This window comes from Triticum urartu, chromosome 4A (assembly GCF_056163025.1).
Source record: "Triticum urartu cultivar PI428250 chromosome 4A, HENAU_Tu73, whole genome shotgun sequence".
NCBI classification, from domain to species: domain Eukaryota; kingdom Viridiplantae; phylum Streptophyta; class Magnoliopsida; order Poales; family Poaceae; genus Triticum; species Triticum urartu.
This window is the reverse complement of record NC_141876.1, coordinates 531,298,117-531,370,205: the sequence shown is the minus strand read 5'-3', so window position 1 is coordinate 531,370,205 and position 72,089 is coordinate 531,298,117. Positions and strand designations below refer to the sequence as shown.

Genomic DNA, 72,089 nt, shown 5'->3' with positions numbered 1-72,089 from the left:
GTGAAGCCGCTTTTGCCGGTTCTCAGCGGTCCAACCATATCCAGTCCCCAAACAGCGAAGGGCCAGACGAGGGGGTGGTCTTCAGGGCTGACGCTGGCTTGTGAGACATATCGGAGTAAAATTGACAGCCTTCACATCTGTCGACTATATCTTTCGCCATCTCATTTGCTCGTGGCCAATAGAACCCAGCTCGGTATGCTTTAGCCATGATGGCCCGAGAGGACGCATGGTGACCACAGGTCCCCGAGTGGATGTCATTGAGGATCATTCGACCTTCTTCTGGTGTTATGCACTTCTGACCGACTCCAGTCACACTTTCTCTGAACAGCTGCCCTCTTATCACAGTAAAAGCTTTGGATCGACGGACGATCTGTCGAGCTTCTTCTTCATCCTCTGGGAGCTCTTTCCTGAGGATGTACGCAATGTAGGGCACCATCCAGTCGGGGGTAATGACCAGAACCTCCATGATCAGGTCGACCACAGCTGGGACCTCGACTTCAGTCGGATCCGTGACGCTCTTAGGTTGCGGAGGCTCTTCAGTGAAAGGGTCTTCCTGAACTGTCGGCGTGTGAATATGCTCCAAGAACACATTGCTGGGAATGGCTTCTCTCTTGGAACCTATCTTTGCCAATTCATCGACTGCTTGATTTTTCAATCAGGGGATGTGGTGGAGTTCTAACCCCTCGAACTTCTTCTCAAGCTTTCTCACCGCATTGCAGTAACCAGTCATGGCTGGACTTCTGACGTCCCACTCCTTCATCACTTGATTAACTACCAAATCTGAGTCGACATAGACCATGAGGAAATGGACGCCGAGTGAGATGGCCATGCGCAACCCATACAGGAGTGCTTCATATTCTGCTTCATTGTTGGAGGAATCAAAGTGAATCTGGAGGACATATCTGAGCTTGTCTCCTCGGGGGGATACCAAAACTACTCCAGCACCAGAACCGTTCAACATCTTGGATCCATCAAAGAACATGGTCCAGTGCTCAGAGTGAACTTGAGTCGGCAGTTGCTGTTCGATCCACTCGGCGAGGAAATCTGCTATTGCTTGGGACTTGATAGCTTTCTTTGCCTCAAACTTGATATCCAAGGGAAGGAGTTCAATCGCCCATTTTGCCACTCGACCAGTTGCATCCCTGTTGTGCAGAATCTCTGACAATGGAGCGTCGCTGACGACTGTAATACAGTGATCTGAAAAGTAGTGTGCAACCTTCTTCGTGGTCATGTAAATTCCATAGACAAGCTTCTGATAGTGAGGATATCTCTGCTTTGACGGGGTCAAGACTTCAGAGATATAATAAACTGGGCGTTGGACTTTGTATGCTTTTCCTTCTTCTTCCCGCTCGACCGTAAGTATTGTACTGACGACTTGTCCAGTGGCTGCTATATAAAGCAATAGAGGCTCTTTGCTGATTGGAGCAGCAAGCACCGGCTGGGTGGAAAGCCCAGTGGGTGCACTTGGCGTGCCCCCACCGGTTCTGATCCTACTCGACCGGCCTGCCCGAGTCGAGTGCAAGGAGTAAAAAAAGAGGAAAAGAGAGAACAATTGCACTGTCAAGAAAGAAGAACTCAGACCACAGTCGACTGCCAGCAGTCGACCGCGGTCTCGGGGACTACACCCAGTGAGTCCACTTAGCGTGCCCCCACCAGTTCTGGTCCCACTTGCCCAGACCGAGTGGAAGAACGAAGCTACCAAAAACGACAGCGACACCCAGTGGGTGCTCTAATTCTACGCAAACAACAGAAGATTGTGCAGAAGAAGATTTTTTGAGAACAAAAGCAGTCGGAAAGTATACTCACCTGGACATTGGCCCGAAGGGCGGCACTAGCGTCGTAAGCAGCCTGACTGCTCTCGTGCACTATCTTCACCCGCTCCATCATCATATCAGCCTGTCGGATGGCTTCCGCAGCCGCTTCCGACTGGTTGTCTGGGACGGGGTAGCTGGTGAAAAAGTGTGCAGACGACCCAGGTGCGGCTGCTTGAAGCTCCGTGGCATGGAGTTGGATAGTCGAAGGAACCACAGGTGCGGTCGACCGCGTGGGATGCCCACTCGACAAGGGTGCAGCGAACGTCACAGTGGCCCTGTCCGCGTCTTTAGCTTGACGGATGGGAAGCGTTGCAGTTGGTTCTTGCCGAGCCACCCTGCCAGCTGCTACCTTCTTGCTCTTCCTAGGCTTAGGAGCCACATCTTCATCGTCATCCGGAAGATCAGTGATGTTGGGTGGAGCTGCAAGACAGATCATTCGACCCCAAGTGAACCGCTCGACCCTAAAAGAATCAATAATCGAAATTGTAAGAGTTTATACCTGGGTTGGAGGTTACCGCATCCTCCATTTCCTCGTCCCGGTACTGGTATGAAGAGGTCGCTGACGTAGCAGCACTGCAAAAGCCCGCATTCAATCGGTTACACCCAGTTAATTGAATCCACATAAAGGACGAGTCAGATGGTTACCCGAAGATAGTAGGAACGGTCACTTTGATCCGGGGCAAAGCTTTGGGTGGTTTGGAAGAGATGGCTTTCGGCACTTTCGGCGCTGGGAGCGGCGCGACCTTGAGTTGCTTTGGAGCCTTCTCAGTCAGCGTCGGGGAAGACGTCCCGGGGCGCTTCGAGGACTGCCCGATCGGCGCAACCACCAAGTCCGGAGCGCTTGCCGGGTCATGAGTGTGCTTGGACCTCCTCTCCATGTGAGGAGGCGAGTCGACTTCTTCCTCATCAGTCGATTCATCGCTCTCCTCGGCTTCCGAATGCTCCTCGCCGCTCTCGCCCCCGCTCCTTTCTTCCTCGGCGCCTGGGTCCTGCACTCCATTGGGCATCGAGTACATTTCGATGAGGGCCTGAGAGGATAACAATCAAAGGAAATTCAATCGACCACAAACAAGACATCACATGGTGAATTGGAAAGATACTTGATAAAACAGAAACATGCCTGCTCCGGCTAGTGCGAGTTGTCGAATGGAATCACCCTCCTGGACCCCCGAGGGTTGTCTTTGTTGCCAGTGATTCCCCTCAACCAGTTCTTCAAGATATCCTCGTGGACCTCCTCCGGGTGGATCCGAGTGGTATCCTCGAGCCCAGAGTACATCCACATCGGATGATCGCGCGCCTGAAGAGGTTGGATGCGTCGACCGAGAAAGACCTCCAGCAGATCCATCCCGGTCACTCCGTCGCGGACAAGCTGGATGACCCGTTCAACTAGCACCTTGACCTGCACCTTCTCTTCTGGAACTACCTTCAGGGGAGCAGGCTTCTCCACTCGAGCCAAGGAAAAAGGAGGAAGTCCAGTCGACTGGCCAGGGGTCGGCTGATCCTTGCAGTAGAACCAAGTCGACTGCCAGCCCCGGACCGAGTCGGGAAGGATCATGGCTGGGAAGGTACTCTTGCTCCTCATCTGGATCCCCAGACCACCACACATCTGGATCACCCGCGTCCTCTCGTCACTCGACTTGGCCTTTTTGACCGACTGGGAGCGACAAGTGAAGATGTGTTCGAAAAGCCCCCAGTGCGGTCGACAGCCCAAGAAGTTTTCGCACATGGACACGAAAGCGGCCAGATAGACTATGGTGTTCGGAGTGAAATGGTGGAGCTGAGCCCCAAAGAAGTTCAAAAAACCCTGGAAGAAAGGGTGGGGAGGCAGTAGGAATCTGCGATCTATGTGGGTGGCGAGGAGGACACACTCACCCTCTCTAGGCTGCGGCTCGGTTTCGTCCCCCGGGAGCCGAGCCAACTTGTGAGGGATCAATCCCCCCTCCACCAGGTCGTCGAGGTCGTCCTACGAGATTGCCGAGCGGATCCAGTCGCCCTGGATCCAGCCCGCCGGCAGGCCGGACCTCGACGAGGATCCGCCCCGGCTGGTCCGCTTGCCCTTCGCCTTCGCGGTCGCCTTATTCGCGCGTTCCAGTGCCGCCGTCTTCTCCTTCCCCATGGTGGCGGATCGAGCTCGAGCAGAGGTCCGGCGACAAGGCGGAAGCGAGAGTGGCGGAGGGATCGGGAGAAAGAGAAGAGAGAATGGGAGCGTGCGGAGCAGAGGCCTGGCCTGAGACCTTTTATAAGGCCTTTCACCGAGTGGCTGACTGGTGGACCCAAGCGATCTAAACAAATCCCTCAACAGTCGCGCGCGTAGTACGTGGCGAAAAAGGTGGCACAGGGATCGAGGAGACTTTCCTAATCCGTCCCAATGACCTCGGTTCTGCCCGTCTGGCGCACTTCCCAAAATTCGAATCCCGCGAGATCCGCGGAGAGCAGAACAACCTGTCAGACTGAAGACAAACACCCTCTACGTCATCATTCGGAATTTTACCATGAAAGTTCACTCGACAACAACCAAGAATGGACCAAGGCGATTGAGAAAGGAGTCGACGTCGTCACCTCAACTCATTATTCCAGGACAAGGCATATTCATAGCACAAAGAGTGGGTCGGAAGTGTTCTCAACCCCTTCCTCACTCAAACCCTGATCCATTCGGGGGCTAATGATGAATCTATGTACCTAGGGTAGGGTCATGGACCAGTCCAACATACCCTCCCCAAAGACATCTCTACAAAGAATCAGAAGCAGTCGAAGAGAAACCATCATCCACTCGACCATGGAGACGCGCTCACTCGACCACCTTGAAGACACTCGACCACCAGAAGATGAGGAACCCTCCACTCTACAACGGTCAGGACTTAAACCATAGCATTATGAGCATTTATGACACTTTACTGTAGACGTTACCAGTAATGCCTTTCCTTTATGAGCATTGAACCCTGTGTAACGGAGGGGAGCTGGGGTCCTGGCGCACTCTATATAAGCCACCCCCCTCCTTTGGGACAAGGGTTCGCACTTTCTGAATCACACACATATATTCAGTCGACCGCCTCAGGGCTCCGAGACGTAGGGCTGTTACTTCCTCTGAGAAGGGCCTGAACTCGTAAACTCATGCGTACAACTCCTCCATAGCTAGGATCTTGCCTCCTCATACTTACCCCCCATTCTACTGTCAGTCTTAGATCCACGACAACTGGTACATACCCTCAACCCCAAGGGTGAACTACTCCCTCGTCGTCATGGAGAGCGCCGGGATGATGAAGATGGCCACCGGTGATGATTCCCCCTCCGGCAGGGTGCCAGAACAGGGTCCCGATTGGTTTTTGGTGGCTACAAAGGCTTGCGGTGGCGGAACTCCCCATCTAGGTTTCTTTTCGGGGGTTTCTGTATTTATAGGAATTTTTGGCGTCGGTCTCACGTCAGGGGGGTCTCCGAGTCATCCACGAGGCAGGGGCCGCGCTAAGGGGGGTAGGGCGCGCCCTCCACCCTTGTGGATGGCTCGGGACTCTTCTGGCCCAACTCTTTTACTTCGGGGGCTTCTTTTGGTCCATAAAAATCCACAAAAATTGGCATGCCAATTGGACTCCGTTTGGTATTCCTTTTCTGCATAACTCAAAAACAAGGAAAAAAACAGAAACTGGCATTGGGCTCTAGGTTAATAGGTTAGTCCCAAAAATCATATAAAATAGCATATAAATGCATATAAAACATCCAAGATGGATAATATAATAGCATGGAACAATAAAAAATTATAGATACATTGGAGACGTATCAAGCATCCCCAAGCTTAATTCCTTCTCGTCCTCGAGTAGGTAAATGATAAAAACAGAATTTTTGATGTGGAATGCTACCTAACATATTCATCAATGTAATCTTCTCTATTGTGGCAAGAATATTCAGATCCATAAGATTCAAAACAAAAGTTTAATATTGACATAAAAACAATAATACTTCAAGCATACTAACAAAGTAATCATGTCTTCTCAAAATAACTTGGCCAAAGAAAGATATCCCTACAAAATCATATAGTCTGGCTATGCTCTATCTTCATCACACAAAATATTTAAATCATGCACAACCCCGATGACAAGGCAAGAAATTGTTTGATACTTTTGATGTTCTCAAACTTTTTCAATCTTCACGCAATACATGAGCGTGAGCCATGGATATAGCACTAAAGGTGGAATAGAATGGTGGTTGTGGAGAAGACAAAAAGGAGAAGATAGTCTCACATCAACTAGGCGTATCAACGGGCTATGGAGATGCCCATCAATAGATATCAATGTGAGTGAGTAGGGATTGCCATGCAACGGATGCACTAGAGCTATAAGTTTATGAAAGCTCAAAAGGAAACTAAGTGGGTGCGCATCCAACTTGCTTGCTCACAAAGACCTAGGGCACTTTGAGGAAGCCTATCATTGGAATATACAAGCCAAGTTCTATAATAAAATTCCCACTAGTATATGAAAGTGACAACATAGGAGACTCTCTATCATGAAGATCATGGTGCTACTTTGAAGCACAAGTGTGGAAAAAGGATAGTAGCATTGCCCCTTCTCTCTTTTCCTCTCATTTTTTATTTTTTTATTTAGGTCTTTTCTCTTCTTTTATGGCCTCTTTTTTCCCTTTTTTTATTTTTCTCCGGAGTCTCATCCCGACTTGTGGGGGAATCATAGTCTCCATCATCCTTTCCTCACTTGGACAATGCTCTAATAATGAAGATCATCACACTTTTATTTACTTACAACTCGATACTTAGAACAAAATATGACTCTATATGAATGCCTCCGGCGGTGTACCGGGATGTGCAAAGACTCAAGAGTGACATGTATGAAAGAATTATGAAAGGTGGCTTTGCCACAAATACGATGTCAACTACATGATCAATGAAAGCAATATGGCAATGATGAAGCATGTCATAATAAACGGAACGGTGGAAAGTTGCATGGCAATATATCTCGGAGTGGCTATGGAAATGCCATAATAGGTAGGTATGGTGGTTGTTTTGAGGAAGGTAATGGTGGGTGTATGGTATCGGCAAAAGTTGCGCGGCACAAGAGAGGCTAGCAATGGTGGAAGGGTGAGAGTGCGTATAATCCATTGACTCAGCATTAGTCACAAAGAACTCACATACTTATTGAAAAAATCTATTAGTCATCAAAACGAAGTACTACACACATGCTCCTAGGGGGATAGATTGGTAGGAGAAGACCATCGCTCATCCCCGACCGCCACTCATAAGGAAGACAATCAATAAATAAAGCATGCTCCAACTTCATCACATAACGGTTCACCATACGTGCATGCTACGGGAATCACAAACTTTAACACAAGCATCTCTCAAATTCACAACTACTCTACTAGCATGACTCTAATATCACCATCCTCATATCTCAAAACAATCATAAGGAATCAAACTTCTCATAGTATTCAATGCACTTTATATGAAAGTTTTTATTATATCCCCCTCGATACCTATCATATTAGGACTAATTTTATAACCCAAGCAAATTACCATGTTGTTCTAAATACTCTCAAAATAATATAAGTGAAGCATGAGAGTTCATCTATTTCTTAAAAATAAAACCACCGTCGTGCTCTAAAAAGATATAAGTGAAGCACTCGAGCAAATGTCAAACTACTCTGAAAGATATAAGTGAAGATCAATGAGTAGTCGAATAATTATGCAACTATGTGAAGACTCTCTAACATTTAAGAATTTAGATCTTGGTATTTTATTGATTTATTCAAACAGCAAGAAAAACAAAATAAAATAAAATGACATTGCAAGGAAAGCACATATCATGTGAAGAAGCAAAAACTTAGGCTCAACTGAGGCTCACCGATAATTGTTGATGAAGAAAGGTGGGATGCCTACAGCGGCATCCCCAAGCTTAGATGCTTGAGACTTCTTGAAATATTAATTAGGGATGCCTTGGGCATCCCCAAGCTTGAGCTTTTGTGTCTCCTTGTCTCATATCATAGTTTCCTGGAATCTTAAAAACTTCATGCACACAAAACTCAACAAGAACTCGTGAGATAAGTTAGTATAAATCAATGCAAAACCTTATCATTCTCTACTGTAGAAAATCACTAAAATTATAATTTTACATTTCATACTAAATGCCTATGCATATTTAATAGTCCTATCCTCAAATAGAATCATTAAACAAGCAAACATATGCAAACAATGCAAACATAACAGCAATCTGTCTAAACAGGATAGTCTATAAAGAATGCAAGAGGAATCATACTTCTTTAACTCCAAAAATTCTAAAAAATTACCACACTATATATAATTTATTTTTACTCATTGTGTAAAAGTTTCAAGATCTTATCATGTTCTTACTATTCACAAATATTCAAAACATAACAGCAAACTTTCTGTTTTTAAAACAGCAACATATAGACTTGAAAAATAAGCATGGTAAAGGCTATACTTGACCTTTTTATTGAACTAAAAGATGCAAAACATTACTCTAAATAATAGCAAGAAAATCCTAATAAAACAAAATGACGCTCCAAGCAAAACTCATATCATGTGGTGAATAAAAATATAGCCTCAAGTAAAGTTACCGATAAACGAAGATGAAAGAGGGGATGCCATCTAGGGCATCCCCAAGCTTAGATGATTGGCTGTCCTTGAATATTACCTTGGGGTGCCTTGGGAATCCCCAATCTTACGCTCTTTCCACTCCTTATTCCGTAGTCCATCAAATCTTTACCCAAAACTTGAAAACTTCACAACACAAAACTTAACGGAAAACTCATAGGCTCCGTTAGTATAAGAAAATAATAACCACTTTTGGTACTGTTGTGAACTCATTCTAAATTCAAATTGGTGTAATATCTACCGTATTCCAACTTCTCTATGGTTCATACCCTCCGATACTACTCATTGGTTCATCAAAATAAGCAAACAACACATGGAAAACAGAATCTGTCAAAAATAGAACAGTCTGTAGTAATATGTAACTGTCGAATACTTATATAACTCCAAAAATTATGAAAAATTAGGACAACTGAGAAATTTGTTAATTAATCTTCTGCAAAAAGAATCAATATTTTATCACGCTTCTGTTAAAAATTAGAATTGTTTTCCTAAGTGCAAAAGTTTCTGTTATTCAGCAAGATCAAATCAACTATCACCATAGATCATCCCAAAGGTCTTACTTGGCACTTTATTGAAACAAAAGCTATAAAACATGATTACTACAGTAGCTTAATCATGTGGACACACAAAAACAGTAGGGGTAAATATTGGGTTGTCTCCCAGCAAGCACTTTTCTTTAATGCCTTTCTGGCTAGGCATGATGATTTCAATTATGCTCACATAAAAGATAAGATTTGAAATATAAAGAGAGCATCATGAAGAATATAACTAGCACATTTAATCCTAACCCACTTCCTATGCATAGGGATTTTGTGAGCAAACAATTTATGGGAACAAGAATCAACTAGCAGAGGAAAACAAAACAAGCATAACTTCAAGATTTTAAGCACATAGAGAGGAAACTTGATATTATTGCAATTCCTACAAGCATATATTCCTCCCTCATAATAATTTTCAGTAGCATCATGAATGAAGTCAAAAATATAACCATCACATAAAGCATTCTTTTCATGATCTACAAGCATAGAATTTTTATTACTCTCCACATAAGCAAATTTCGTCTTATGAAGAGTAGTGGGAGCAAACTCAACAAAATAACTATCATGTGAGGCATAATCCAATTGAAAATTAAAATCAAGATGACAAGTTTCATGGTTATCATTGTTCTTTATAGCATACATGCCATCACAATAATCATCATAGATTGCAACTTTGTTCTCAAAATCAATTGGAACCTCTTCCGAAATAGTGGATTCATCACTAAATAAAGTCATGACCTCTCTGAAACCACTTTCATCAACATAATCATCATAAAAAGGAGGCATGATATCATAATAATAAATTTGCTCATCAAAACTTGGGGGACTAAAAATATCATCTTCATCAAACATAGCATCCCCAAGCTTGTGGATTTGCATATCATTAGCATCATGGATATTCAAAGAATTCATACTAACAACATTGCAATCGTGCTCATCATTCAAATATTTAGTGCCAAACATTTTAATGCATTCTTATTCTAAAACTTGAGCACAGTTTTCCTTTCCCTCATTTTCACGAAAGATATTAAAAAGGTGAAGCATATGAGGCACCCTCAATTCCATATTTCTTTGTACTTTTCTTTTATAGACTAAACTAGTGATAAAACAAGAAACTAAAAGATACGATTGCAAGATCTAAAGATATACCTTCAAGCACTCACCTCCCCGGCAACGGTGCCAGAAAAGAGCTTGATGCCTACTACACAACCTTCTTCTTGTAGATGTTGTTGGGCCTCCAAGTGCAGAGGTTTGTAGGACAGTAGCAAATTTCCCTCAAGTGGATGACCTAAGGTTTATCAATCTGTGGGAGGCATAGGACGAAGATGGTCTCTCTCAAACAACCCTGCAACCAAATAACAAAGAGTCTCTTGTGTCCCCAACACACCCAATATAATGGTAAATTGTATAGGTGCACTAGTTCAGCAAAGAGATGGTGATACAGGTGCAATATGGATGGTAGATATAGGTTTTTGTAGTCTGAAAATATAAAAACAGCAAGGTAACTAATGATAAAAGTGAGCACAAACGGTATTGCAATGCTTCGAAACAAGACCTAGGGTTCATACTTTCACTAGTGCAAGTTCTCTCAACAAGGACAACATAATTAGATCATATAACTATCCCTAAACATGCAACAAAGAGTCACTCCAAAGTCACTAATAGCGGAGAACAAATGAAGAGATTATTGTAGGGTACGAAACCACCTCAAAGTTATTCTTTCCGATCAATCCATTGGGCTATTCCTATAAGTGTCACAAACAGCCCTAGAGTTCGTAGTAAAATAACACATTAAGACACAAATCAACCAAAACCCTAATGTCACCTAGATACTCCAATGTCACCTCAAGTATCCGCGGGTATCATTATATGATATGCATCACACAATCTCAGATTCATCTATTCAACCAACACAAAGAACTTCAAAGATTGCCCCAAAGTTTCTACCGGAGAGTCAAGACGAAAACGTGTGCCAACCCCTATGCATAGATTCCCAAGGTCATGGAACCCGCAAGTTGATCACCAAAACATACATCAAGTGAATCAATAGAATACCCCATTGTCACCACGGGTATCCTACGCAAGACATACATCAAGTGTTCTCAAATCCTTAAAGACTCAATCCGATAAGATAACTTCAAAGGGAAAACTCAATCCATTACAAGAAGATAGAGGGGGAGAAACATCATAAGATCCAACTATAATAGCAAAGCTCGGGGTACATCAAGATCGTGCCAAATCAAGAACACGAGAGGAGAGAGAGAGAGAGAGAGAGAGAGATCAAACACATAGCTATTGGTGCATACCCTCAGCCCCGAGGGTGAACTACTCCCTCCTCGTCATGGAGAGCGTCGGGATGATGAAGATGGCCACCGGTGATGATTCCCCCCTCTAGTAGGGTGCCGGAACAGGGTCCCGATTGGTTTTTGGTGGCTACAGAGGCTTGCGGCGGCGGAACTCCCCATCTAGGTTTCTTTTCGAGGGTTTCTATATTTATAGGAATTTTTGGCATCGGTCTCACATCAGGGGGGGTCTCCGAGTCATCCACGAGGCAGGGGGCGCGCCAAGGGGGTTAGGGTGCGCCCTCCACCCTTGTGGATGGCTCGGGACTCTTCTGGCCCAACTCTTTTACTTCGGGGGCTTCTTTTGGTCCATAAAAAATCCACAAAAATTGGCACTTCAATTGGACTCCGTTTGGTATTCCTTTTCTGTAAAACTCAAAAACAAGGGAAAACAAAAACTGTCACTAGGCTCTATGTTAATAGGTTAGTCCCAAAAATCATGTAAAATAGCATATAAATGCATATAAAACATCCAAGATGGATAATATAATAGCATGGAACAATCAAAAATTATAGATACGTTGGAGACGTATCAACCTCTTATCCCTAAAAACTTTTTCAAAAAGAGAAGTGATTGGAAGGTTATGCATTGGAGAAGTGAGGTTCGGTCTTGAACACTTGTGTTCATGCTTATGAAAACAATGTACAAGTTTTCATGGAAGTTTCTAAAAAATAATTATCCCCTTGTATATATACATTGTATTATAAAAATAATGTGCCAAGGTTTGGCTTTAGAATGTTTAAATTGCTTGTTTGGTGTGTGCAGCAGAAAAAAAAACAGAAACTTTTGATGTAGTATTTGAATTTTCATTTTTACTGGAGCATGATAAAATCTTGAAATTTTTACACAGTACTGATCTGCAATTTTCTAGATTATCCTAATTTATTAGAATTTTTGAAGTTACATAAGTATACGAAGGTTCCATATTGCTACAGACTGCCCTATTTTTTACAGATTCTATTTTCTATGTATTGTTCGCTTATTTTGATGAATCTATGGGTTGTATCGGGGGGTATGAACGATGGTGAAGTTGGAATACAATAGATATAATGCTAATATGAAATTGGAATGAGTTTACAACAGTACCTAAAACTAGTGATTTGCTTTATTATACTAACGGGTCTCACGAGGGTTTTGTCAAGTTTTGTGTGGATGAAGTGTTCGTAGATGAGGAGTTATAAATATAAGAAGAATAAGGAGAGGCGAGAGTTAAATCTTGGGGATGCCCAAGTCACCCCAAGTAAATATTTAAAATACTCAAGCATCTAAGCTTGCGGATGCCCGCGTTGGCATCCCATCTTTCTTCTTCAACAATTATCAGTATACCTCGGTTTTTGTTTTGTACACATGATATGCGTCTTTTGTGTTTATTTCTCTTTTCTTTTCCTATATGCTCCATGCTAGTATGAGATAGCCCTTCATTGATTTGTAGAATGCTCTTTGTGTTTCACTTAAATCTTTTGACTATGGCTTTATAGAATGCTCTTTGTGCTTCAATTAAATCTTTTGAGTATGGCTTTATAGAATGCTTCGTGTGCTTTACTTATATATTTTGAGCTTGGATATTGGTAAATCTAAATTATTTGTAGAATGCTCCATGAACTTGACTTATATCTTTTGGAGCATTGATAAGACTATCATTGAAATTTGGCTTGGAAGAGTATCATTAAAATATCATGCCTAGCTAGAGGCGTTAAACAATAGCGCTTGTTGGGAGGCAACCCAATTTTATTTTTATGTTTTTGGTTTTTGGTTCTGTTTTTCAATAAATACACATTATTACCTCAGTGGTAACTTTTGTTGGGGAACGTTGCAGAAAACAAAAAAAAATCCTACGTTTCACCAAGATCAATCTATGGAGTCAACTAGCAATGAGAGGAGAGTGCATCTACATACCCTTGTAGATCGCATGCGGAAGCGTTCAAGAGAACGGGGATGATGGAGTCGTACTCGCCGTGATCCAAATCACCAATGACCAAGTGCCGAACGGACGGCACCTCCACGTTCAACACATGTATGGAGCGGATGACGTCTCCTCCTTCTTGATCCAGCAAGGGGGAAGGAGAGGTTGATGAAGATCCAGCAGCACGACGGCGTGGTGGTGGATGCAGCAGTGATCGCAGCAGGGCTTCGCCGAGCTTCTGCGAGAGGGAGAGGTGTAGCAGGGGAGAGGGAGGCGCCAAGGCTTGAGGTTCGGCTGCCCTCCCTCCCCCCTTTATATAGGCCCCCTAGGGGGGTGCGCTGGCCCTAGGAGATGGGATCTCCTAGGGGGGCGGCGGCCAAGGGGGTGCAGTACCCCCCAAGGCAAGTGGAGGCGCCCCCTCCCCTAGGGTTCCCAACCCTAGGCGCACGGGGGGCCCAAGGGGGGGCGCACCAGCCCACTATGGGCTGGTTCCCCTCCCCACTTCAGCCCATGGGGCCCTCCAGCATGGGTGGCCCCACCCGGTGGACCCCCGGGACCCATCCGGTGGTCCCGGTACAATACCGGTGACCCCGAACTTTCCCGATGGCCGAAACTACACTTCCTATATATAATTCTTCACCTCCGGACAATTCCGGAACTCCTCATGACATCCAGGATCTCATCCGGTACTCCGAACAACTTTCGGATTACTGCATACTCATATTTATACAACCCTAGCGTCACCGAACCTTAAGTGTGTAGACCCTACGGGTTCGGGAGACAAGCAGACATGACCGAGACGATTCTCTAGTCAATAACCAACAGCGGGATCTGGATACCCATGTTGGCTCCCACATTCTCCTCGATGATCTCATCGGATGAACCACGATGTCGAGGACCTAATCAATCCCGTACTCAATTCCCTTTGTCAATCAGTACGTTACTTGCCCGAGACTCGATCGTCGGTATCCCAATACCTTGTTCAGTCTCGTTACCAGCAAGTCACTTTACTCGTACCGTAATGCATGATCCCGTGATCAACCACTTGATCACATTGAGCTCATTATGATGATGCATTACCGAGTGGGCCCAGAGATACCTCTCCGTCATACGGAGTGACAAATCCCAGTCTCTATTCGTGCCAACCCAACAGACACTTTCGGAGATACCTGTAATGTACCTTTATAGTCACCCAGTTATGTTGTGATGTTTGGCACACCCAAGGCACTCCTACAGTATCCGGGAGTTGCACAATCTCATGGTCTAAGGAAATGATACTTGACATCCAGAAAAGCTACAGCAAACGAACTACACGATCTTTGTGCTATGCTTAGGTTTGGGTCTTGTCATCACATCATTCTCCTAATGATGTGATCCCGTTATCAATGACATCCCCATGTCCATAGCCAGGAAACCATGACTATCTGTTGATCAACGAGCTACTCAACTAGAGGCTCACTAGGGACACATTGTGGTCTATGTATTCACACATGTATTACGATTTCCGGATAATACAATTATAGCATGAATAATAGACAATTATCATGAACAAGGAAATATAATAATCATTTTATTATTGCCTCTAGGGCATATTTCCAACAGTCTCCCACTTGCACTAGAGTCAATCATCTAGTTACATTGTGATGAATCGAACACCCATGGAATTCTGGTGTTGATCATGTTTTGCTCTAGGGAGAGGTTTAGTCAACGGATCTGCTACATTCAGGTCCGTATGTACTTTACAAATCTCTATGTATCCATTTTTGACCGCTGTCCAGTGTTCCATGCCGGGATTACTTTTGTACCTTCCTACCAAACTCACGGCAAGGTTTACATCAGATCTGGTACACAGCATAGCATACATGATAGACCCTATGGCCGAGGCATAGGGGACGACACTCATCTTTTCTCTATCTTCTGCCGTGGTCGGGCATTGAGCCAAGCTCAATCTCGTACCTCGCAATACAGGCAAGAACCCCTTCTTTGACTGATCCATTTTGAACTTCTTCAAAATCTTGTCAAGGTACGTACTCTGTGAAAGACCAATGAGGCGTCTCGATCTATCTCTATAGATCTTGATGCCTAATATATAAGCAGCTTCTCCAAGGTCCTTCATTGAAAAACACTTGTTCAAATAGGCCTTTATGCTTTCCAAGAATTCTATATCATTTCCCATCAACAGTATGTCATCCACATACAATATGAGAAATGCTACAGAGCTCCCACTCACTTTCTTGTAAATGCAGGCTTCTCCATAAGTCTGCATAAACCCAAACGCTTTGATCATCTCATCAAAGCGAATGTTCCAACTCCGTGATGCTTGCACCAGCCCATAAATCGAGCGTTGGAGCTTGCACACCTTGTCAGCATTCTTAGGATCGACAAAACCTTCCGGCTGCATCATATACAATTCTTCCTTAAGGAAACCATTAAGGAATGCCGTTTTGACGTCCATTTGCCATATCTCATAATCATAGAATGCGGCAATTGCTTACATGATTCGGACGGACTTCAGCTTCGCTACGGGTGAGAAAGTCTCATTGTAGTCAACCCCTTGAACTTGTCGATAACCCTTAGCGACAAGCCGAGCTTTATAGATGGTCACATTACCATCTTCGTCTGTCTTCTTCTTAAAGATCCATTTATTTTCTATGGCTCGCCGATCAACGGGCAAGTCAGTCAAAGTCCATACTTCGTTTTCATACATGGATCCTATCTCGGATTTCATGGCTTCCAGCCATTTGTCGGAATTCGGGCCCGCCATCGCTTCTTCATAGTTCGAAGGTTCACCGTTGTCTAACAACATGATTTCCAAGACAGGATTGCCGTACCACTCTGGTGCGGAACGTGTCCTTGTGGACCTACGAAGTTCATTAGCAACTTGATCTGAAGTTTCATGATCATCATCATCAACTTCCTCTCTAGTCGGTGCAGGCACCTCAGGAACATTTTCTTGAGCTACGCCACTTACTGGTTCAAGAGGTAATACTTCATCAAGTTCTACCTTCCGCCCACTTATTTCTTTCGAGAGAAACTCCTTCTCTAGAAAGGACCCATTCTTGGCAACAAAGATCTTGCCTTCGGATCTGAGGTAGAAGGTATACCCAACAGTTTCTTTAGGGTATCCTATGAAGACGCATTTTTCTGACTTGGGTTCGAGCTTTTCAAGTTGAAGTTTATTGACATAAGCATCGCATCCCCAAACTTTTAGAAACGACAGCTTAGGTTTCTTCCCAAACCATAATTCATACGGTGTCGTCTCAACGGATTTTGACGGAGCCCTATTTAAAGTGAATGCGGCAGTCTCTAAAGCATAGCCCCAAAATGATAGCGGTAAATCGGTAAGAGACATCATAGATCGCACCATATCTAATAGAGTGCGATTACGACGTTCGGACACACCATTACACTGAGGTGTTCCAGGCGGCGTGAGTTGTGAAACTATTCCACATTTTCTGAAGTGTGTGCCAAATTCATGACTCAAGTATTCTCCCCCACGATCTGATCGCAAGAACTTGATTTTCCTGTCACATTGATTCTCAACCTGACTCTGAAATTCCTTGAACTTTTCAAAGGTCTCAGACTTGTGTTTCATTAAGTAGACATACCCATATCTACTTAAGTCATCAGTGAGGGTGAGAACATAATGATAGCCACCGCGAGCCTCAACACTCATTGGACCGCACACATCAGTATGTATGATTTCCAATAAGTTGGTTGCTCGCTCCATTGTTCCTGAGAATGGAGTCTTGGTCATTTTACCCATGAGGCATGGTTCGCACGTGTCAAATGATTCGTAATCAAGAGACTCTAAAAGTCCATCTGCATGGAGCTTCTTCATGCGTTTGACACCTATGTGACCAAGGCGGCAGTGCCACAAGTATGTGGGACTATCATTATCAACCTTACATCTTTTGGTATTCACACTATGAATATGTGTAGCATTACGCTCGAGATTCATTAAGAATAAACCATTCACCATCGGAGCATGACCATAAAACATATCTCTCATATAAATAGAACAACCATTATTCTCGGATTTAAATGAGTAGCCATCTCGTATTAAACGAGATCCTGATACAATATTCATGCTCAAAGCTGGCACTAAATAACAATTATTGAGGTTTAAAACTAATCCCGTAGGTAAATGTAGAGGTAGCGTGCCGACGGCGATCACATCGACCTTGGAACCATTCCCGACGCGCATCGTCACCTCGTCCTTCGCCAGTCTCCGCTTATTCCGCAGCTCCTGCTTTGAGTTACAAATGTGAGAAACCGCACCGGTATCAAATACCCAGGAGCTACTACGAGTACTGGCAAGGTACACATCAATTACATGTATATCACATATACCTTTTGTGATGCCGGCCTTCTTGTCCGCTAAGTATTTGGGGCAGTTCCGCTTCCAGTGACCACTTCCCTTGCAATAAAAGCACTCAGTCTCGAGCTTGGGTCCATTATTTGGCTTCTTCCCGGCAGCTTGCTTACCGGGCGCAGCAACTCCCTTGCCGTCCTTCTTGAAGTTCTTCTTACCCTTGCCTTTCTTGAACTTAGTGGTTTTATTCACCATCAACACTTGATGTTCCTTTTTGACTTCTACCTCTGCTGATTTCAGCATTGCAAATACTTCAGGAATGGTCTTTTCCATCCCCTGCATATTGAAGTTCATCACAAAGCTCTTGTAGCTTGGTGGAAGCGACTGAAGGATTCTGTCAATGACCGCGTCATCCGGGAGATTAACTCCCAGCTGGTCAAGCGGTTATGCAACCCAGACATTTTGAGTATGTGCTCACTGACAGAACTATTTTCCTCCATCTTACAGCTAAGGAACTTGTCGGAGACTTCATATCTCTCAACCCGGGCATGATCTTGGAAAACCATTTTCAGCTCTTCGAACATCTCATATGCTCCGTGTCGCTCAAAACGCTTTTGGAGCCCCGGTTCTAAGCTGTAAAGCATGCCGCACTGAACGAGGGAGTAATCATCAGCACGTGTCTGCCAAGCGTTCATAACGTCTTGGTTCTGTGGGACGGGTGCATCACCTAGCAGTGCTTCTAGGACATAATCTTTCTTGGCAGCTATGAGGATGATCCTGAGGTTCCGGACCCAGTCCGTATAGTTGCTGCCATCGTCTTTCAGCTTGGTTTTCTCTAGGAACGTGTTGAAGTTGAGGACAACGTTGGCCATTTGATCTACAAGACATATTGTACAGATTTTAGACTAAGTTCATGATAATTAAGTTCATCTAATCAAATTATTCAATGAACTCCCACTTAGATAGACATCCCTCCAGTCATCTAAGTATAACATGAACCGAGTTGACTAGGCCATGTCCGATCATCACGTGAGACGGACTAGTCAACATCAGTGAACATCTTCATGTTGATCGTATCTTCTATACGACTCATGCTCGACCTTTCGGTCTTCTGTGTTCCGAGGCCATGTCTGTACATGCTAGGCTCGTCAAGTCAACCTAAGTGTATTGCGTGTGTAAATCTGTCTTACACCCGTTGTATGTGAACGTTGGAATCTATCACACCCGATCATCACGTGGTGCTTCAAAACAACGAACTGTCGCAACGGCGCACAGTTAGGGGGAACACTTTCTTGAAATTATTATGAGGGATCATCTTATTTACTACCGTCGTTCTAAGTAAACAAGATGCAAAAACATGATAAACATCACATGCAATCAAATAATAGTGACATGATATGGCCAATATCATATAGCTCCTTTGATCTCCATCTTGGGGCTCCATGATCATCTTGTCACCGGCATGACACCATGATCTCCATCATCATGATCTCCATCATCGTGTCTTCTTGAAGTTGTCTCATCATCTATTACTTCTACTACTATGGCTAACGCTTTAGCAATAAAGTAAAGTAATTACATGACGTTTATGTTGACACGCAGGTCATAAATAAATAAAGACAACTCCTATGGCTCCTGCAGGTTGTCATACTCATCGACATGCAAGTCGTGATTCCTATTACTAGAACATGATCAATCTCATACATCACATATATCATTCATCATTCATCACAACCTTTGGCCATATCACATCACAAAACACTTGCTGCACAAACAAGTTAGACGTCCTCTAATTGTTGTTGCAAGTTTTTACATGGCTGCTATAGGTTTCTAGCAAGAACGTTTCTTACCTACGCCAAAACCACAACATGAATTGCCAATTTCTATTTACCCTTCATAAGGACCTTGTTCATCGAATCCGATCCGACTAAAGTGGGAGAGACAGACACCCGCCAGCCACCTTATGCAACTAGTGCATGTCAGTCGGTGGAACCGGTCTCACGTAAGCGTACGTGTAAGGTTGGTCCGGGCCGCTTCATCCCACGATGTCGCCGAATCAAGATAAGACTAGTAACGGCAAGCAAATTGACAATATCGACGCCCACAACTACTTTGTGTTCTACTCGTGCATAGTAACTACGCATAGACCTAGCTCATGATGCCACTGTTGGGGAACGTTGTAGAAAACAAAAAAAAATCCTACGTTTCACCAAGATCAATCTATGGAGTCAACTAGCAACGAGCGGAGAGTGCATCTACATACCCTTGTAGATCGCGTGCGGAAGCGTTCAAGAGAACGGGGATGATGGAGTCGTACTCGCCGTGATCCAAATCACCGATGACCAAGTGTCGAACGGACGGCACCTCCGCGTTCAACACACGTACGGAGCGGATGACGTCTCCTCCTTCTTGATCCAGCAAGGGGGAAGGAGAGGTTGATGAAGATCCAGCAGCACGACGGCGTGGTGGTGGATGCAGCAGTGATCGCAGCAGGGCTTCGCCGAGCTTCTGCGAGAGGGAGAGGTGTAGCAGGGGAGAGGGAGGCGCCAAGGCTTGAGGTTCGGCTGCCCTCCCTCCCCCCCCCTTTATATAGGCCCCCTAGGGGGGTGCGCCGGCCCTAGGAGATGGGATCTCCTAGGGGGGCGGCGGCCAAGGGGGTGCAGTACCCCCCAAGGCAAGTGGAGGCGCCCCCTCCCCTAGGGTTCCCAACCCTAGGCGCACGGGGGGCCCAAGGGGGGGCGCACCAGCCCACTATGGGCTGGTTCCCCTCCCCACTTCAGCCCATGGGGCCCTCCAGCATGGGTGGCCCCACCCGGTGGACCCCCGGGACCCATCCGGTGGTCCCGGTACAATACCGGTGAACCCGAACTTTCCCGATGGCCGAAACTACACTTCCTATATATAATTCTTCACCTCCGGACAATTCCGGAACTCCTCATGACATCCAGGATCTCATCCGGTACTCCGAACAACTTTCGGATTACTGCATACTCATATCTATACAACCCTAGCATCACCGAACCTTAAGTGTGTAGACCCTACGGGTTCGGGAGACAAGCAGACATGACCGAGATGATTCTCTGGTCAATAACCAACAGCGGGATCTGGATACCCATGTTGGCTCCCACATGCTCCTCGATGATCTCATCGGATGAACCACGATGTCGAGGACCTAATCAATCCCGTACTCAATTCCCTTTGTCAATCGGTACGTTACTTGCCCGAGACTCGATCGTCGGTATCCCAATACCTTGTTCAGTCTCGTTACCGGCAAGTCACTTTACTCGTACCATAATGCATGATCCTGTGATCAACCACTTGATCACATTGAGCTCATTATGATGATGCATTACCGAGTGGGCCCAGAGATACTTCTCCGTCATACGGAGTGACAAATCCTAGTCTCGATTCATGCCAACCCAACAGACACTTTTGGAGATACCTGTAATGTACCTTTATAGTCACCCAGTTACGTTGTGACGTTTGGCACACCCAAGGCACTCCTACGGTATCTGGGAGTTGCACAATCTCATGGTCTAAGGAAATGATACTTGACATCCAGAAAAGCTACAACAAACGAACTGCACGATCTTTGTGCTATGCTTAGGTTTGGGTCTTGTCCATCACATCATTCTCCTAATGATGTGATCCCGTTATCAATGACATCCCCATGTCCATAGCCAGGAAACCATGACTATCTATTGATCAACGAGCTAGTCAACTAGAGGCTCACTAGGGACACATTGTGGTCTATGTATTCACACATGTATTACGATTTCCAGATAATACAATTATAGCATGAATAATAGATAATTATCATGAACAAGGAAATATAATAATCATTTTATTATTGCCTCTAGGGCATATTTCCAACAACTTTGTGTTGGTGTTTCAATTAGTGTTTGGGCCAAGTAAGACCTTTGGATGGCTTATGATGATAGTTGATTGGATCTAGCTGAAAAACAAAAACTTTTGCGCCCAGTAAAATAATTTTCAAAAATCACAGACATGTGTTTTTGATCTGAATTTTTTACAAGAGATTGATATACAATTGCCTAGGTTATCCTAATTTTTCAGAATTTTTGGATTAACATAAGTATGGCTGTTTTTCATATAATTACAGACTTTTCTGTTCTTGAGAGATTCTGTTTTCAATGCATAGTTTGCTTGTTTTCTAGTTTCTATGGCTTATATTGCTCAATATAAATTGTAGAAGTGGTATGGTACAATATGTTGGGGAACGTAGTAGTAATTCAAAAAAATTCCCATGTGTCACCAAGATCAATCTAGGAGATACTAGCAATGAGAGATGGAGTGTATCTTCATACCCTTGAAGACCGCTAAGCGGAAGCGTTACAAGAACGCGGTTGATGGAGTCGTACTCGCGGCGATTCAAATCACGGAAGATCTGATCCAAGCGTCGAACGAACTATGCCTCCATGTTCAACACGCGTATAGCCCGGGGACGTCTCCTCCTTCTTGATCCAGCAAGGGGAGAGGATAAGTTGAGGGAGAGCTCCAGCAGCACGACGACGTGGTGGTGGAGCTTGCGGTTCTCCGACAGGGCTTCACCAAGCACTACGGGGGAGGAGGAGGAGGTGTTGGAGGGTGGAGGGCTGCACCAGGGGAAGAGGTGCGGCTGCCCTCCCCCCACTATTTATAGGGTGAAGGGGGAAGGGGGCCGCCCCCTAGATGCATCTAGAGGGGGCGGCGGCCAGGAGGGGGAGACTAGCCCCCCAAGCACGTGGGAGGCACCCCCTCCCCTAGGGTTTCCAACCCTAGGCGCCTTGGGCCTTTGGGGAGGGGCACACAAGCCCACTAGGGGGCTGGTTCCCTCCCATATTCAGCCCACTAAGTCCTCCGGGGTAGGTGGCCCCACCCGATGGACCCCCGGACACCTTTCGGTGGTCCCGGTACAATACCGATAACCCCCGAAACCATTCTGGCAACTGAAACGGGGCATCCCATATATAAACCTTCACCTCCGGACCATTCTGGAACTCCTCGTGACGTGTGGGATCTCATCCAAGACTCCGAACAACCTTCGGTAACCACATACAATTTCCCATAACAACTCTAGCGTCACCGAACCTTAAGTGTGTAGACCCTACGGGTTCGGGAACCATGCAGATATGACCGAGACATCTCTCCGGTCAATAACCAACAGCGGGATCTGGATACCCTTGTTGGCTCCCACATGTTCCACGATGATCTCATCGGATGAACCACGATGTCGGGGATTCAATCAATCCCGTATACAATTCCCTTTGTCCATCGGTATGTTATTTGCCCGAGATTCGATTGTCGGTACCCCCATACCTCGTTCAATCTCCTTACTGGTAAGTCTCTTTACTCGTTCCATAAGCATGATCCCGTGCCTAACTCCTTAGTCACATTGAGCTCATTATGATGATTGATACGTCTCCAACGTATCTATAATTTTTGATTGTTCCATGTTGTTTTATTATCAATCTTGGATGTTTTATAACCATTTTATAGTCATTTTATATCATTTTTTGGTACTAACCTATTGACATAGTGCCGAGTGCCAGTTGTTGTTTTTCCATGTTTTTTACATCGCAGAAAATCAATATCAAACGGAGTCCAAATGCCACGAAACTTTACAAAGATTTTTTATGGACCAGATGGAAGATATTGGGCCCTGGTTGCACCTGGGGGGAGTCCCGAGGAGGGGACAACCCACCAAGGCGCGTCAGGAGGCCCATGCGCGCCCTGGTGGGTTGTGCCCACCTCGGGTACTCCCCCTGACCGCCTCTTTGCTCTATAAATACCCCCAAAATCCCAGAACCCTAGGGGAGTCGACGAAATGTTCATCCAACCGCCGCAGAGTCCAGAAACACCAAATCCAATCTAGACACCATCACGGAGGGGTTCACCACCTCCATTGGTGCCTCTCCGATGATGCGTGAGTAGTTCTTTGTAGACCTTAGGGTCCGTAGTTAGTAGCTAGATGGCTTCATCTCTCTCTCTCTCTCTCTTGATTCTCAATACAATGGTCTCTTGGAGATCCATATGATGTAACTCTTTTGCGGTGTATTTGTTGGGATCCGATGAACTTTGAGTTTATGACCATATCTGTCTTTTTATATCCATGAAAGTTATTTGAGTTTCTTTGATCTCTTATATGCATGATCTCTTATAGCCTCGTATTTCTTCTCCGATATTTGGGTTTTGTTTGGCCAACTTGATCTATTTATCTTGCAATGGGAAGAGGTGCCCGGTAGTGGGTTCGGTCTTACGGTGCTTGATCCCAGTGACAGAAAGGGAACCGACACGTATGTATCGTTGCTACTAAGGATAAAAAGACGAGATCTATATCTACCGCCATATAGATAAACGGATCTTGTCTACATCATGCCATCGTTCTTATTGCATTACTCCGTTTTTCCATGAACTTAATACACTAGATGCATGTTGGATAGCGGTCGATGTATGGAGTAATAGTAGTACATGCAGGCAGGAGTCGGTCTACTAATCTTGGACATGATGCCTATGTAGTGATCATTGCCTGGATATTGTCATAATTATTTGAGGTTCTATCAATTGCCCAACAGTAATTTGTTTACCCACCGTTTGCTATTTTTCTCGAGAGAAGCCACTAGTGAAACCTACGGCCCCCGAGTCTTCTTTCTCATATTATTTGCCTTTGCAATCTATCTTTTATTTGCTTTTATTTTCAGATCTACTAAACCAAAAACCCAAAAATACTTTGATGCAATTTATTGTTATTTATTTTGTTCGCGTCCGATCTATCAATCTACTACAAATTTACTTCACCTCCGTTTGCCTACCTTGAGGCGTCATACCCCGGAAGGGATTGACAACCCCTTTAACACGTCGGGTTACGATAAGTTGTTATTTGTGTGCAGGTGTTGTTTACGTTGTGTTTCTTGGTTCTCCTACTGGTTCGATAACCTTAGTTTCATATCTGAGGGAAATACCTACCGCCGTTGTGCTGCATCATCCCTTCCTCTTTGGGGAAATACCGATGTAGCTTCAAGCAACATCAATGATGCATTGCCGAGTGGACCCAGAGATACCTTTCCATCATACAGAGTGATAAATCCCAGTCTCGATTCGTGCCAACCCAACATACACTTTTGGAGATACATGTAGTGCACCTTTATAGCCACCCAGTTACGTTGTGACGTTTGATACACCCAAAGCATTCCTACGGTATCCGGGAGTTGTACAATCTCATGGTCTAAGGAAAATGATACTTGACATTATAAAAGCTCTGGCAAATGAACTACATGGTCTTGTGCTATGCTTGGGATTGGGTCTTTCCATCACATCATTCTCCTAATGATGTGATCCCATTATCAACAACATCCAATGTCCATGGTCAGGAAACCACAACCATCTATTGATCAATGAGCTAGTCAACTAGAGGCTTACTAGGGACATGTTGTGGTCTATGTATTCACACATGTATTACGGTTTCCGATTAATACAATTATATCATGGACAATAGACAATTATCATGAATAAGGAAATATAAAAATAACCACTTTATTATTTCCTCTAGGGCATATTTCCAACACAGTAGTCATTGTGTGAGAACAATTATGAATCTTATCTTGACAATACCAAAGTGAATGATTTACTCTTTATCATATTAGCCCATCTCACGAAGTTCCATTAAGTTTTGTGTGATTGAAGTTTTCAAGTTTTGGGTGAGATATCGACACGAGGAGAATAAGGAGTGGAAAGACCCTAAGCTTGGGGATGCCCAAGGCACCCCAAGGTAATATTCAAGGAAGACTGAAGCGCCTAAGCTTGGGGATGCCCCATAATGCATCCTCTCTTTCGTCTTCAAAACCATCAGTATAGCTTACTCGGAGCTATTTTTTTATTCGTCACATGATATGTGTTTTGCTTGGAGCATATTTTCACTTGATGTTTGAATAAAATCATTGGATCCGAAATCTTGAATGGGAGAGAGTCCTTCCATGGCTATTTAACTATTTGACTACTCATTGATCTTCACTTATATCTTTCTGGAGTAGTTTTGTCATTTACTCTCGTGCTTCACTTATATCCTATGAGTAAATGGTTGAATGAATTGAATATCATACATCTGAAATTATATATGCTTCATATGCTTATCCCATGGGGAGTAATGAATTCACATATAAGAAGTATAGGTGGTAAAATTTATTGAAAGATAGCAAACACAACATTGGTCACTTGAACAATTCATGGAAGAATATTGAAGGAAGAGAGATTTCACATATAAATATACTATCTTGGACATCTTCTATGATTGTGAGCCCCATTAATTATTTTCCAACTTGAACAAATTAGTTGAAGTTGGACAAGGAAGACAACATAATGAGTTATGTTTGGGCATATTTGTATATTTGTATAGAAGTTATATTGTTATGGATCCTCTAACATGTGGTGCTTTCTTAGGATCTTTTTCTAGCCAAAATTTTGTACTAAGTAGAGATACTACTTGTGCATCCAAAACCCTTAAACCCCATTTCATGCCATGAGTGTCCACCATATCTACCTATGGATTGATTAAGATCCTTCAAGAAAGTTGTCATCGGTACAAAAAGCAATAAAAATTGCTCCTAAATATGTATGATCTTTTATTGTAAGGGAAAATAAGTGTTGTACGAACTTGTGATGGTAAAGAAATAAAAGCGACAGACTACATAATAAAGGTTGCTATCACAAAGGGCAATACAATGTGATGTTCCTTTGCATTAAGGGTTTGCACATCCAAAATTAAAAGTGCATGACAACCTCTACTTCCCTCTGCGAAGGGCCTATCTTTTACTTTCATGTATTTGCTTTTATGCAAGAGTCAGTAGTATTCCTTCTTATTTCAACCTCAATTATTCTTTAGTTGGCAAGCATCATGTGGTGGGGAAAGATCCAAGCATATATCGCCATTCAAATATATTTGATCATGAATTATTATTGTTGACAATTATCTATATGATAAATAAGTTGGGAGGCGAAACATTAAGCCCCTATCTTTCTCTGTGTTCGACGGATGCTATTTGTTCTAAAAATAAGCTTTGAGTGTTAGCAATCATGGAAGACTATGATAGTTGAGTATGTGGAATTTGCTAATCAAAGCTCTAACATAGACCCTTCTGGAAAATAAGATGAATTGCAATTTCTTGGTGACTCAAAACATAGTTTGTTAGTTTTCAAGAAACTTTATGGTCCATACTTTAACATGTGAACAACTTGTTACTTGATCATGAGAATTTTTATGAGATGAGATACTATTTATGATATATAATGATGCTAGAAAAAGTGTTTGGAACTATCATTAATCGAATTTATGCACTATCCTAGCATTCACACTTCATAAATTATTTCCTTTATCATTTACCTACTCGAGGACGAGCAGGAATTAAGCTTGGGGATGCTGATACATCTCCAACATATCTATAATTTATGAAGTATTCATACCATGTTTACAACAATTTTATATGGTTTTGGTATGATTTCATTAGAACTAACCCAGACTGACGCTGTTTTCAGCAGAACTACCGTGGTGTCGTTTTTTGTGTAGAAATAAAAGTTCTCGGAATGGGCTGAAAATTTACGGTGATTTTTTATGGACCAAAGAGACCCCTGAGGCATCAGAGTTGGGCCATAAGAGTCCCGAGGCGACGATAAGGTACGGGGGGCGCCCTACCCCCTGGGAGGGTGCTGAAGGAAATATGCCCTAGAGGCAATAATAAAGTTGTTATTTATATTTCCTTATATCATGATAAATGTTTATTATTCATGCTAGAATTGTATTAACCGGAAACTTAGTACATATGTGAATACATAGACAAACAGAGTGTCCCTAGTATGCCTCTACTTGACTAGCTCGTTAATCAAAGATGGTTAAGTTTCCTAACCATAGACATGTGTTGTCATTTGATGAACGGGATCACATCATTAGAGAATGATGTGATGGACAAGACCCATCCGTTAGCTTAGCATTATGATCGATTAGTTTTATTACTATTGCTTTCATCATGACTTATGCATGTTCCTCTAACTATGAGATTATGCAACTCCCGAATACCGGAGGAACACCTTGTGTGCTATCAAACGTCACAATGTAACGGGGTGATTATAAAGATGCTCTACGGGTGTCTTCGATGGTGTTTGTTGAATTGGCATAGATCAAGATTAGGATTTGTCACTTCAAGTATCGAAGAGGTATCTCTGGGCCCTCTCGGTAATGCACATCACTATAAGCCTTGCAAGCAATATGACTAATGAGTTAGTTGCGAGATGATGCATTACAGAACGAGTAAAGAGACTTGCCGGTAACGAGATTGAACTAGGTATGATGATACCGACGATCGAATCTCGGGCAAGTAACATACCGATGACAAAGGGAACAACATATATTGTTATGTGGTTTGACCGATAATGATCTTCGTAGAATATGTAGGAGCCAATATGAGCATCCAGGTTCCGCTATTGGTTATTGACCGGAGATGTGTCTCGGTCATGTCTACATAGTTCTTGAACCCGTAGGGTCCGCACGCTTAACGTTCGATGACGATTTATATTACGAGTTATGTGATTTTATGACCGAAGTTTGTTCGTAGTCCCGGATGAGATCACGGTTGATGAGGAGTCTTGAAATGGTCGAGAGGTAAAGATTCATATATTGAAAGGTCACATTCGGACACCGGAATGGTTCGGGTTGTTTCGGATGAGTTTTGGAGTACCGGGGATTACCGGAACCCCCCCGGGAAGGTCATGGGCCTTAGTGGAAAGGAGAGGAGGGCCACAAGGGAGGCCGCCCCCCCCCCATGGCCAGTCCGAATTGGACTAGAGAGGGGGCGGCGCCCCCTCTTTCGTTCCCCCGTCCTCCTCCTTCCCTCTCCCTCCCTCTCTTGGAAAGGAAGGGGACTCCAACTAGGATTGGGAATCCTAGTTGGACTCCCCTATGGCGCGCGCCCCCCTATGGCCGGCCTCCTCTCCTCCCCCCTTTTATATACGTGGGAGGGGGGCACCCCAAAGGCACACCAAGTCTTCTCTTAGCCGTGTGCGGTGCCCCCCTCCACAGTTACACACCTCAGTCATATCGTCGTAGTGCTTAGGCGAAGCCCTGCGCCAGTAACTTCATCATCACCATTGCCACGCCATCGTGCTGACGGAACTCTCCCTCATCCTCAACTGGATCAAGAGCTCGAGGGACGTCATCGTGCTGAACGTGTGCTGAACACGGAGGTGTCGTATGTTCGGTACTTGGATCGGTTGAACCGCGAAGACGTTCGACTACATCAATCGCGTTACTAAACGCTTCCGCTTTCGGTCTATGAGGGTACGTGGACACACTCTCCCCGCTCGTTGCTATGCTTCTCCTAGATAGATCTTGTGTGATCGTAGGAAATTTTTTTTTGAAATACTGTGTTCCCCAACAGGTGCTCCTGCCTTGTCGCTGCCTCGTGGACCCCCTTGATGTGAGATCGACGCCAAAAATTCCTATAAATACCAAAACCCCCAGAAAGAAACCTAGATCGGGAGTTCTTCCGCCGCAAGCCTCTGTAGCCACGAAAAATCAATCTAGGCCCTCTCTGGCACCCTGCCGGAGGGGCCATCATCACCGGAGGCCATGGAAGAGGATCCTGGAGGGGGCCATCATCACCATGGAGGTCAACGACCAAAGGGAGAACCTCTCCCCATCTAGGGGGCATGCCATGGAGGAGAAAGCACAAGGGGGAGACTCTCTCCCCCTCTCTCTCGGTGGCGACGGAGTGCCACCGGGGGAACCATCGCCGCGGTGATCGTCTTCATCAACATCAACATCACCATCTTCATCACCATCCTCATCTCTTTTACGCGGTCCACTCTCTCGCACCCCGTTGTAATCCCCTACTTGAACATGGTGCTTTATGCCACATATTATGATCCGATGATGTGTTGCCATCCTATGATGTTTTCAGTAGATTTATTTTGTCTTTTGGGTTGATTGATGATCTGGATTGGTTTGAGTTGTATGTTTTATTTTGGTGTTGTCCTATGGTGCCTTCCATGCCGCGCACACGTGAAGGATTCCCTCTGTAGGGTGTTGCAATACGTTCATTATTCACTTATAGTGGGTTGCTTGAGTGACAGAAGCATAAACCCGAGTAAGGGGGTTGTTGCGTATGGGATAAAGGGGACTTGATGCTTTAATGCTATGGTTGGGTTTTACCTTAATGATCAGTAGTTGCGGATGCTTGCTAGAGTTCCAATCATAAGTGCATATGATCCAAGAAGAGAAAGTATGTTAGCTTATGCCTCTCCCTCATATAAAATTGCAATAACGACCACCGATCTTGTTAACAATTGCCTAGGACAATTCCGCACACCGATCCATTATTATTCCACACTCGCTATTTATAATATATAGTAATATATTCTAACTTTATGTTAACATCACCTATTTTTATATTTTAGTTCTTCGATATCATGCAAAGCTATCCTCTTTATACCTACAACGTAGTTTTATTTCTTGTCTCTAGATGGAAGCAAACGTTAGGTGTACGTAGGGCCGTATCAGTGGCAGATAGGACTTGAGAGAATATTAATCTTACCTTTAGCTCCTTGTGGGTTCGACACTCCATACTTATCACTTCCACCTTTGGAAATTTGCTACGATGATTCCTTGCACTTGGGGATTATCACTCATCCGGAGCAAACAGAGGTTGGTGGTGTAATTGGGACCGGAGGGAACTTTGGTCGGCTGCTTCGGCCCTACAACGACGATGTTTTTCAGTGTCATTATCCTCCTTGGAGGCGAAGCCGAGGTCCATCCTATCCACCCCTGACCCCCTCCCGGACGGTCCAAAATCCGCGTGATTAGGCGGCGGCGACGCCATGCACGTCGTACCCCTCATGAGGGCGCCATCTGGGGAGGCTTTGGTGTTCAGGATAGGGCTGTTCTGGAGGTGGGCTCTGGGTGGCAAGGGGTGGTGGCAGTGGTGCGGAGGTTCACAGGTCGAGCGACGTGTCATCTATCGCATGAAGACGACGAGTATCGGCAACATGGTGCGGCTGGATCTTGACGACAAATGTGTCTGGATGGATGAGCGCGGGGCGGTGGCGCTGTTTGGCATCGTGACGGCGTTGACGGTAGGCCTAGCAAGGTCGATGCGCCAGTACCTGCTCCGAAGATGGATCAGTGGAAGATGGTGGCGATGACCCATGAGAGTGCGTCGGACCAGTTTATGCCCCACGCTCGGGATGTGGTCAGGGGTAAATTTGCCGGCCTCTTATTGATCTCCTCCCCAGGTTAGGTCTCTGATAAGCGTCTCCCATGCCTGGCGCTCCAATTGACGGTGCAAAATACCGTCATATCCCTCGGTAGGGTTCCTGACGAGGTTGGAAGTACAAGACGGAGCCCGCACACACAAGTTACCCAGGTTCGGCCCTCCAGAGAGTAATACCCTATGTCATGCTTCTTCTTGTTATTGATGATGATGAGATACCTCATGCGAGGGAATACAATAGGGAACTAGGCTGCCACTGGAAGTTGTTTATCTCTAAGATTAGATGCCTTGGGTGTTTCCTAACCTTCCCTTGTGTAGGTAGTGGAGCTTAGGGTTTACAGGGAGAAGTTGCGATCTAGGCCGCCGCCCTTCTTGGCTTGGAGAGCAAGACACCCAAAGGTCGGTTCTTATCCTTGCTGGGCCCCGCAGGCCCTGATCCGTCCTTTGGCTTTATCCAGCCGATGAGCCACCCCGGGCCATGGCTCCATCACTTAGTTGCCTTAGGATGCGTTTGGTTGCAGGGATATCCTCCAAGGGACAGGGATAGCCCTTCTATACGAGGGATGCCACCCGTTTGGATCCGAGGCGAGGGAGGACAGGGGCAACCAAATGCTTGGAATATTCGCCGAAAACGGGGATGGGGTCAGCCGCGAAAAACTGGCGGGTCGCGCCAGCCACCCCGCGCGCGCGTCGCTGCGTTCACGCGCGAAACATTATTTTCGGGTATTGACCCCCACTCACCCCTCGCGAAACCCTCACTTTCCCCGTTCCTCGTCTCTCCCTTTTGTGAGCGGCGGCGGCAGCGACGGCGACGCATCTAGCAGAGGCCAGCGAGAGGTGAGTCCTTCTCTACTCTTTTCCTCTCCTCTCCTTTCCTTCTATCTCCCTACCTCCATCAATCGCGTGTGTCGGCCGGCCATTGCGGAGGGTGTGCACAGGGGCGACGCGGGCTAGATTTGAGGCGGCGGCGCGACTCGATCTGAACGAGGGCGGCAGCTGGGGGCTTGAGAAGGTGCGAGTGGCACCAGGAGGTCGCCCTTGCCCACCGTGGGGAGCCTGGCCATGGGGGGATCTCACCACCAGCGCGTGCTGGCAGAGGTGGAGAAGGATTCCCCGGCGAGCGGCTGCATACGCACGACTGCGTCCGCTAGGCTGCATCAGCGTGTGTGTGTTCTGATGTGTGTGCGCTTGATGCTTTGCTGCTGTAGGCTGATGCATAGTGTTCATGTGTGCATGTGCTAGAGTCTGCTCATGTGTGCGTGTGCTAGACTGATGTATATTATATGTTTTTTTGCCGGAACTGATGTACATTGTCTATTGTTGCAGGATATCTGAAGGTCACCGTGAGCACATCTAGCAGCACAACTTCAATCTGAGGTAAAACATACACTCCACCACCTACCTCCTGTTTCTTTCTCTGAAATATTTGACACTAGAACAGAACGTCGATTTACCTATGAATAATTGGCTTCTTGTAGACAGATTTTGTGCTATTAAATTATTCTTGTTCACATGTTAAAGTGTCATTTCTAGTTGCATTGTAGATGGACAGAGAAACAAAGATGTTAATTTACGTGGCTGCGGCCCAGTGGTTTATCAACATGATAGCATTGCTTGTTCAATCCAGAACAAGAAAAAGAAAAGCAATTACGTATGCCCCAATTGATGAGAGAGATAGGATGAGAAGAGAGTATTTTGACAACAAAATATGGAAGAATGACACAATTTGTGTGAACATGCTTAGGCTTGGGAGAGAACCTTTCTTTAGGTTTTGTCAACTCTTTAGGGATCGCAACTTGCTAAAGGACACAATACACTTGACTGTTGAGCAACAAGTAGTGATGTTCTTGCACACCGTTGGGCACAACATTAGAAATATGGTAATTGGCGCCAATTTTGGTAGATCCGGTGAAGTCGTGAGCCATTACTTCAAAATGGTACTCCATGCCATTGGTGAGCTTCGAGATGACCTTATTAGGAAGCCTTCATTGGAGACCCAAACCAAAATAGAAGGAAACTACCAGTGGGATCCATACTTTAAGGTATGAGACCAAGTGACAACTATATTTTGTCATTGTAGGCATGAATTTGTTTAGATCCTAATATTTGGGCTTTTGTTTTCACCAAATAGGATTGTATTGGAGCTATTGATGGTACACATGTGCGAGCCTCAGTTACACCGGATATGGAGCCTCAGTTACACATGTGTTTCTCTGTGTCCAAACACTGGCTGAAATTACCTATATTTGCTGGAAATCGTTTCTTCATGCCCAAACAATTGTTGTACATCTTTCTTTATGTCCAAACATTTGATGTACATCTTTCTTTTATGCTGATATATTTTTTGGAATGTTACTTTATGACCAAACACTTGCTGGAATTGTTTCTTTATGTCCAAACACTTGTTGTACATCTTTCTTTTATGCTCAAATACTTGCCGGAATTATTTCTATATGCTAAAATACTTGCTGAATGTTTCTTTATGTCAAAATACTTACTGAAATTACTTATTTTGGTTCTACAAGGCTCACCCAGAGGATGAACAATACCTTAACAAGACTATTACTCATTATAAGGAGATGGTGAATATAGCTGGAGGGAGCATGGCTACAGGGCAATATGCAAAAGGCTCAAGTGACTCTCTTGCTACAGAAGTGGTAAATCTTGAAGAAGAGACAGCCAAGAAACCCACTGCCCGAAATGAGGAGGTTGCGCAATCAACCAATGTAGGTTCATCTGGTCCCAAACCAAAGAAAGCCAAACCAAATCCTTGTGCAGAAGACAAGTTGCACGCAACCATACTAGCATCTAATGAAAGAATTGCTATTGCGATAGAGAAGAGTACTAGCAGCGAGAACAATGCCATAGATGGTCTTTGGGAGAGCATGAAAGTACTTCCTGGTTTCAGTTTGGATCACCTTGCTCATTACTATGCATATTTGGTTGACAATCCTCGTGTTGCTATGGCATTCAAGGTGTTAGAAGAGGATCAAAGGAAGGTTTGGGTTTCTAGGTATGTCAAGAGTACCTTCCCTGAAGCGTAAGGATGGTGAGTGCATATGTGGTGAACTGGTGATTGACTTGTACTTTTGATGCAACCAAAACATGAACTATGAGTTGTATTGATTAACTCTTTTGATGCAACCAGACAATTACTATGGTTGTATAACTATTAGGTTCTAGTAGTACTCCATGGAATGTTGAACTATGAGTTCTATGCACCTGAGTTCTATATATATGAAATGTTGAATTATTATATGTGATGAAGTTCAAAGTTTGCTCTACTGTTTTGTTTTGGCTGTTGTGAAATAGTATAAAATTTCGAAATTATGACTGTACGCAACATATTTTCCTTCCTTTCATTGAAAAAGTGCAAATTATGAGGGTAATCTCATCATCTCAAGTCAAAAAGGTTACCACAACCCTTATTTTTTGATTATCCCTCGAACCAAACACTATAATGGCTATCCCCAACCATGTTTCATCCTTCCATCCAAACAAAACATGGGATAACCTCACCCTTCCAACCAAACAGAAAAAAGGGCTATCCCTAGCCAGCTGGTTGGGGATACCCTCAGCCACCCTAATCTGTCCCTCAAACCAAACACATCCTTAGAAAAACTGCAAATGAATTCAAAAGGTTGGATTAAACATAAAATCCTTTAAACAACAAAGTGCAAGCAAGTTCTTACAAGCTGCATTTATACAAATCGAGGAACCCCAAATAACTATTTATTTTAAAAGTACAAACATGAAGGGCCTATTTGATTCATAATAATTATAAGAAACAAGAATAGGTAAGAAGTGGAGGATTAGAGTGTCATCTCAACTTGAATCTTATAGAATTAAAAATCTATAGGAATTTGGATGAATGATAGCACAGGAAAAATAAACAATTCTACAAAGAGTTTTTGTGGATGATTCTTTTTTTTCCAAAATACTCCCACCGTTTCAAAATAATTAAAGTTCTATGAATTTTTAGAGTCATTTTTTAAGTTTGACCAAGTCTACAGAAAAATCCACAAAGATCTACAATATCAAATATATTTCATAATAAATCTAATGAAGTGATTTTGGTTTTGTAGATATTAATATATTTTTTGTAGACATAGTCAAACTTAATGAAGTTTGGCTTTGAACAATCCTAGAACTTCAATGATTTTGAAACGGAGAGAGTAGAGTGTAGAAAATGTAAGATTTTTTTAGGATTTTAATTCTAGAAATTAAACGACCAATGTAAGAAAGACTTCTAAGGATCCAAATCCTTTAAAAATCCTGTGAAATTGCTTTGAATCAAAGGAGCATAAAGAAATCCACTGAAATTCATTTGGATTAGGGTGGCTGCATCCCATTCCCATCGCCATCGTCCCCCACCTCAAACATCTGCTCTCTCTGCCTCACGAACGCGACCCAAAACCCCTCCCTAACCCACTCCGCCTCTCCCCTCTCCTCCGCCATGGCCGCTGGGCGGGCCTTCTTCTGCGCCCCCTCCTCCATCGGAGCCACCGCCCGTCGGCTAGCCTTCGCCTCACCCCCGGCCCGCCCCCTCGCCTCCGCGCCCCACCGACGCGTCCGCGGCCGCTGCTGCGCCTCAATCTCCTCGTCCTCAGATGCCTCCGCGCCCGCGCCGCCACCCTATGTGCTCACCACGCCGCTCTACTACGTCAACGCACCGCCGCACATGGGCAGCGCATACACGACCATCGCCGCCGACGCCGTCGCCCGCTTCCAGGCAAGCCTTCACACTACTTTTACAAGTCCGTGTCAGGAATTTGAGTACATTACTCGAGATCCACCTGCTGGCAGCCATGTTTGGATACGCAGCCCGTATGAAATAGTAATAATGGCTGGTGCGCTTCAGTGCTCTCTAGTTAAGTGGTGAATATGCCAGTGCATATGTACCGCGGGAATGCAGATGCACAGACTTCGATATCTTTGTGTGTTAGCAGTGCAAATATTTCCAGTTTGATGATTTGTTTGTTAGATTAGTTGAGCTACTGGGAGCATTGTGTACCTTTTGCTGCCCGACTCCTCAAGAATTTGTTCATGGTGCTTATCTGGTTGCAGAGATTGCTAGAGAAGAGGGTTATATTCATTACTGGGACAGATGAACATGGTGAAAAAATTGCCACCTCTGCAGAGGCCAGTGGTAGAAACCCCAAGGAGCACTGTGATATAATTTCAAATTCATACAAGATGCTTTGGGCTGATGTATGTCACAACACAAAGTATTTTCAGTCTACCATTTCACAATATGTCATCAATCTGGATCTCACATTTCTCTTCCAACTTTGTTTTTGCTTGCAGCTAGACATCGAATATGACAAGTTTATTCGCACAACTGATCCTAAGCACGAGGCTGTTGTTAATGACTTCTATTCTAGAGTTCTAAGCAGTGGTGACATATATAGAGCTGATTACGAAGGGCTTTACTGTGTCAGCTGTGAGGAGTACAAGGCAAGCTTCTTTGTACCTTCTCATATAGAAGCACTAGTACATTTTTTAGGTAAATGTATTTATACATGTATGAATGGATAATTATAACAAGTGTTATCATGGGCATCTATGTAGATTATCTCTACAGTTCTGTATTGCTAAATTTACCAAATAATAATGTCTATTTTGTTGATTGCACACAGGATGAAAAGGAGTTGGCGGAAAATAATTGCTGCCCTGTGCATCTGAAGCCTTGTGTACCTAGAAAGGAAGATAACTATTTCTTTGCCTTGTCAAAATATCAGCATAAATTAGAAGAGCTGCTGACAAGAAATCCCAATTTTGTAAGGCCATCACATCGTTTGCACGAGGTGAGTCGTTATCCTCTATAATGTTTTGTTCAATCTGATGTGTGTTTATTGAGTTACTGCTAAAAATCGCGGTGGAAAAGTGTAGAACTATTTGCTTATTAAATGGAGATTCTAATTATATTGATTTAACTACTGACAGATTAAAAAAAATATGCATCATGTCAGCATATGTATTATTGAAGATTTGGCACGATTTTCTTAAATATATCTGTGCAGTCAAATATGTGAAAAACTATGTGGATTTTGTTGGGTTGTCGCATTCCTTCTTGCCAAGAAGTGCCGTTGGCATGTTGAACAAACATCATCACAATACATTTCCTTTCTGGCAACCTGTCAAATGGTCACTTAGATATCGTCCTAATACCTAACTAGCTTAAAGATTAGAACCTAGATGTCATTGTTTATCAGTTTTGAAAAAGAAAGCTTCCAAAGGCTGCTGTGTATATATGGTAAACGTTAAAATAGTCGATAGACAGTGAAGAGTGTCTTCAAACCACAGTGGTTCTCATGTAATTCCTAGCTTTTACAGCAGCATCATGTCAGGGTTTAGTGGCTTACAGTGCAAGTTTGGTGTTGGGGAGTCATGGTTGTTCAATCCAATCCTGGACCTCGTCACCTGATGTAGTTGCTGGCAATCTCCCCTGCCCATCTTCGTAATCGAATTGCGGTGTTTTGGCTAAAAAGCTTACTGAGCACTTGAAGCCTGGCCATTACATGTTTATTTTCCTTGCGCTGGCAAGATGGGATCTCAACTATGACATCTCAAAGTACATGTGTGCATCGGCGCATGCCTACACATTGACTGACCATAATGCACTTTATTAAGTAACCTCTATTCTTCTCACAGTAACACACCTTGGTTTTGTGTACAGTGATAGGATAATATAATTTTTCTTCTTATATAAGTGTCCAAGATTAATAATTTCATACTCTGCTTCACGTTTTAGCTTTCAGTAAAAATATAACCCTTGACGCTTCATTAATTGCCAATCTTTCAGCTCACATGTGTTTATTTTCATGGTTTTAGGATGCCCTTATTTCTTTGTTATTTTACTAATTAAGACACAGCTGTAGGTCGAAGGCTGGATTAAAGGTGGATTGAGAGACTTTTCTATTTCTCGTGCATCTGTCGAGTGGGGTATTCCAGTGCCAAATGACACCAAACAAACAATATACGTGTGGTTTGATGCCTTATTAGGGTATGTTTCATTCCTGCTGCTTGGCATTTTAGTAAGCATGAACAGTTTGCGTATTCTTACTCAAATTCTACTGGATAGATATGGCTGTATGCGGCGTGTTGTCTGATATCAGTGTCCTCTGTTTAATCCTACCATGCAAGTATAGAATACACTCAACTTAATTGATTTATATTCATGTTTGGCAATGACAATTCTTAGATAAATTGTTCTTTTGTTTACTCGAAACTGTGAACTTTCTATGCAAAAGCAAAAGATGCTCCAGTCTCTTAGTCCATGCATGTTATAAATGTGCAGTTAACTTCTTGAAATCTTGAAATGAGGCTAGAGTACGTAATCTTATGTAGCATTGCCTATTACTTTGTTTCGTACTGGTTGTTCATTTCTGTATGTTTGTCTCTTTAGTTATCTTTCAGCATCCCTAGATGATGGGGAGCAGGCAAGTTTACAGCAAGCTGTTGATCGGGGTTGGCCTGCATCTGTACACCTGATAGGAAAGGTCGGTTTTGGGCAAATAATTTTTGCAGCTTCTTCAAACATGTTTTTTTGTTTCAACTTATAGCAAAACACCATATTGATTGATTTCTTCTTATCGTCATAAGGAGCTCTCATTTTGATGTGAACTTAGATAGTATCACTTTTTTTAGTGCTGCTAAGAGAAAGTGCTGAAATATGACATTTATCAAATGAATAAACAAACATAAACTCCTTTATGCTGATCTATATAGTAACCAGCTAACATCACATAGCCACTCAGTTTTCCATATGGCGAAACTCGGGGACAAGTTTCACTCCTTCCAGTTCTCAAGATTAGATCCTATTTCCTTTAAACTTATTTCGATAGGGCCCTTGTGCCTCAGCTGCAGTTACTTGCACTAATAAAAATATCATGTGTCATGCTGGGTTTGGTGACTTGGCACTGGTAGGTCACAGTTGAAACAATTTTGACAGATGCATCCCCTAATTCCCAAAAGTGAGAGACGTGTGACAGCTAAGAAATAGAAAGAACAATACATCTCTTCTCATATGTTAAATCTGATGTATTTTATTATGTTTCATAATACCTGGAGATGCCAACGTCATAAAATGTACTGTTAATCTACTGCTTCCAGTACAATTTACTTGGAGCTGGTCACTGTAGATATTGACATTTTTTGTCCCATTTAAAAGCAATAATATTGGATAAACTTCTTTGTTTTGTATGTTCATTCAGTTTGTGACGATCTCTTGTACATGTACCTCAGGACATATTGCGGTTTCATGCAATTTATTGGCCAGCAATGTTAATGTCAGCAGGGATAAGCGTTCCTGATGCAGTTTTTGGCCATGGATTCTTGACAAAGGTGACCTCACATATTTCCAATGTTCTTGTTTCCACATCAACTGACAGTGATATAACACCATACAGTACATACTATTTTGAGCATGTCTATGTGACCATCGTATTTGATGAGGCCTTTTCCTGCAACTACATGTGCATTTCCCATCTAGACATTTGGACATCGGTTGCATACTTCCACCCGTATCATCTCTACCTTACAATACATCACGTTTTACCATATGTATGATTTTAATCTAACTTGTATAATGGTACTGCACATGGCACAAGTTAGCACACCTATATTAGTGTATATATATGTATTAGCATTCGTCCTTTTACCTGTTGGTATTTCACATGTTCTATAGTTGTGGCTTTGTAGCTCATAGATAATTCTGTATTTTTGGCCACCTTCTTCCTCGATTTTTCAAGTTTACAACCCTCTACTATGTGTGTACGTCAAATTGTAAGAACTCATGTTCTCCTTTTTATGTGAAATAAATGTTTGTCTTCTCCCTCCTTTTGTAACATTTGTCCATTTTTCTGGGAAATTCTATTTCACAATAGTTTTTTCATTGCTGCAGGACAGGTTGAGTAGGAGTAGTCTTTAATTTTATAGGGATGCGTATGGTCCAATGGCATTAACTATTATAAATTTTGCGCCTCATTGGTGCGCATGGTTGTCTTGGACAGATATTGTGAAACACAGCAACTGCTTTGCAGTTGTGTCTTTGAGTGACAAATATGAATTCTATTTGGGCTCCCAGCCACTTTTATCTCATTAAATCACTTTTATTTCATGCAGCTGCTTTTTATTTTGCAAATTTTAGGATGGCATGAAGATGGGAAAATCACTAGGCAACACACTTGAACCAAAGGATCTGGTAGGTAGATTTGGAGCGGATGCTGTTAGGTACTTCTTCTTGCGGGAAGTAGAATTTGGCAATGACGGGGACTATTCAGAAGAACGTTTTATCAATACAGTCAATGCACATCTTGCTAACACAATTGGTATTTTTGCGTGCTAAAACTTTTATTCATTTATTTTCGGTTTATGCTTTAGTTGGTATTAACTGTCTGTCTTAAGTGGTTAGTGATGATACTGTTCTCATCTGAACAGGAAACCTTCTCAATCGAACACTTGGTCTCCTAAAAAAGAACTGCAATTCCACCTTAGCTTTTGATTCAATTGCTGCTGCAGATGGCAATTCATTCAAGAATAATGTTGAAAACTTGGTAAGTTGGTCTCTTTGGCATCTTCGGAACTGATGACAAACCATTGATCTGTCATTGCATTACTTCTGATGGGGTGTAGGTTGTCTGAATTGGCTTTATAAAGTGAACATCTTTATGAGGGAAATCGTTTCCAATTTTGCATTACAAAAGCTTGAAACCCTTTATATGTAATGATTGCTCCTTGTTTGGTGCTCCTTTTAAGTTCTATTTCTTGGCGTACAGAAAGTAAAGACATCCAGCATAATGATCCTAGCTGAACTGTTTTATTATTTCTCTTCTTGGAGCTATAGATAATGGATATGATGTTTGCTGAATTGACATGTGACAATGAGCAACAAGCGCTTCAGACACTGTCAGCACGTGTTGTCCATTATGAATTGGTTCCACTTGATATTTCAAACACATGTTGCATTTGGATATTTCCGATCATCACCTGCTATTCATCTGCCTAATAAAAAGATTCTTTTAACACATGTTTGCATGTACTGCACTTCTGTTGTATCTGTTGGTGTTACAGTGATATAAATTGTTTATACAGGTCGACAAGGCGAAGGGCCATTACGAAAATCTTTCGTTGACATCAGCATGTGAAACTGTTCTAGAAATTGGTAACTTGGGAAACTTGTACATTGACGAGCAAGCACCATGGTCTTGTTTCAAGCAAGGGGGCGAGATTGCAGAAAAGGCTGCAAAGGTAAACACTTGAAAGTTGAAACTATATCTATTTCTCTTCCTTTTGGGCTTGCCGTGTTTGTTTCAGATTTTACTTGCCAAAATTTAATGCTGACAAAGTCAAACTGCATGATGCATTAGTTGCTTCTTTTCATGTTTGTAAAAGAAACCCACTTTCAAACAAAAGAGCACTCTTTGAGCTTCAAAATTCTTTATGTTCTGTACATTTGAGTACCTAATTCCGATGTCACAGCAACTCTGTTGTTGTGGCTGTAATAATGAAACTATAGCATGACTTTAGTTGTTCTGATGAATTGTTGAGATGATTCTTGGGTGGCTAGTTTGAGTTATTTATTTGATGTTATTATTTTATTTTGTTTGTGATATTTGCCTTATTCATTTTTTTGTCTGCACTTCACACAGGATCTCGTCATTATTCTAGAGACAATGAGAATAATTGCAATAGCATTGTCTCCAATCACTCCAAGCCTTTCGTTGAGGATTTATACACAGCTTGGTTTCACAGAAGACCAGTTTCGTACATCGAGATGGGTATGTTCTTGTATGTCCAGGGATATGCTATTTAGGTCTAAACCAATTCTGCAAAGTATTTTACAGCCATTGTCTAGTGTGTATATGAACGAACACCCTCAGAGAACACAATCTTCAAACTATAAATAGCAGATATGCAATATAAAAAATTTCCAGTGGCGCGACATGCTTACAACCCTGTGCTAACTGCCCTGCAGGATGATACCAAATGGGGAGCCCTTAAAGCAGGCCAGGCAATGATGGAGCCGAAGCCAATTTTTGCGAAAATAGAAACCGAAATCGAAGAGAAAGATCAAGCAAGTCCAAAGGAGGGGAAGGGCGGGAAGAAGAAAGCACGTAGCAAAGGGCTCGTGGAGGCATGAGTTAAGCTTGTGACTTTGTGAGTACTGACTGGATGGCTCCTCAACTGTAGAACCCAGATGCCTGTTCTGCAAAACCATCTCAGATCTGATGGTGTAGATAGCATAAAAGCTTTGGTGGCAAAGAAGGCTTTGACATTTTGTAGAGAGAACTGAACTTAGCAATTCTGTTCTCTCAGGTTTTGAAACTCAAAATTGTACTCCCTACGTTCCATAATAGATAACCCAACTTTGTATTAAGGTTAATACAAAGTTAAGTCATCTATTTTAAAACGGAGCGAGTACTACATTGAGATGGCAAAATTGGTGCACCCCTCGTTTGAAAATGCAGTACTCTCTCCGTTCCCAAATATAAGTCTTTTTGGTGATTCCAACAAATGACTACATACAGAGCAAAACGAGTGAATCTACAGTTTAAAATATGTCTACATACATCCGTATGTTGTAGTCCATTTGAAATGTCTAAAAAGACTACTCCCTTCGTATAAGTGATTCGACTTTGTACTAATTTTGTATTAAAGCTAGTACAAAGTCGAGTCACTTATTTTGGGACGGAGAGAGTATTTAGGAACAGAGGGAGTATAAGGCATCCACGTTTTCCACCAGTTAGCTCAATTTTTTTTTCTAGAATACGCACGGGGGTGACATTTAGATTATGTGAGTCAAAGGTAATGCAGTTGGATCTGTAACTTGTTGATGCCTCATGAATATTGCTTGTGAGCTGTGACGATGTCCATCAATCAAGAATTACAAATACACCAAAAGGCCTACGCCTCTTCGGCGACCGGGGCGAAGGAGATGAGCTTGCGCCTTTTGTTGGCTGCCGCCTCGTACACCTCCACCTTGTACGCGTCCTTCTTGCCGGCGCCGTTCAGCGCCTCGACGACGAGCCGGTAGTTGAAGCCCGACACCACCTGCACCGTGCCCAGCACCACCTTGATGAACCTGAGCCGGCCGCCCGCCTGCTTCACGTGCTCCGCCACCGCCCAACGGCCCAGCCCCTGGATCTTCGGGTCGTTGATGTTACCGATGTGTTCCCACCGGCCGGGCATCGCCGTGGCGGGCATGGCGACGGCGTAGATGATGGCGGCCACCACGATGACGAGGGCGATGCTGGTCCTCATGGCTGCTGGTTTGTGGTGTGCTGGCTTTGGATCTATCAGTGAGGTTTGGAAGCTTGAGAGCGGTCAGATACTCAGATCAGTCGAGGATCACTGACATGTGAACCGGGGGCGTTTAAATAGAAGCACCGAGACATGGTCGAATAGATAGACGGAGATAACTGAATGCATGTCATATACACCATATATCTATCTAATTGTATCTAGAAGTAGCAATTAATGTGGTTGATCCCTTGATGCATACCGATACATTCTTGATGCATGCCTAAGGCTGGCTGTAATGGGTAATATCACAAGTTACAAGTTAGTATCATGCATATGATACTAATGTATAATACTATCTCTGTAATATATAGTAATATAGATTAATACTTTCTCCGTCCGGTGAAGAGTGTACATTTAAATTTTTTAGGACAAATTATGGAGTTAAGTAAAAAATGTATTGGAGGGATGCAAACCACCATCTTTCTCCTCTTTAATTACCCAATCTCCAATGGGCTAAGTGCATGTAGAAATTAAGAAGACCATGTGTAGATTGTTATTGGTCTTCATTACCGTGTGATGGGAGAGAAGTATTTTTTTTCTACTTTAAAGTGCATTGAAAAGATAGAAGTATATTTTTTTTGGACAAATTTTGAAGCTAGATGTACACTCTTCACCGGACGAAGGAGTATCTCAAATGATCCTATTTATTGACATGCAAGACACGTACTAGTATAATATTTATTATGATACGGTATCATAATACAATAATCAATTCTATTTTTCACTTAATTCTATGTCATTTCATCAAAATTTCCTAGCTGACATGCATGATACTGACTATGGCATCCCCATTACGGTTAGCCTAAGGTGGTATCAATGCTTCCTTAGAAAAAAAAGGCATCCATTAATTGGTTCCATATCAATATCTGATATTTGCTTATAGAAACATCCATCAATTGATTCCACGATGGATCTAATGATATTAATTTGCTGTTATGAATGCTGACATATTTTTCCTATAAACTTGATCAAACTTAGAAAATTTAACAAAATTTACGCGAAGTAAAAATAAATAAAGGGAGTATTAGTAAAGTAGACGCAAGACACTGAGACCAAAATATCTACAAGTACAATATACGAAACAGATATCATGGATATACATGTACGATTAAGTCATTATTCGTCCACAACAATGCAATCAAGAGGGGATAACACACACTCATGCCGACATCACCAAATCCAAGTAACAATGGCGAGGAGACATATTTTCGCGGTTCAACACTTATGAAAGTGTGTCATTGCAGGGTCCGGCCAGTAATGGCCAGAGTGTTAATTGTTACATTGGGCAGAAAATAGTGTTCTGGTCACCATCTTGACGGTGGATCTTAGAGAGCCACCTAACATAATGCTCCACTCAAAACTATCATGATGTCCTCAGAGATGGCCGTAAAGAAAGGCGCCACTGGAACTCCTTGCGGACATGCCCCAGCCTAAGGCAAATCAATGATAGGGCATGAGCATGTGCGGAGCCAAATGAGTACATGGGTGTACCGACGAACCCCTATTACTTTTGCCCAAAAAATCAAGTATATAAGGATATGCATGATGTATGTTGCCTTTTCTTTGAGAGCTAAAGCCAATTTTTATTCATTAAAATCCACAGTGTGTGGGATACAAGCTGCGTCATGAGGCTGGCCAAGGCACACATGTTGCCCTAAAGCTAGATTAAGAGAAAATCTTGCCGAATTATGAACCTTGGCATTAGAGGCTCGACCTTCAAATGTAAAAAACACATGTAAAAGAGATAGCTTGCGCTTTAATTTGCTTGACGATGGTCCTCCCTGGTTAATGTCACCAATCACTTTTTTTGAGTGGCTTTGGGTCGCCTATGGGCTTGGACTTCATGTACGTTGGCTGGCACCAGTAATTCATACGTGTTTAGTTTTTGTCCCGTCGAGCCTTTTTTAACACAATTTTGTTTAGCCCAGCTATCCACACTACTTCTCTCCACCTCTCTCAGGTCCAAAGCCCATATAAGTAAGCAGCTAGCCTAAATGTACAAAAGCCCATTAGCTAGGGCTGCAAATCCCGAATTAAATGGCCCATTGGATACCGGTTTGGCTACAGCTCCAGAGGTTTCTAAAAAACAACTCCAGAGCCAGCTACTTGCCCCATATGTATTGTGACTTGTTAGATGCTGTCTTTTGCATACTATCTTACCATGGATGCTATTTGCTATTTTTTATTTTAAAAAATTGGCAACTTCAAAAAATAATTGGAACTCCGTACACCCAAATTTGAAATGTTGGCTCCGCCACTGGCCACGAGCCTTAGTGATACCAACTAATTTGAAAGGACACGTAGGCATGACGTCACAAGATAATAGCTGAAAGCACCCAAGCCTCATCGTCACGACCACATCGCTACCATGAGATCACACATGTGTGAGAGAGCCGCCGAATAACCATCTCCAATGGGGCCGACAAAGGTAGAAGAGGTGCTAAGGTGTGTTGGACTGGACATATCCCGCCCAAACCTGGCCATATGTGCCAGCCTCGTCGGCCGACGCATGGGCACAGACTTTTGACCCGACACATGCCTGGCACGACACGAGAATAATAGGGCCAAGCCGGCCTTCGGCCCGCCATGGAACAAGGTTGATCCCCGAAGCCAGGCCTTAAGGCCAGCACGTCACAACTTTTTTTTGCGGGCTGACACGACACAACACATACCCCACACATCGCGGCACACAACCCACCCATATGATAACTTGCAGCAAAATGCGGCAAACAGGGTTTTGGGAACATATCGGCCCACCCACCCAACCAGAAGGTACCATCGAACATGTCGGCCCACATAGCTCTTTTTTTACGTGGTGTTGACATATAATGTGAAGGAAATATGCCCTAGAGGCAATAATAAAGTTATTATTTATTTCCTTATATCATGATAAATGTTTATTATTCATGCTAGAATTGTATTAACCGGAAACATAATACTTGTGTGAATACATAGACAAACAAAGTGTCACTAGTATGCCTTTACTTGACTAGCTCGTTAACCGAAGATGGTTATGTTTCCTAACCATAGACATGAGTTGTCATTTGATTAACGGGATCACATCATTAGAAGAATGATGTGATTGACATGACCCATTCCATTAGCTTAGCACCCGATCGTTTAGTATGTTGCTATTGCTTTCTTCATGACTTATACATGTTCCTATGACTATGACATTATGCAACTCCCGTTTACCGGAGGAAAACTTTGTGTGCTACCAAATGTCACAACGTAACTGGGTGATTATAAAGGTGCTCTACAGGCGTCTCCAAAGGTACATGTTGGGTTGGCGTATTTCGAGATTAGGATTTGTCACTCCGATTGTCGGAGAGGTATCTCTGGGCCCTCTCGGTAATGCACATCACTTAAGCCTTGCAAGAAATGCAACTAATAAGTTAGTTGTTGCAAGATGATGTATTACAGAACGAGTAAAGAGACTTGCCGGTAACGAGATTGAACTAGGTATTGAGATACCGACGATCGAATCTCGGGCAAGTAACATACCGATGACAAAGGGAACAAACGTATGTTGTTATGCGGTCTGACCGATAAAGATCTTCGTAGAATATGTAGGAGCCAATATGAGCATCCAGATTCCGCTATTGGTTATTGACCGGAGACGTGTCTCGGTCATGTCTACATTGTTCTCGAACCCGTAGGGTCCGCACGCTTAACGTTACGATGACAATTTCATTATGAGTTTATATATTTTGATGTACCGAAGGTTGTTCGGAGTCCCGGATGTGATCACGGACTTGACGAGGAGTCTCGAAATGGTCGAGACATAAAGATCAATATATTGGACGACTATATTTGGACACCGGAAAGGTTCCGGGTGAGATTAGGACAATACCGGATCACCGGAAGGTTATCGGAACCCCTCGGGAGGTATATGGGCCTTATTGGGCCTTAGTGGAAAGGAGGGGAAAGGAGCAAGGGAGGGGGCGCCCCCCAAGCCCAATCCGAATTGGGAGGGGGGCCGGCCCCCCTTTCCTTCCTCCCTCCTTCCTCTTCCTTCCCTCTCCTACTCCTAATAGGAAAAAGGGGAGTCCTACTCCCGGTGGGAGTTGGACTCCCCCCTAGGGCGCGCCACCCTCCTTGGCCGGCCCCCTCCTCCACTCCTTTATATACGGGGGCAGGGGGGCACCCCATAGATACAACAGTTGATCATTGATCTCTTAGCCGTGTGCGGTGCCCCCCTCCACCATAGTCCTCGATAATATTGTAGCGGTGCTTCGGCAAAGCCCTGCAACGGTAAAACATCAAGATCGTCACCACACCGTCGTGCTGACGGAACTCATCCCCGACATTTTGCTGGATCGGAGTCCGGGGATCGTCATCGAGCTGAACGTGTGCTAGAACTCGAAGGTGCCATAGTTTCGGTGCTTGATCGGTCGGGCCATGAAGACGTATGACTACATCAACCGCGTTGTGCTAACGCTTCCGCTTCCGGTCTACGAGGGTACGTAGACAACACTCTTCCCTCTCGTTGCTATGCATCACCATGATCTTGCGTGTGCGTAGGAATTTTTTTGAAATTACTACGTTCCCCAACAGTGGCATCCGAGCCAGGTTTTATGCGTTGATGTTATATGCACGAGTAGAACACAAGTGAGTTGTGGGCGATATAAGTCATACTGCTTACCAGCATGTCATACTTTGGTTCGGCAGTATTGTTGGATGAAGCGGCCCGGACCGACATTACGCGTACGCTTACGCGAGACTGGTTCTACCGACGTGCTTTGCACACAGGTGGCTGGCGGGTGTCAGTTTCTCCAACTTTAGTTGAACCGAGTGTGGCTACGCCCGGTCCTTGCGAAGATTAAAACAGCACCAACTTGACAAACTATCATTGTGGTTTTGATGCGTAGGTAAGAACGGTTCTTGCTAAGCTCGTAGCAGCCACGCAAAACTTGCAACAACAAAGTAGAGGACGTCTAACTTGTTTTTGCAGGGCGTGTTGTGATGTGATATGATCAAGACATGATGCTAAATTTTATTGTATGAGATGATCATGTTTTGTAACCGAGTTATCGGCAATTGGCAGGAGCCATATGGTTGTCGCTTTATTGTATGCAATGCAATTGCGCCGTAATGCTTTACTTTATCACTAAGCGGTAGCGATAGTCGTGGAAGCATAAGATTGGCAAGACGACAATGATGCTACGATGGAGATCAAGGTGTCGCGCCGGTGACGATGGTGATCATGACGATGCTTCGGAGATGGAGATCACAAGCACAAGATGATGATGGCCATATCATATCACTTATATTGATTGCATGTGATGTTTATCTTTTATGCATCTTATCTTGCTTTGATTGACGGTAGCATTATAAGATGATCTCTCACTAAATTTCAAGATAAAAGTGTTCTCCCTAAGTATGCACCATTGCCAAAGTTCGTCGTGCCCAGACACCACGTGATGATCGAGTGTGATAAGCTCTACGTCCATCTACAACGGGTGCAAGTCAGTTTTGCACACGCAGAATACTCAGGTTAAACTTGACGAGCCTAGCATATGCAGATATGGCCTCGGAACACTGAGACCGAAAGGTCGAGAGTGAATCATATAGTAGATATGATCAACATAGTGATGTTCACCATTGAAAACTACTCCATTTCACGTGATGATCGGTTATGGTTTAGTTGATTTGGATCACGTGATCACTTAGAATATTAGAGGGATGTCTTTCTAAGTGGGAGTTCTTAAGTAATATGATTAATTGAACTTAAATTTATCATGAACTTAGTACCTGATAGTATCTTGCTTGTTTATGTTTGATTGTAGATAGATGGCCCATGCTGTTGTTCCGTTGAATTTTAATGCGTTCCTTGAGAAAGCAAAGTTGAAAGATGATGGTAGCAATTATACGGACTGGGTCCATAACTTGAGGATTATCCTCATTGCTGCACAGAAGAATTATGTCCTGGAAGCACCGCTAGGTGCCAGGCCTGCTGCTGGAGCAACACCAGATGTTATGAACGTCTGGCAGAGCAAAGCTGATGACTACTCGATAGTTCAGTGTGCCATGCTTTACGGCTTAGAATCGGGACTTCAACGACGTTTTGAACGTCATGGAGCATATGAGATGTTCCAGGAGTTGAAGCTAATATTTCAAGCAAATGCCCGGATTGAGAGATATGAAGTCTCCAATAAGTTCTATAGCTGCAAGATGGAGGAGAACGGTTCTATCAGTGAGCATATACTCAAAATGTCTGGGTATAATAATCACTTAATTCAACCGGGAGTTAATCTTTCGGATGATTGCGTCATTGACAGAATTCTCCAATCCTTCCACCTAGCTACAAGAGCTTCGTGATGAACTATAATATGCAAGGGATGGATAAGACAATTCCCGAGCTCTTCGCAATGCTAAAAGCTGCGGAGGTAGAAATCAAGAAGGAGCATCAAGTGTTGATGATCAACAAGACCACTAGTTTCAAGAAAAAGGGCAAGGGGAAGAAGAAGGGGAACTTCAAGAAGAACAGCAAGCAAGTTGCTGCTCAAGAGAAGAAACCCAAGTCTGGACCTAAGCCTGAAACTGAGTGCTTCTACTGCAAGCAGACTAGTCACTGGAAGCGAAACTGTCCCAAGTATTTGGCGGATAAGAAGGATGGCAAAGTGAACAAAGGTATATGTGATATACATGTTATTGATGTGTACCTTACCAGAGCTCGCAGTAGCACCTGGGTATTTGATACTGGTTCTGTTGCTAATATTTGCAACTCGAAACAGGGACTACGGATTAAGCGAACACTGGCAAAGGACGAGGTGACGATGCGTGTGGGAAATGGTTCCAAAGTCGATGTGATCGCGGTCGGCACGCTACCTCTACATCTACCATCGGGATTAGTATTAGACCTAAATAATTGTTATTTGGCGCCAGCATTGAGCATGAACATTATATCTAGATCTTGTTTGATGCGAGAGGGTTATTCATTTAAATCAGAGAATAATGGTTATTCTATTTATATGAGTAATATCTTTTATGGTCATGCACCCTTGAAGAGTGGTCTATTTTTGATGAATCTCGATAGTAGTGATACACATATTCATAATGTTGAAAAACCAAAAGATGCAGAGTTGATAATGATAGTGCAACTTATTTGTGGCACTGCCGTTTGGGTCATATCGGTGTAAAGCACATGAAGAAACTCCATACTGATGGACTTTTGGAACCACTTGATTATGAATCACTTGGTACTTGCGAACCGTGCCTCATGGGCAAGATGACTAAAATGCCGTTCTCCGGTACTATGGAGAGAGCAACAGATTTGTTGGAAATCATACATACAGATGTATGTGGTCCAATGAATGTTGAAGCTCATGGAGGATATTATTATTTTCTCACCTTCACAGATGATTTAAGCAGATATGGGTATATCTACTTAATGAAACATAAGTCTGAAACATTTGAAAAGTTTAAAGAATTTTAGAGTGAAGTTGAAAATCATCATAACAAGAAAATAAAGTTTCTACGATCTGATCATGGAGGAGAATATTTGAGTTACGAGTTTGGTTTACATTTGAAACAATGCGGAATAGTTTCGCAACTCACGCCACCCGGAACACCACAGCGTAATGGTGTGTCCGAACGTCGTAATTGTACTTTACTTGATATGGTGCGATCTATGGTGTCTCTTACAGATTTACCGCTATCGTTTTGGGGTTATACTTTAGAGACGGCCGCATTCACGTTAAATAGGGCACTATCAAAATCCGTTGAGACGACGCCTTATGAACTATGGTTTGGCAAGAAACCAAAGTTGTCGTTTCTGAAAGTTTGGGGCTGCGATGCTTATGTGAAAAAACTTCAACCTGATAAGCTCGAACCCAAATCGGAGAAATGTGTCTTCATAGGATACCCGAAGGAAACTGTTGGGTACACCTTCTATCACAGATCCGAAGGCAAGATATTTGTTGCTAAGAATGGATCCTTTCTAGAGAAGGAGTTTCTCTCGAAAGAAGTGAGTGGGAGAAAAGTAGAACTTGATGAGGTAACTGTACCTGCTCCCTTATTGGAAAGTAGTACATCACAGAAACCGGTTTCTGTGACACCTACACCAATTAGTGAGGAAGCTAATGATGATGATCATGAAACTTCAGAACAAGTTACTACTGAACCTCGTAGATCAACCAGAGTAAGATCCGCACCAGAGTGGTACGATAATCCTGTTCTGGAAGTCATGCTACTAGATCATGATGAACCTACGAACTATGGAGAAGCGATGGTGAGCCCAGATTCCGCAAAATGTCTTGAAGCCATGAAATCTGAGATGGGATCCATGTATGAGAACAAAGTGTGGACTTTGGTTGGCTTGCCCAATGATCGGCAAGCAATTGAGAATAAATGGATCTTCAAGAAGAAGACTGACGCTGACGGTAATGTTACTGTCTACAAAGCTCGACTTGTCGCAAAAGGTTTTCGACAAGTTCAAGGGATTGACTACGATAAGACCTTCTCACCTGTAGCGATGCTTAAGTCTGTCCGAATCATGTTAGCAATTGCCGCATTTTATGATTATGAAATTTGGCAGATGGATGTCAAAACTGCATTCCTGAATGGATTTCTGGAAGAAGAGTTGTATATGATGCAGCCGGAAGGTTTTGTCGATCCAAAGGGAGCTAACAAAGTGTGCAAGCTCCAGCGATCCATTTATGGACTGGTGCAAGCATCTCGGAGTTGGAATAAACGCTTTGATAGTGTGATCAAAGCATTTGGTTTTATACAGACTTTTGGAGAAGCCTGTATTTACAAGAAAGTGAGTGGGAGCTCTGTAGCATTTCTCATATTATATGTGGATGACATATTGTTAATCGGAAATGATATAGAATTTCTGGATAGCATAAAGGGATACTTGAATAAAAGTTTTTCAATGAAAGACCTCGGTGAAGCTGCTTACATATTGGGCATTAAGATCTATAGAGATAGATCAAGACGCTTAATTGGACTTTCACAAAGCACATACCTTGACAAAGTTTTGAAGAAGTACAAAATGGATCAAGCAAAGAAAGGATTCTTGCCTGTGTTACAAGGTGTGAAGTTGAGTAAGACTCAATGCCCGACCACTGCAGAAGATAGAGAGAAAATGAAAGATGTTCCCTATGCTTCAGCCATAGGCTCTATCATGTATGCAATGCTGTGTACCAGATCTGATGTGTGCCTTGCTATAAGTCTAGCAGGGAGGTACCAAAGTAATCCAGGAGTGGATCACTGGACAGCGGTCAAGAACATCCTGAAATACCTGAAAAGGACTAAGGATATGTTTCTCGTATATGGAGGTGACAAAGAGCTCATCATAAATGGTTACATTGATGCAAGCTTTGACACTGATCCGGACGATTCTAAATCACAAACCGGATACGTATTTACATTAAACGGTGGAGCTGTCAGTTGGTGCAGTTCTAAACAAAGCGTCGTGGCGAGATCTACATGTGAAGCGGAGTACATAGCTGCTTCAGAAGCAGCAAACGAAGGAGTCTGGATGAAGGAGTTCATATCCGATCTAGGTGTCATACCTAGTGCATCGGATCCAATGAAAATCTTTTGTGATAATACTGGTGCAATTGCCTTGGCAAAGGAATCCAGATTTCACAAGAGAACCAAGCACATCAAGAGACGCTTCAATTCCATCCGGGATCTAGTCCAGGTGGGAGACATAGAGATTTGCAAGATACATACGGATCTGAATGTAGCAGACCCATTGACTAAGCCTCTTCCACGAGCAAAACATGATCAGCACCAAGGCTCCATGGGTGTTAGAACCATTACTGTGTAATCTAGATTATTGACTCTAGTGCAAGTGGGAGACTGAAGGAAATATGCCCTAGAGGCAATAATAAAGTTATTATTTATTTCCTTATATCATGATAAATGTTTATTATTCATGCTAGAATTGTATTAACCGGAAACATAATACTTGTGTGAATACATAGACAAACAAAGTGTCACTAGTATGCCTCTACTTGACTAGCTCGTTAATCGAAGATGGTTATGTTTCCTAACCATAGACATGAGTTGTCATTTGATTAATGGGATCACATCATTAGGAGAATGATGTGATTGACATGACCCATTCCATTACCTTAGCACCCGATCGTTTAGTATGTTGCTATTGCTTTCTTCATGACTTATACATGTTCCTATGACTATGAGATTATGCAACTCCCGTTTACCGGAGGAACACTTTGTGTGCTACCAAACGTCACAACGTAACTGAGTGATTATAAAGGTGCTCTACAGGCGTCTCCAAAGGTACATGTTGGGTCGGCGTATTTCAAGATTAGGATTTGTCACTCCGATTGTCGGAGAGGTATCTATGGGCCCTCTCGGTAATGCACATCACTTAAGCCTTGCAAGCAATGCAACTAATAAGTTAGTTGCAAGATGATGTATTACAAAACGAGTAAAGAGACTTGCCGGTAACGAGATTGAACTAGGTATTGAGATACCGACGATCGAATCTTGGGCAAGTAACATACCGATGACAAAGGGAACAAACGTATGTTGTTATGCGGTCCGACCGATAAAGATCTTCGTAGAATATGTAGGAGCCAATATGAGCATCCAGGTTCCGCTATTGGTTATTGACCGGAGACGTGTCTCGGTCATGTCTATATTGTTCTCGAACCCGTAGGGTCCGCACGCTTAACGTTACGATGACAGTTTCATTATGAGTTTATATATATTGATGTACCAAAGGTTGTTCGGAGTCCCGGATGTGATCACGGACTTGACGAGGAGTCTCGAAATGGTCGAGACATAAAGATCGATATATTGGACGACTATATTTGGACACCGGAAAGGTTCCGGGTGAGATTAGGACAATACCGGATCACCGGGAGGTTATCGGAACCCCCCGGGAGGTATATGGGCCTTATTGGGCCTTAGTGGAAAGGAGGGGAAAGGAGCAAGGGAGGCCCCCCCCCAAGCCCAATCCGAATTGGGAGGGGGGCCGGCCCCCCTTTCCTTCCTCCCTCCTTCCTCTTCCTTCCCTCTCTTACTCCTAATAGGAAAAAGGGGAGTCCTACTCCCGGTGGGAGTTGGACTCCCCCCTAGGGCGCGCCACCCTCCTTGGCCGGCCCCCTCCTCCACTCCTTTATATACGGGGGCAGGGGGGCACCCCATAGACACAAGAGTTGATCATTGATCTCTTAGCCGTGTGCGGTGCCCCCCTCCACCATAGTCCTCGATAATATTATAGCGGTGCTTAGGCGAAGCCCTGCGACGGTAAAACATCAAGATCGTCAACATGCCGTCGTGCTGATGGAACTCATCCCAGACACTTTGCTGGATCGGAGTCCGGGGATCGTCATCGAGCTGAACGTGTGCTAGAACTCGGAGGTGCCATAGTTTCGGTGCTTGATCGGTCGGGCCGTGAAGACATACGACTACATCAACCGCGTTGTGCTAACTCTTCCGCTTCCGGTCTACGAGGATACGTAGACAACACTCTCCCCTCTCGTTACTATGCATCACCATGATCTTGCGTGTGCGTAGGAATTTTTTTGAAATTACTACGTTCCCCAACATAATGTGCTGCCTAGTCTTTTCCATCAGATCGGTCTTTTGGTTGCATTGGCTAGAGCATGCACTTCTACATGGTATCGGAGCCAGGAGGTCTTGAGTTCAAGACCTGGCTGGCGCAATTAAATTGCAGCCCACTTTCGGCCCATCTTCCATCAGATCGGTTTTTTGGTTGCATTGGCTAGAGCATGCACTTCTACACGTGGGATCATTTTCCGGTTTTGGGGACCTTCTGGTTGGTAGTCGGTTTTGGGAGAAGGTTCTTGAACTGATTTTTCTGGTTTTCTTTTTTGTTTTTCCTTCTTCTTTTCGTTTTTAGTTTTCCTGTTTTTTTCTTTTTTTCTTTTGTCAAAAAAATTCAAGATATTCAAAATTTGTTCATGTTTCTAAAAAATGTCTCAAAATTCAAAAATTGTCTGCGTTTTGCAAAAATTGTTCAAAAATTCTAAATTTAGAAAATGTTCAAAATTTGTTTGCCTTTCCAACCAATGCTATGATTTTTCAAAAAGTGCTCAGAAAATTCAAAACTGGTTTGTGTTTTCAAAAAATGTTCCCATTTTATAATTTTTTTCCAAAGATTTCAAAAATTGTTCAAACTTTTGTTTATGTATTAAAAAACAATTTGCGCTTGAAATTTGTTCAGGATTTGGAAATTCTTTTCCATTTTAAAATTTGTTCTCAAAATTCAAAATATGTTCATTCTTTAAAAAACTGCTCATGAATTCCCAAAATGTTCATGTTTTTGACAAAATGTTTGGCAAATTCAAAATTTCTTTGATTTCCTAGAAAAACATGCGTTTGTGAAAATTGTTCATACGTTCAAAAAATTGCTCAAAATTTGAAAACTTGTTCAGGATTTTGTCAAATTGTGTTAAGTCTAATACTGTCATTAGTTCTTTTAGTGTTCCACCGTGTTTCGGTCAATAGATCTCTTCGATCTTATGAGTTGGGTGGAACCGGATCTAGTAGTACAGACGGCCTCAACCCGTGGCTAAGGCCGCCGCCTCCAAAAACCCTAGCTTTCTGCCTCCCACCGGCGCCGGCGCCGGCGCCGGTCCATCCCGTCTACGGTGGCCCTATGGCCATGGAGGCGGAGTGGATCTCGGCCCTTGCCGGTGGGAGGGCTCCGTTTTTAGATCTTTTTTCGAGTTTTGTTAGGGTTTGTGTCCTGCTCAGGAAGACGAGACGGTGACGGCTCCCTGAAGATGGAATAAAGGTCTCCCCGCCTAGCCCCCGTTCCGGTGATGCGTCTTGCATCGTTGGTGGGCGTGTGGAGTTGTGTCTCCGGCGGATCTGCCTTTGGTGGATTTGCTCGGATCTGTTCGTCGTTCGTCTTCGTTCGTGTGTTTTCAGATTGGATCCTTTTGATCTACACTCTTCATCCGCGGCGATTGCTATTCTGGTGCGTTGGTTCTACGGGGCCTTAGCACGACGACTTCCCGACTGTCTACTACAACAAGGTTTGCCCGGCTCCAGCGATAGAGGGGCGATGACAGCTGCGCGCCTTCGGCTCGCTTCAGTGCTTGTAGTCGTCGCTAGGTGGTCTACGGATCTGGATGTAATTTTTATTATTTCTAGTGTTCGTTGTACTACCATGATTGAAGATGAATAGATTGAAAGTTTTTCCCGCAAAAAAAAAGATCTCTTCGATCTTAGTGGCTAGCAGCGAGCTTGCGCAATTAGGCAGTCCCGTGTCCTGCCCATCGTGCTACCCTTTTTGCGAGTTTTTCACCTTCTTAATCGCAGTCCACTGAATGGGACGGCACCCTGTGCGATGGTGAGTGTATATGCCGCGGAACGCGACAAATAAGAGGTCCCCAAAAGTTACTAAAAAAAGGAGCGCCCCAAAAACAAACTAGCCAAACATGTCGGGAGCCTCGCAATGATCAGCGTCACTTGGCACGCTCTCAGCCATTCACCACGTGTCGCGTTCTAGACGGTTCCTCTGGATTTTATTTTTTTTATTTTTCTGCACGCGTTTTCGGCTTTTTAAACAGTTTTTTTTCGACGTTTTGATTTTATCCCGGTCTTTCTTGGCATTTCGAAAATTTCCTTTTGCACGAAAAAATGCGTTTTCTTTTTTTCGTTCTTTCGCAAAAGTCACGATTTTTTTCGCAAGAGGCACGGTTGTGCTTTAGCGAGAGTCACGGCCGTGCCTTTCGGAAACGGAAAAAAATACGTTTTCTGTCTTTTTTTCTTTCACGAGAGTCATGGTTTTGCTTCCGCGAGAGGTACGGTTGTGCTTTCGCGAGAGTCACGTCCGTACCTCTCGAAAAGGAAAAAAACAAAACGCGTTTTCTGTTTTTTTTTTCTTTCGTGAGAGTCACGGCCGTGCCTCTCCGAAAGGAAAAAAACACGTTTATTGTTTTTTTTTCTTTCGCGAGAGTCATGGTTTTGCTTCCGCGAGAGGCACGGTTGTGCTTTTGCGAGAATCACGGCCGTGCCTCTCAGAAACGAAAAAAAACGTGTTTTCTATTTTTTTCTTCGACGAGAGTCACGGTTTTGCTTCCACAAGAGGCACGGGCGTGCCTCTTTCGGAAAGGAAAAAAAACCATGCTCCCGGTTCGGTTTTTTCGCCTGGTTTTTTTATCCGGTTTTTTCATGAAAAAAATGTTCGTCAAAATCTATCAACATGGGGTCTAGTTTTGAAGATCTAGACGCGAAAAATTCAATGATGGAAACGGTTCGACATTTAGACGCACGGTTTAAAAAATAAAACGTTTTGAATAAACGAATCTACGAAAAAAGGAAAAACTCCCTAGTTGCGACAAGTGGCGTGTTGCATGTGCGTCACTTGTCTCAACCTGAAAAAGTATAATGTTCTCTGCAACGAATATTTTTTAATTAGTGATTTCGGTCAAACACATTTGGAACGCGATTGTAATCCGATTTGCGCATGATACAACACTAAACGGGTCATTCCTGGCGCACGACACGCCTTGTGTTATGCTCATCCGTTGAGGTAGGCCCACGTGCCGATACGCTATGTTCTTTTTGTAAAAAAGAATTACCAAGGTCTTTTTGCGGGATTATTATTTTTGATAAAAAATACCCCCAAATAGCCAAAAATACTGAAAAACACATGCGCCGGTTGTCACACACGCCGGCCGACCGTTTAACTTTCTTTTCTGAGAAGAGCCAACCGTTAATTAGTTGCTCTCTTAGAGCATCTCCAGCCGTTGGCTCCTCAGGGGACGCCTAAAATCACCGTCTGAAAGTGAGCCAGCGTAAAAAATGGGCATGGGCGAGTTGGTCTACAGCCGCCGGTCCCAGGGCCGCTCCAGGCGTGATTAAATAAAAAAGAAGTATAGAAAATTTCGGCACAGTTCGGCGAAGTTCGGCTAAACACGACAAATTTCGGTCAATTTGGACATATATTTGGACAAAGTTCGCCGATTTTCATTACATAGCAAATATATAATAAACTAATCTAAAAAAAACTGGCTGAACACCGCGTAGTCGCCGTCGTCGCCGCCATCCTCGTCGTCGGCCTTCTCCTCCTTGACGCGGGCGCCCCTGCTGGACCCGGCGTCGCCATGGCGGATTGGTGGCGGCGGCGGCGCGTCGTCGTCGCCGCTGTCGTCGATGACGATGACTCCTCCTTCGTCGCGGCCCCGGCGGCGCTCCGCGAAGCGCTGCTGGGCGGCGCTTTGGCGCTCCATCACCATCTTGAGGGAGTCCTGGCGTGCCCATTCAAGGGTCGCGTCATCGTCGCGCTCGACCTCGCCGTGCTCCGTCTTCACGGCGGCGAGCCCCGGCTCTGCCTTCACCGGCGTGAGCCCCGGCTCCGTCTTTGGCTTGACGAAGCGCGGAGGAGGAGCCGACGAGGAGGCGCGCCGGCCGCCCTCGTTGATGACGATGCCGACGCTGCGAGTGCGCCGGCCGAGCGACGACTCCGCCGCGGGCTCGGCCTTGACGCCGAGCAGCGCCGGAGTGCCGGAGAAGTGCGAGGAAGAGCGCGAGGAGGAGGAAGAAGAGGAGGAGCTGAACCTCCTTGGCGCCCATGGCCCGTCGCGTCGGTGGTGCGCCTGGGCGGCCGCCCTCGCCGGGGGGTACGCCAACGGCGGGTCGTTGCCGCCCTCGAGGTGCGTCAGCACGCCCTCGAGTGTGCGTCCGGGGACGCCCCACCACAGGCGGCGCCCCTCGCCGTTCTTCATGCCGCCGACCACCGCCGCGCCGTTGGTGGACGCTAGCCGCTGCTGCTGACGGCGCTCGAAGTACGCCGCCCATGCCGCATGGTTGTCGGCGGCGTACTGGGGGAGGGAGAGTTGGGCGTCGGTGAGGAAGGCACACACGACGTCGACCTCCTCAGCGAAGTACCCGGGTTTGGCCACGGTGTCGGTCAACGGGGAAATGGGCACTCCCCCGTTGCTAAGCTTCCAGCCCGTCGGCTCGGCGCGCATGTCCGGCGGCGCCGTGATGTTCGCCTGGAACAGGAGCCAAGGCTCCTGTTTGCGGAGCGAGCGGCGGCCGAAGCCGTTGGCCGCCGCCTCATCTTCGGGGAAACGCTCGGCCATCGGGAGAGGGAGGGAGAGCGAGGGCTCGACGGCGGCGCTCGGGAGAGGGGGACTCGGCGACGGCTCTCGGGAGAGGCAGAGCTCGGCGGCTAGGGCGGCTAGGGCTAGGGCTGGTGTGGCCAGAGGCGAGGGAAGCCGCCGACTTTATATAGCCGCGCCGCACCCGTGTGTACGCGTGCGAGGGAGGGGAGGCGTCGGCGCCGTCCCGTGACGCGCCGCCCGTGAGGAATCAATGGTAAGGCTGATCGGCGGCAGCCTTGCCATTGATTTCCTGCGGGAAACCGAGGCATGGGGGAAGACGACGCGCGGTGTCGCTGACGCGGCGGGCCCGTGACTCTTTCACGCCAAAACCGCTCGCCCCGGCGTCCCCGAGCGTCTCCCAGCACGCCTGGTTCGGCTTGGGCCCGCCGACGCTAATTTCGACTCAGACCGACAAAAATCGAACTTCTAAAACGCGACTGAGCCGATTTTTCTGCGCTGGCATGAAGAAATTGCCTAAAAAGGCATTTCTAAAGGCGCAGCTGAAGATGCTCTTATACGCCGTGCTTGTATCTGGAGGGAAGGCCCCCGTGGCGACATGACACGGCCCTCATATGAATGGGCCTATGTGTTTTGTGCCATGTCAGGCCTGTTTTGGAGGTCATATTTGATTAGGTCAGCTCAAAGATCTTTTATTTTCTCCTTGTAAACGTTGTGACATTACAATAAAAATGACGAGTTTGCCTAAAAAACTATGATTTTAACCATAGCAACGTACAAAAATGGGACGAAAGTCGTCTTTTTTTAAATATTAGTACAGACACAAGCATTCATATACATGTGCATACACTCATCTCTATATGAACGCACATACGCACACCCTATCCCTATGAGTACCTCCGAAAAACTGAGCTGCCATATCATCTCAAAATTTACGAAGTCACTGTAGACATCAGGATTTGAACCCTGATGGGCTGAGGATACCACAATACCTCTAACCATCCAATCATAGATTGATTCGCGGGACGAAAGTCATCGTATGCATAGCAGTGTTCAATCTAAAATGGGATATACGTATCATATTAATTATACGCGATCTCCGAAACATAAAGAAATCTCAAATCTCCGGTATAACCGGCCGTCGCTCAGATGATCTGTCTGAACGAGAGGAGCTCGGATCTGAAACTCTGAGTGAGCATGTTCCTCAGCCTTCGACGTGCTCTGTCACCCAGCCAACGGCCGAGCTTCTGGGTTTTGGCTTGCCATGGCTAGCGTGCCCCATGCCCATGGTCTGACGACGGGGACGATAGCGCCGAGGAGGATACTCATTGCCTGCTTGCTAGGACTGCCACGGTGATACCTTTGGGTTCGTACACTAATCACCGGCAAGGCTTGCATACATTGTCACCTTTTTTTTTACCGATGTCAAGCAATCAAAGAAACGACAGTACGCTTGATAAATTTATCTTGTTACGACCTCCGCACTTACAGATACACGAAAAAACCTCGTTTACATGATCGGGTCGAAGGAGACGAGCTTGCGGACACTGCTCGACGCCCCCTCGTACACGCCCGCCTGGAATCGGCCTTTCTCGCCGGACTTGTGGAACGCGTGGAGGAAGACGCGGTAGTTAACGCCTTGAACAACCTGCTCCTCGCAGCCCCACACCTCGATGAATCGGATGCCATCGTTCGCCATCTTGACGTGCTCCGCCACTGCCCACTTCCCGAGCTCCTGCATCTTCAGGGCGTCGACGTTACAGTACTCCCATGCCTCAGGCATGGACATCGCCGTGGCGGCCATGATGATGGAGGAAATGACGATGCCGACGCCGACGACAAGGAGGAGGCTGGTCGTCATGGTTGATGGCTTGTGGTTTCTCTTGGGTGAGGGTCGATTAGCGGGGCTGCAAGATTAAGAACAATGGGATGAGTCGAGGACACTGCTGTGGCGTGGTGATGGTAAGGACAGCTGAACGGAGGGGTATAAATAGATTGGCAGGAGTCGACATGGTGGTGGAAATTAGTTGAATGTATCTCCCTTTTGTGATTTATTAGTGGTTACTGATGGGAAGGCAATATCTATCTTGTATAGTTTGGCATCCATTGATTAGTTGCATATCTATCTTAGTACTTGGTTTTGTATCAATAAATCCATGCTTATAAAGCATGCATTATGTCAACGCCCCTGACAAGCAGGACCCGCAGGGCAACGACCACTCCAGCCAACCCGCTGCCCAGCGGCCCACTCGAGTCAGGCGGCCCAGCTCGCGCACCAGCGGGCCGGAATGGACGCACTGAAGCCCACCCCATCGCTACAAGTAACGAACGGCCAGGAGAGGATCGGCATCCAGAGGATCAAGAACGAACCGGTGGCTACCACTTTCCCCTTTCCCGAATCCTAGCTACTCCGTTCTTCCTTTCGAGAGCTACGTCCCTGTAATCGATTTGTATCCGCTACTACTTCAGAGAGCAATATAGATCGATCCACTACTCCGCTCCTATCATTTGGTATCAGAGACCAAATCCTCCCACTCAATCCGCTCTGGCTCACCTCATCGAGACGAGAGGCCTGCGACAAGCACGCGAGGCCATGGATCCGAGCGTCTCGTCCTTCCTCACCCGCTTCGAGACCAAGATCGAAGCCGCGATCGACGGCCTGACCAAAGCCCAGCAGGCTACGTCGACGAAGATCGACGACCTACTCGCGTGGCGCCCCGATCTCGAGCGCCGAGTGGCGGATCTGGGCAACGCCGTCACCGCTCTGCAACGAGCAAAAGCGCCTCCACCAACCCGACCCGAGGCGGATCCGGTGCCTGAAGGCGCCGATGCGGTGATCAATCCACGAGGGCCCGATGGCCACGGCGATTTCCAGATCAAACGGGGGCCACCGGCGGCGCTCCCAGCGCTGCCGCCGCCGCTCCCGGCTAACAGTACGACCACCGATCCTGTCACTCCAGTCCTGATGTCACCGTTCGGCCACGCCAGCCAGATGCTCACCGGTCTCGGTCAGGCGCATCCCTCCATAGTTTTTCCCCAATTTTCGGGCGAGAACCCGAACTTGTGGAAAACTTTATGCGAACAGTACTTCTCCATGTTCGGGATCACACCTGCCTTTTGGGTACCCATGGCAGCACTCAATTTCACTGGGTCAGCAGCCGTGTGGTTGCAATCGATCCAAAAACATCTAGGCGAGTTCGACTGGGATTCCTTCACTACCCTCTTGGGCACTCATTTTGGCCGTGACCGCCATCAAATGCTCATACGCCAGTTCTACACCATTCGCCAAACCACATCTGTAGCTGATTATATTGAGAAATTCGAGTTGATCACCAATCATCTGAATTCTTATTCTGATTCGATGCATCCTTACTATTTTCTCACTCGTTTTGTTAAGGGACTGAGGCACGACATCCGAGCGGTGGTTATGGTACAGGGACCACCCGACCTGGACACGGCCTGCTCTCTGGCTCTGCTTCAGGAGGAAGTGGCTGACGGCGCGTTTGGTACGCTGCCAAGACCGCCAGAAGAAACACTACGGTCAGGGGTGCGACTTCCGCTGCCTCCACCACCACCACCGGCGCGTCACACCGCGCCCACAGTCGCCACCGACCGCCGTGGCACGGACGCCGCACGACTTGAGGCGTCCAAGCTCAAGACGCTCCGCAACTACAAACGAGCCCAAGGCCTCTGTTTGAAGTGCGGCGAAAAGTGGGGGCACGATCATGTGTGCCCTACCTCGGTACAACTACACGTCGTCGAAGAATTGCTCGATTTGTTCGGCATCGACAACTTCATCGACACTCAGATTCTAGCGACGAGCAGCGCCGACGACACCGTTATGGCCATCTCCATATCGCCCATAACAGGAGTAGTCTCAGCAAAGGCATTCCAATTGCGCGCGTGGATCCAAGGCCGTGAGGTGCTCCTACTGGTGGACTTAGGCAGTTCTAACTCCTTCATCGACTCCAAATTCGCCGAGTCCCTCCATGGGGTCCAACCTCTGCCGCATCCTCGGCGCGTCTGAGTCGTCGACGGCGGCGAACTGGTGTGTACATCATTTGTACCCAGTTGCGCATGGTACTCTCAAGGCCAAGAATTCTTCACCGATATGAAGCTGCTCACTGATGTCTAGTACACAACCTTCTTCTTGTAGACATTGTTGGGCCTCCAAGTGCAGAGGTTTGTAGGACAGTAGCAAATTTCCCTCAAGTGGATGACCTAAGGTTTATCAATCCGTAGGAGGCGTAGGATGAAGATGGTCTCTCTCAAGCAACCCTGCAACCAAATAACAAAGAGTCTCTTGTGTCCCCAACACACCCAATACAATGGTAAATTGTATAGGTGCACTAGTTCAGCGAAGAGATGGTGATACAAGTGGTATATGGATAGTAGATAATGGTTTTTGTAATCTAAAAATATAAAAACAGCAAGGTAACTAATGATAAAAGTGAGCGTAAACGGTATTGCAATGTGTTGAAACAAGGCCTAGGGTTCATACTTTCACTAGTGCAAGTTCCCTCAACAATACTAACATAATCGGATCACATAACTATCCCTCAACATGCAAGAAAGAGTCACTCCAAAGTCACTAATAGCGGAGAACGAACGAAGAGATTATGGTAGGGTACGAAACCACCTCAAAGTTATTCTTTCCAATCAATCCGTTGGGCTATTCCTATAAGTGTCACAAACAGCCCCAGAGTTCGTACTAGAATAACACCTTAAGACACAAATCAACCAAAACCCTAATGTCACCTAGATACTCCAATGTCACCTCAAGTATCCGTGGGTATGATTATACGATATGCGTCACACAATCTCAGATTCATCTATTCAACAACACAAAGGACCTCAAAGAGTGCTCCGAAGTTTCTACCGGAGAATCATGATGAAAACGTGTGCCAACCCCTATGCATAGGTTCATGGGCGGAACCCGCAAGTTGATCACCAAAAAATACATCAAGTGAATCACGTGGTATCCCATTGTCACCACAGATACGCACAGCAAGACATACATCAAGTGTTCTCAAATCTTTAAAGACTCAATCCGATAAGATAACTTCAAAGGGAAAACTCAATTCATTACAAGAGAGTAGAGGGGGGGGGGAGGAGAAACATAAGATCCAACTATAATAGCAAAGCTCGCGATACATCAAGATCGTACCATCTCAAGAACATGAGAGAGAGAGATCAAACACATAGCTACTGGTACATACCCTCAGCCCCGAGGGAGAACTACTCCCTCCTCGTCATGGAGAGCACCGGGATGATGAAGATGGCCACCGGAGAGGGATTCCCCCTCCGGCAGGGTGCCAGAACGGGTCTAGATTAGCTTTCGGTGGCTACGGAGGCTTCTGGCGGCGAAACTCCCGATCTATTGTGCTCCCCGATGTTTTTAGGGTATATGGAGATGTATAGACGGAAGAAATACGTCAGGGGGGCCACGAGGGGCCCACGAGGATGGAGGGCGCGCCCTAGGGGGTGGGCGCGCCCCCTACCTCGTGGCCTCCTCGAAGCTTCCTTGACGTAGACTCCAAGTCTCCCTGGTTTCTTCTGATCCAAAAATAAGTTCCGTGAAATTTCAGGTCAATTGCACTCCGTTTGATTTTCCTTTTCTTCGAAACCCTAAAACAAGGTAAAAACAGAAACTGGCACTGGGCTCTGGGTTAATAGGTTAGTCCCAAAGATGATATAAAAGTGTTTAATAAAGCCCATAAACATCCAAAACAGTAGATAATATAGCATGGAGCAATCAAAAATTATAGATACGTTGGAGACGTATCAACATCCCCAAGCTTAATTCCTGCTCGTCCTCAAGTAGGTAAATGATAAAAACAGAATTTTTGATGCAGAGTGCTACTTGGCATAATTTCAATGTAACTCTTCTTAATTGGGGCATGAATATTCAGATCCGAAAGATTCAAGATAAAAGTTCATATTGACATAAAAATAATAATACTTCAAGCATACTAACTAAGCAATTATGTCTTCTCAAAATAACATGGCCAAAGAAAGTTCATCCCTACAAAATCATATAGTTTAGTCATGCTCCATTTTCGTCACACAAGAATGCTCTCATCATGCACAACCCCGATGACAAGCCAAGCAATTGTTTCATACTTTAGTAATCTCAAACCTATAAACTTTCACGCAATACATGAGCGCGAGCCATGGATATAGCACAATGGGTGGAATAGAATAATGAGGGGGTTATGTGGAGAAGACAAAAAGGAGAAAGTCTCACATCAACGAGGCTAATCAATGGGCTATGGAGATGACCATCGATTGATGTTAATGCGAGGAGTAGGGATTGCCATGCAACGGGTGCACTAGAGCTATAAATGTATGAAAGCTCAACAAAAGAAACTAAGTGGGTGTGAATCCAACTTGCTTGCTCACGAAGACCTAGGGCACTTGAGGAGGCCCATTGTTGGAATATACAAGCCAAGTTCTATAATGAAAAATTCCCACTAGTATATGAAAGTGACAAAACAAGAGACTCTCTATCATGAAGATTGTGGTGCTACTTTGAAGCACAAGTGTGGTAAAAGGATAGTAGCATTGTCCCTTCTCTCTTTTTCTCTCATTTTCATTTTTTTGGTCCTTCTCTTTTTATGGCCTTTCTATTTTTTTGGGCCTTCTCTTTTTTATGGCCTTTCTCTCTTTTTTTATTCCTCACTTGGGACAATTCTCTAGAAAATGATGATCATCACACTTCTATTTATTTACAACTCAATGATTACAACTTGATACTAGAACAAAGATGACTCTATATGAATGCCTCCGGCGGTGTACCGGGATTGCGATGAATCAAGTGTGACATGTACGAAAAATTATGGACGGTGGCTTTGCCACAAATACGATGTCAACTACATGATCATGCAAAGCAATATGACAATGATGATGCATGTCATAATAAACGGAATGGTGGAAAGTTGCATGGCAATATATCTCGGAATGGCTATGGAAATGCCATAATAGGTAGGTATGGTGGCTGTTTTGAGGAAGATATAAGGAGATTTATGTGTGAAAGAGCGTATCATATCACGGGGTTTGGATGCACCGGCGAAGTTTGCACCAACTCTCAATGTGAGAAAGGGCAATGCACGGTACCGAAGAGGCTAGCAAGGATGGAAGGGTGAGAGTGCGTATAATCCATGGACTCAGCATTAGTCATAAAGAACTCACATACTTATTGCAAAAATCTACAAGTCATCAAAAACCTCGGCACTACGCGCATGCTCCTAGGGGGATAGATTGGTAGGAAAAGACCATCGCTCGTCCCCGACCGCCACTCATAAGGAAGACAATCAAATAACACCTCATGTTTCAAATTTGTTACATAACGTTTACCATACGTGCATGCTACGGGACTTGCAAACTTCAAGACAAGCATTTCTCAATTTCACAACTACTCAACTAGCACGACTTTGATATTATTACCTCCATATCTCAAAACAATCATCAAGCGTCAAACTTTTCTTAGTATTCAAAACACTCATAAGAAAATTTTACTAATCTTGAACACCTAGCATATTAGGATTTTAAGCAAATTACCATGCTATTTAAGACTCTCAAAATAATATAAGTGAAGCATGAGAGTTCATCTATTTCTTCAAAATAAAATTAAGACCATGCTCTAAAAGATATAAGTGAAGCACTAGAGCAAATGACAAACTACTCCGAAAGATATAAGTGAAAATCAATGAGTAGTCGAATAATTATGCAACTATGTGAAGACTCTCTCTCATTTAATAATTTCAGATCTTGGTATTCTATTCAAACAGCAAGAAAAGAAAAATAAAATGACATTCTAAGAATGGCAAACATCATGTGAAGAAGCAAAAACTTAGGATCAACCGAAACTAACCGATAGTTGTTGAAGAAGAAAGGTGGGATGCCAACCGGGGCATCCCCAAGCTTAGACGCTTGAGACTTCTTGAAATATTATCTTGGGGTGCCTTGGACATCCCCAATATTGAGCTTTTGTGTCTCCTTAATTCCTCTCATATCACGGTCTCCCTAAATCTCAAAGGCTTCATCCACACAAAACTCAACAAGGACACGTGAGATAAGTTAGTATAAACCATTGCAAAAACCTTATCATACTCTACTGTAGCAAATCACTAAAATTATTATTCAACATTGCATACTAAATGCCTCTGCATATTTAATAGTCCTATCCTCAAATAGAATCATTAAAGAAGCAAACATATGCAAACAATGCAAACATAACAGCAATCTGTCTAAACAGGATAGTCTGTAAAGAATGCTGCAACATCCATACTTCCCTAGCTCTAAAAATTATGAAAGAAAATTCACACTGTAGTAAATTTATCAGATCTTAATATGCAAAAGGTTTCAACATTTTATAACATTCTGACTTTTCTAGGGAATTATTGCAACAACGGTAAACTTTCTGTTTTCAAACAACAACATGTATACTTGTAACATAGGCATAGTAAAGGCTATCAATGCCACTTTTATTGAAATAAAAGATGCAAAACATTGTTCTAAATAATAGCAATCACATCCTAACAAAATAAATTGATGCTCCAAAAAAAAACACATATCATGTGGCGAATAAAAATATAGCTCCAACTAAAGTTACCGATGAATGAAGACGAAAGAGGGGATGCTTTCCGGGGCATCCCCAAGCTTAGGCTCTTGGCTATCCTTGAATATTACCTTGGGGTTCCTTGGGCATCCCCAATCTTAGGCTCTTGCCACTCCTTATTCCATAATCCATCGAATCTTTACCCAAAACTTGAAAACTTCACAACACAAAACTTAACAAAAAACTCGTAAGCTCCGTTAGCGAAAGAAAAAAAACACCACTTCAAGGTACTGTAATGAACTCATTATAAATTCATATTGGTGTAATATCTACTGTATTCCAACTTCTTTATGGTTCATACCTTCCGATACTACTCATAGATTCATCAAAATAAGCAAACAACACATAGAAAACAGAATCTGTCAAAAACAGAACAATCTGTAGTAATCTGTAGGTTTCGACCACTTATAGAACTCATAAAATTCTCAAATAAATTGGTAGACCTGAATAATTTGTCTATTAATCATCTGAAAAAAGAATTAACTAAATATCATTCTCCAGTAAAAAATGGCAGCAATTCTCGTGAGCGCTAAAGTTTCTATTTTTTACAGCAAGTTCAACAGGACTTTCCCCAAGTCTTCCCAAAGGTTCTACTTGGCACAAACACTAAGTAAAGACATAAAACCACATCTAAACAGAGGCTAGATGAATTATTTATTACTAAACAGGAGCAAAAAGCAAGGAATAAAAATAAAATTGGGTTGCCTCCCAACAAGCGCTATCGTTTAACGCCCCTAGCTAGGCATGATGATTTCAATGGTGCTCACATGCAAGATAAGAATTGAAATATAAAAAGAGCATCATGAAGAATATGACTAGCACATTTAAGTCTAACATAATTCATATGCATAGGGATTTTGTGAGCAAACAATTTGTGGGAACAAGAATCAACTTGCATAGGAAGGTAAAACAAGCATAACTTCAAAATTTTAAGCACATAGAGAGGAAACTTGATATTATTGCCATTCCTACAAGCATATATTCGTCCCTCATAATAATTTTCAGTAGCATCATGAATGAATCCAACAATATAACCAGCACCTAAAGCATTCTTTTCATGATCTACAAGCATAGAATTTTTATTACTCTCCACATAAGCAAAATTCTTCTCATGAATAATAGTGGGAGCAAACTCAACAAAATAATTATCATGTGAGGCATAATCCAATTGAAAACTAAAATCACGATGAAAAGTTTCATGGATATCATTATTCTTTATAGCATACAAGTCATCATAATAATCATCATGATAGCAACTTTGTTCTCATAATCAATTGGAACCTCTTCCGGAATAGTGGATTCGTCACAAAATAAAGTCATGACCTCTCTAAATCCACTTTCATCAATATAATCATCATAAATATGAGGCATGCTTTCATCATAATAAATTTGCTCATCAAAACTTGGGGGACAAAAAATACCATCTTCATCAAACATAGCTTCCCCAAGCTTGTGGCTTTGCATATCATTAGCATCATGGATATTCAAGGAATTCATAGTAACAACATTGCAATCATGCTCATCATTCAAATATTTAGTGCCAAACATTCTAATGCATTCTTCTTCTAGCACTTGAGCACAATTATCCTTTCCATCATACTCACGAAAGATATTAAAAAGGTGAAGCGTATGAGACAAACTCAATTCCATTTTTTTATAGTTTTCTTTTATAAACTAAACTAGTGATAAAACAAGAAACTAAAAGACTCAATTGCAAGATCTAAAGATATACCTTCAAGCGCTAACCTCCCCGGCAACGGCGCTAGAAAAGAGCTTGATGTCTACTACACAACCTTCTTCTTGTAGACGTTGTTGGGCCTCCAAGTGCAGAGGTTTGTAGGACAGTAGCAAATTTCCCTCAAGTGGATGACCTAAGGTTTATCAATCCGTAGGAGGCGTAGGATGAAGATGGTCTCTCTCAAGCAACCCTGCAACCAAATAACAAAGAGTCTCTTGTGTCCGCAACACACCCAATACAATGGTAAATTCTATAGGTGCACTAGTTCAGCGAAGAGATGGTGATACAAGTGGTATATGGATAGTAGATAATGGTTTTTGTAATCTGAAAATATAAAAACAGCAAGGTAACTAATGATAAAAGTGAGCGTAAACGGTATTGCAATGTGTTGAAACAAGGCCTAGGGTTCATACTTTCACTAGTGCAAGTTCCCTCAACAATACTAACATAATTGGATCACATAACTATCCCTCAATATGCAAGAAAGAGTCACTCCAAAGTCACTAATAGCGGAGAACGAACGAAGAGATTATGGTAGGGTACGAAACCACCTCAAAGTTATTCTTTCCAATCAATCCGTTGGGCTATTCCTATAAGTGTCACAAACAGCCCCAGAGTTCGTACTAGAATAACACCTTAAGACACAAATCAACCAAAACCCTAATGTCACCTAGATACTCCAATGTCACCTCAAGTATCCGTGGGTATGATTATACGATATGCGTCACACAATCTCAGATTCATCTATTCAACAACACAAAGGACCTCAAAGAGTGCTCCGAAGTTTCTACCGGAGAATCATAATGAAAACGTGTGCCAACCCCTATGCATAGGTTCATGGGCGGAACCCGCAAGTTGATCACCAAAAAATACATCAAGTGAATCACGTGGTATCCCATTGTCACCACAGATACGCACAGCAAGACATACATCAAGTGTTCTCAAATCTTTAAAGACTCAATCCGATAAGATAACTTCAAAGGGAAAACTCAATTCATTACAAGAGAGTAGAGGGGGGAGGAGAAACATAAGATCCAACTATAATAGCAAAGCTCGCGATACATCAAGATTGTACCATCTCAAGAACACGAGAGAGAGAGAGATCAAACACATAGCTACTGGTACATACCCTCAGCCCCGAGGGAGAACTACTCCCTCCTCGTCATGGAGAGCACCGGGATGATGAAGATGGCCACCGGAGAGGGATTCCCCCTCCAGCAGGGTGCCGGAACGGGTCTAGATTAGCTTTCGGTGGCTACGGAGGCTTCTGGCGGCGGAACTCCCGATCTATTGTGCTCCCCGATGTTTTTAGGGTATATGGAGATGTATAGGCGGAAGAAATACGTCAGGGGGGCCACGAGGGGCCAACGAGGGTGGAGGGCGCGCCCTAGGGGGGTGGGCACGCCCCCTACCTCGTGGCCTCCTCGAAGCTTCCTTGACGTAGACTCCAAGTCTCCCTGGTTGCTTCTGATCGAAAAATAAGTTCCATGAAGTTTCAGGTCAATTGGACTCCGTTTGATTTTCCTTTTCTTCGAAACCCTAAAACAATGTAAAAACAGAAACTGGCACTGGGCTCTGGGTTAATAGGATAGTCCCAAAAATGATATAAAAGTGTATAATAAAGCCCATAAACATCCAAAACAGTAGATAATATAGCATGGAGCAATCAAAAATTATAGATACGTTGGAGACGTATCACTCACGCTGGGTACTTACGACGCCATCCTGGGAATGGACTGGCTCGAAGAGCACAGTCCCATGACGGTGGACTGGCGCGCGCGGTTCATCGAAATCCCCACCCCGGCAGGACCTCTTCGTCTTGTCGGGCATGATGCTGCATCAACAACATGCACGACCATCAACAATATCCAACTGCAAGGCCTATGCAGCAAAGGGGCCATATCGCACATCGTCCACCTCTGCGTTGTCGCACCAGCAACAGAGCCATCTGCACCAACCCCGACCTGTATTCAGCAAGTCCTCGACGACTTCCCCGACGTCTTCGCGAGCCCACAGGCCTGCCACCTCGGCGCGCCTGTGATCATAGGATTCCTCTCATACCCGGTGCACAGCCTGTGAACATACGGCTGTACCGTCACAAACCAGAGCTCAAGTCCGAAATTGAAACACAAGTGGAAGAGCTGTTGCGTTCTGGAATCATTCAGAGAAGCACCAGCCCGTTCTCGTCGCCAGTCATCCTCGTTAAGAAGAAGGACGGTACATGGCGCTTGTGCGTCGATTACATGCATCTCAATGCCCTCACCGTGATTGCCAAGTACCCTGTTCCCATTATCGAAGAGCTCCTCGACGAACTCCACAGTGCAGCCTGGTTTTCTAAGCTGGATCTCCATGCAGGCTTTCACCAGATTCGGTTGGCTCCTGGAGAGGAGTACAAGACCGCCTTTCAAACCCACCAAGGCCATTTTGAATTCAAAGTAGTCTCATTCGGACTCGCAGGAGGCCCAGCTACTTTCATTGGAGCCATCACAACAACACTCAAGCCGCTCAACCATGTCCGTGTGCTATCATTTTTTGACGACATCCTCGTCTTCAGCAAATCACTCCAAGAGCATGTTGAGCACCTACGCCAAGTACTCACACTCCTTTGAAAAGATAGCTG

General features: G+C 44.2%; 4 protein-coding genes across 4 annotated transcripts; 2 read left to right on the top strand and 2 right to left on the bottom strand.

Annotated features, from left to right (window-relative positions):
• Positions 1-32,324: 32,324 nt before the first annotated feature.
• Positions 32,325-33,857, top strand: LOC147976446 (uncharacterized). Its single transcript, XM_087520863.1, has 3 exons — positions 32,325-32,822; positions 32,912-33,094; positions 33,306-33,857. The coding sequence occupies exons 1-3, from the start codon at positions 32,325-32,327 to the stop codon at positions 33,822-33,824; spliced, it is 1,200 nt and encodes a 399-aa protein (XP_087376989.1). The 3' UTR covers positions 33,825-33,857.
• Positions 33,858-35,131: 1,274 nt separating this feature from the next.
• On the top strand, positions 35,132-42,231 carry OVA1 (methionyl-tRNA synthetase / methionine-tRNA ligase / MetRS (cpMetRS)). Its single transcript, XM_087518793.1, has 12 exons — positions 35,132-35,512; positions 35,848-35,991; positions 36,088-36,237; positions 36,420-36,587; positions 37,662-37,786; positions 38,189-38,282; positions 39,028-39,126; positions 39,932-40,112; positions 40,222-40,337; positions 40,876-41,031; positions 41,433-41,561; positions 41,759-42,231. The coding sequence occupies exons 1-12, from the start codon at positions 35,237-35,239 to the stop codon at positions 41,921-41,923; spliced, it is 1,803 nt and encodes a 600-aa protein (XP_087374919.1). The 5' UTR covers positions 35,132-35,236; the 3' UTR covers positions 41,924-42,231.
• Positions 42,232-42,597: 366 nt separating this feature from the next.
• LOC125530926 (putative cysteine proteinase inhibitor 7) lies at positions 42,598-43,155 on the bottom strand. The gene has a single exon (XM_048695339.2). It carries the CDS (start codon positions 43,042-43,044, stop codon positions 42,688-42,690), a length of 357 nt encoding a protein of 118 aa, XP_048551296.1. The 5' UTR covers positions 43,045-43,155; the 3' UTR covers positions 42,598-42,687.
• Positions 43,156-60,581: 17,426 nt separating this feature from the next.
• LOC147976445 (putative cysteine proteinase inhibitor 7) lies at positions 60,582-61,054 on the bottom strand. Its single transcript, XM_087519779.1, has one exon. The coding sequence runs from the start codon at positions 60,970-60,972 to the stop codon at positions 60,622-60,624; it is 351 nt and encodes a 116-aa protein (XP_087375905.1). The 5' UTR covers positions 60,973-61,054; the 3' UTR covers positions 60,582-60,621.
• Between the last annotated feature and the right edge of the window lie 11,035 nt (positions 61,055-72,089).

Bases quoted from the DNA above. Each gene is read 5' to 3' on its own strand.
- LOC147976446 (XM_087520863.1), top strand. From the start codon at position 32,325: ATGGACAGAGAAACAAAGATGTTAATTTACGTGGCTGCGGCCCAGTGG. The intron at 32,823-32,911 runs GTATGAGACCAA...TTCACCAAATAG, and splicing joins AGTGGGATCCATACTTTAAG to GATTGTATTGGAGCTATTGA. The intron at 33,095-33,305 runs GTACATCTTTCT...TGGTTCTACAAG, and splicing joins TTTATGTCCAAACATTTGAT to GCTCACCCAGAGGATGAACA.
- OVA1 (XM_087518793.1), top strand. From the start codon at position 35,237: ATGGCCGCTGGGCGGGCCTTCTTCTGCGCCCCCTCCTCCATCGGAGCC. The intron at 39,127-39,931 runs GTGACCTCACAT...TGCAAATTTTAG, and splicing joins GCCATGGATTCTTGACAAAG to GATGGCATGAAGATGGGAAA. The intron at 40,338-40,875 runs GTAAGTTGGTCT...TTGTTTATACAG, and splicing joins AGAATAATGTTGAAAACTTG to GTCGACAAGGCGAAGGGCCA.
- LOC125530926 (XM_048695339.2), bottom strand. From the start codon at position 43,044: ATGAGGACCAGCATCGCCCTCGTCATCGTGGTGGCCGCCATCATCTAC.
- LOC147976445 (XM_087519779.1), bottom strand. From the start codon at position 60,972: ATGACGACCAGCCTCCTCCTTGTCGTCGGCGTCGGCATCGTCATTTCC.